The sequence below is a fragment of the Octopus sinensis genome, linkage group LG15 (assembly GCF_006345805.1).
Source record: "Octopus sinensis linkage group LG15, ASM634580v1, whole genome shotgun sequence".
NCBI classification, from domain to species: Eukaryota; Metazoa; Mollusca; class Cephalopoda; order Octopoda; family Octopodidae; genus Octopus; species Octopus sinensis.
In genome coordinates this window covers 63694643-63755590 of record NC_043011.1, presented here as the reverse complement: position 1 = coordinate 63755590, position 60948 = coordinate 63694643, and the positions used below count along the sequence as shown (strand labels likewise).

General features: G+C 35.1%; 2 long non-coding RNA genes across 2 annotated transcripts; both read left to right on the top strand.

The window, feature by feature from the left end:
* The first annotated feature begins 8795 nt into the window (after positions 1–8795).
* On the top strand, positions 8796–9648 carry LOC118766392. The gene is made up of 2 exons (XR_005002329.1): positions 8796–8970; positions 9583–9648. It is a non-coding gene; the product is annotated as an uncharacterized LOC118766392 (long non-coding RNA).
* A 35877-nt stretch (positions 9649–45525) lies between these two features.
* On the top strand, positions 45526–47035 carry LOC118766394. Its single transcript, XR_005002331.1, has 2 exons — positions 45526–45631; positions 46944–47035. It is a non-coding gene; the product is annotated as an uncharacterized LOC118766394 (long non-coding RNA).
* Positions 47036–60948: the final 13913 nt, after the last annotated feature.

The window sequence follows — 60948 nt, the reverse complement described above, 5'->3', positions numbered from 1 at the left end:
AGTGTAATCGGCCAAATTTCATATTTACAACATATTTGAAATATAAATCTTTTAAAATAACATTAATTACAAAACAACAACAATACCTTCATATTATTGCATACTACGTCATAAATAGTAAATATATATGTGTTTAAGAATGCGCAAATTTTTGTTACCTGATATATGCAATTTTACCCGCCACGTTTCTATATGTGAGGCCATTATATGATCGGACTTTCGAATTAACACGATTAGTCACAATGAAATGTTTTATTGTTATCTCTGCTTTCATCGTTGGTAAGTATTTTTGTGATTAACGCAGGTTTATGTTCACAAGCCTTTTGTGTTTCGTGCGTATTTTCCCTTGCATTTATCGTAATTCTTCTCCATGTTTACACCTCTCAATTCTCCCCCACTCTCTCTCTCTCTCTCTCTGTTTCTCCTTTACTCCCCAATGATCTATACCTTCATGTCACACCCCTATCAGTAGGATAGTCACGGTTTTAACGTCTTTGGTGACAAAACTATCACATAAAAAATCTGAAAACGAGCGGAAATGAAACTATTATAATCAGGAAGTTTATGTTAGTCAGTTAGTTAGTTAATTTGGCTCAAAAGCAAATAGCAAGGCCATGTAGGGGGACATGGAGTTAAGTACAGGGTGGTGTTCATGTAAAGAGTTATATCATTCATTTACGTATACCGACAAGCTACTGTGTGACAGTTACCCTTCGACTGCTTTTTATCATAGGTATGGTCGACCAGATCGTTACTAGCACAAAACTATGTAACCAAAAAATGTCTATTCATTTGTTTCTCTTTGAAGTTCTCGCGTTTTCTAGATTACTCTCAGCATACTTCTCATCTGCGATTGTCTCTGCCTCGGCCTTTCCCTATCTATGTCATTTCTGCTTATGCTTCTCTTGCTCTCTCTAACTGTATTTACTCTTATATTCACTACCTCTCTCTCTCTTTCTAAGTTCTATATTTACCACCCTGCCCATGGTTTTAGGTTTCTGCTGACCAGATTTTAAAGGTCTCAAATATATCTCATCAGTAGTTAACAAAACACTACAAAAGAACTTGAAGGAGTGAAGTAAATTAATTTCTCTGTCTGTCTGTCTGCCTCTCTCTCTCTCTCTCTCTCTATATATATATATATATATATATATATATATATAGATCTCAAATCGAGATGTTAATTACCAGTTAAAGAGGCAAGACGATATATAACCAATGATGATATATATATATTAATTAATTTTGTGTATGCGCTTGTGTATCTGGGTGTATTTGTGTGTGTGTTTGTATTTTTAACATAGCGTATACTGATGGGTAAACCTCTCGTTATATATATATTCTTTTAGCTCCAATATAAGCCCAGTCCCCTTGACGAATACTAATCATAACTTTTATTTATGCAAACATATGGAGACTCCTTCAGACCACATATTTCCAACAATTGTTTCATGATTTAATCTTAAAAGGTAACAAGTGTTGGTTAAGTATACAAACATCGTTATAAGTATAGTCGTAGATGGCTAGCAAGTTGAAATTCTTAAACTTCTGTTCACATATATATATATATATATATGTGCGTGTGTGTATATATATATATATATATATATATGTGTGTGTGTATGTAATTGAGATTTAGGTACTTAAATTGAAGTGCCAAATATTAGTGCGGAATTAACCATAAAACTTCAAAATAAGATGAAAAAAATCAAAATAAGCAACAGGACATACGGAGGTAATGCAGTACGACTGTTGCAAGCGGCTCCATTTAATTGAACAATACAATCCTATTAAATCAATTTAAATGCGGCGCTATCCTCAGCAGCATAAATAAAGAAATAGAATTTATTCAGTCAGTTGGACGTATTTGTATAATTTTACTTAAATCCCCCCAGAAGGTAAGAAGTCCATCAGCTTTCACTTCAGCTTAGAAGCTTTTAAGACATCAGGAAAAAAATGTTAGGGTCAGCGCTTGTCACTGATTTTGGTTCAGTTTTAATTTATTGGTCATGATTAATAAAACTAGACTAATAAAACTAGAGAATACATTCTGTTAGGAAAAGGCATGGGTGAGTTGGCGGAATCATAATGGATATAGTCATAAACTTGTCAAAATTATCTTGAAGTAGTATAAAGTAACTGGCTATAATGAGCTTGGGTAGGGGAAGATCTCAAATCGAGATGTTAATTACCATTTAAAGATGCAAAACGATAACAAATCCAATGATGATAATAAAGAGGAAATTATATCATTGGGTACTATAGGTGACTGATTTAAACAATATTGTTATATTGAATAAAGATAAAATTTAGGGTTATCAAGAACAATTTTATAACCAAAAGCGAATTTTTCAATAATTTTGAATATATACCAAAATTTTCAACAATAGAGAGAGAAAAAAAATTACATAGAATTAATTCAATATTCATTCATATACTGAATTATATATCTACGAGGTGGTATCTATAAAGACTGATCACTGGCATTTACTAAAGGATTACTAGGGCGATAGAACATGCTAAATATATATAAATTAAAATCTAAAAGGTATATTATAAGTTGTGAAGTTACCGGTGAGATTATATACAAGCTAATATAAATTTCTAAGGTTCAACTTTAGAAGGTTTCTTACACAAAGGCTTTTATAAAAATAATATGATCAGTAGGGTAGAACACCAGAGAAAAGAATAAATAGTTTAATCACTAAATCCATGATGAAGTATATATACCATATTATCATGAATAGAAAAAAGAATCTTTTATAAAATTTGTTTAATATTTCTATCATTTTATTTAATTAATTATTTATTAGGTGGTATCTATAAAGATTAATCTCTGGTATTTACTAAAGGAATTTTGGGGTGATAGAACATGCTGTTTATATATTAATTATACGCTAAGAGGTATACTATAAGTTGTAACCAATTAAATAAATTCTATTTATTTATGCAGCTGAGGATAGCTCTGCATTTAAATAGATGTAATGATTGCATTGTTCAATTTAATGAGGTCGCTTGAAACAGCCGTACTGCATCACCTCTGAATATCCTGTTCCTTATATATATATATATATATATATATATATATATATATATATATATATATATATATATATATATATACATATATACGACAGGCTTCTTTCAGTTTCCCTCTAACAAATCCACTCACAAGGTATTGGTCGGTCCGGGGCTATAGCAGAAGACACTTGCACAAGATGCCACGCAGTGGGACTGAACCCGGAACCATGTGCTTGGTTAGCAAGCTACTTACCACACAGCCACTCCTGCGCCTATATATATATATACACACACACACACACACACACACATACACACACACACATATATATATATATATATATATATATATATATATATATATATATATATATATATATATGTATGTATGTATATATATATATGACATCAACAAAGAGTGCTAAATTTCTATTTTGTGCCTTACACACTTTGAAAGAACAAATCACTCTCCACATGAGAAATGTTGACAATCTCAAACAATAACATTGTTCCATTAAATCATTAAATTGAAAGAAATGACTTTGTACAAATTTTCCGTATTACAACGTCTTCAGCAGCAGATCAGTTCTCGTCACCTGTTACAAGTTATACGTAGACATAAATCTTAATGTCTTTAAAGATTAGTTGAATTAATATTTCGATTATCTTACTATGTGTTATTGAAGGAATTAGGAATGTGGATTGTAAATTTCATAGGATGACTAGGAGACTGATGCTAGAACTCTAATTCCCAGCTTGTATTAATTTCAACACTCTACGTTAATATCTGTATTGTTTCCGTCCAGGTAAACTTATATCTGACTGCTCAAAGAATAGTTCCAACGTAACTGGTACCGATTTCCTTTCAAAATTAACGAAAATTTGGTATCAGGTACCCGCAGAGAATGGCTTTAATTCATACAGACTTGGTTGTTATAGAAGGGGATGACGCTTCGACTTTATCAACATTGGGGAGCTGAATTTAGTCTTCTGCTAACGTGATCAAAAGCGCACCAGGCTCAATCCACGCTTAGTACTGCGTTCATCAGTTAAAGCCAGAGACAAAGAGATAATCCATGTAGTCGAAGCATCCCTAGTCATCTGCTCCAAAAATAATCAAGCTGATCTCATCTACAGGGAAGGTAACGGCCGTAGATTTTAGGGATGCAACAGGTGTTGTGTTTATTGACATAAACGGAAATACAATGTCAACAAGCTGAAGAAGCTACAAAACGCTATCAAATCCAATCGCCAAGAAAGCGGACGAAAGATGTTTTCTTTCATGAGGACATGGCTCCAACACAAACTTCCTTGATTTCCATGGTTGATGTCCGGAACAGATTTTGAAATTGTTGATCTTCCACCCTATTCTACTGATTTGGCTCCATTTGACCTATCATTTATTCGCCAACATGAAAAAGTATCGTTATCTGGGAGCGCGCAAAGCAGTGACGGTGACGTCACATCTGCTGTTGACAAGGTTTTTCACAACATGATAAAATCCTTTTCACCAATGCGATATAAACGCTGCAACAACTCTCGAACAAAAGTTTGGACTGCAAGGTGGACTATATTGCGAAAACAAAATCCTATTTAGTCGCATTCCATGAAAGTATCTTGAGCAGCCTATGAAATGTTTAGCCCACCCTACTATAGCAAAAACTATAAATACATTGTGTCTTAAGTATTTATTTCATCCATTCTTACTTCTTTTTGCTTATACGGAAATTTTTATTTGCAAAATAATATTCATCATTTACGTATCGTGTCTCATTAACAATGCACAATTAGGTACGTTTTAAATGTTTTAAATTTAGGTAATGTACGGAAAATTATTTCAGTAGTGTATCACTATTGAATAACTCAAAAGAAAATGTGAAATTTGTAGGTGTTACAACGCTACACATTTGTTTTGACAAAGCTAGCATCCGGTGCCCACATTCCATTAAAAGGTATCCTCTATATGCACCAGATGTGAACTTCTGCAGGTATATATATTTATCCTTCTTATATCTTTTAATATTACTGCATCTAACATATATATGCTCTTTTTATAACTATCTATATACTACTAAGACTGTTATTTCTTGCTTGCTATCGTGCGTGATTCTGCGCTTGCACGCTTCTCCGTCATTCACTACAGCCAAAACGGTGCATGATTGGAAAATACTGTGAAAGTAATGTACCTCTCCTGAAACGGAATAAAACAAGTTTGGCGTAAATCGGACCACGGATTCTTGAGGTACACGATTTCTTGGTGCTGGTGTGGTGGTGGATTTGGTGGGGGTGTAGGTGGTGGTGGAGGTGAAAGTGTGTTGGTGGGTACTTTCATAAATAGCCCATAATTGAAATATACTCCGAAAGTAACACAACTCTGAAAACCGAATATATAATACTGTGGAAATTAGAAAATTACTATTTGTAAATCACACAACGAGAGATATTAAGCAACAGTACATTGGGGTAAAGATTATTTGCCAACATAACATGGCAGTACGGGTTTAGGACTAATGTTGCTGTAATTTAACCCTAGAAGTCATCGTTTCCAGCTTGCTATACGTGCGAGATTGGGGGTGCTAGAATCCCATGTTCGAAAATCTAAGGACACAGATATTGTCGTATAGCCAATTGGAGACGATGTCTCCTGAGGCTAAATTACAGCAACATTCATCCTAAACCAGGAGAGCAATGTTATATTGGCAAATAATCTTTACTGTGAAAATTGTTGCCATTACTTTCATGTTCACGCTATATAACAACTCCATTTGCATTTTTGTAGAAGTGTGCACATATGGCATAAATAAATGCAATTACTGGAGTTCAAGTTCTGTTTCTATTATATGCTGTAAATGATCAATAAAGCCTTAAATATGAACTTATAAGTTAGATCTGTAATAACATTAACGAATTGAAATATTTAACTGAATCATCATAAAATTTACTTTTATTTCAATGTAATTTTATGGTCAACTTCAGTGTTTTATAACTTGAACCGTTAGTGACCCAATGGGTTACAGGTAGTCTAATTAATAACAATACTGCATCGACAAGAATTCAGTGGTTAGCAGTTATTAAAGTCACAAAAGCCAAATAAACAGAAATTGTTTGTTCCGCATCTTTGCAAGATGAGGTCATATTCTACCGATTCCATATCTGTTTTTACCTTCTCTGGACCATACTCTAATGCGCAAATTTAATACTGGTAACCGATGTACTGAAATAATGCCTGACTTCAAAATATCTTGACTAGTTTCTAAATTTAGAAAAAAAAAATCAATTTTTAGTGGATATACAATTTCAATTGTTCAATAAATCGTATTGTGTTAACAATTATTTATTACATCGATATTAATCTTGCTGATGTTCATATTGCCATCTTTTCATTAAAGAAATTTGCTTGATCTTGGCTTATAAATTATCGTGATCTAACAAATCCTAAAGTCGACCACCCAACGATACACGTGTCGCATTAATTTACCCAGTGTCCAAATAATTCTGTCATACATTTTACTTAAACCTTTAGTATTTAGATCGGCCATGCACGGGGAAAATATTCTACCTGTTTTATATGAAAACCAAACAAAGTTGACCTTTCCCAAATACATTACAATGTCATTCTAATAAGCCTTGTGCCAATTCATCGGTTCTTTTGCGAACGACAAATTTACTGAGGGCCTAAACAAGACCAGTTGTCAACAAGTGGTACACACACGCGCGTATACATATATGAACACACACACATGCACGCACGCACGGACACGCGCCGCGCACACACATACACACACAAATACACACACACGCACACAAATCCAATATACTTGACAAAATAATCTGAGAACTAAAATGTTGGTAAAATGTAAAAAAGCAATTTTTAAAAATTTCTAATATAATAATGATTCCGTTTAGTTTCGCTTAACTAAGTCATTCTTTAAAATTATTGCGATCTTCGTGTTAGATATTTACGAAAGCCATAATTAGGAAACCCACCTAGACGCCGAAATGATATGACTTCGAAATATAAAAATTATAAATAATGAAAAAATGCTGTTTTTTAGAAAGATATTTTCCATAATGCATTCACTTTATTCTTATCCAGACGGACGCTTGCAAACTACAAATGTTTCGAAAAATTATCCGATGAATGCAGTATTCGTTTCAAAAATCTCTATATGAGAGCGTGCCGTTGTAAGATATTTTTAATTATTTGAGTCTCTGTTCTAGAAGCAGGTTTTAAAAAAACCGTATTTTCCATGATAAATATAATTGTTAACTGTTCATGTTTTATTCAAATCAGCATAACATTTTTTGTTGTGTATAGGGAAAGTCATTATGCTAATATTGTTAATAAACGCGCCTACAAAATCTCCTCCAACCGCTGTTTTATGGTTCTTTATATCCTATTTTTGTACAAACCGATGTCCGTACCGTTGGGTGGTGACTAATAACGATTTCGTACAAGTCAATCTAATTGATTTAAAGAGAAATATAAATTACATTGATTATAAATTTTAAAAAGGAACTTAATGTGTGAGTTAAGAATATTGTAATAATGACCCTCCCTAGGCGCAACAAAATTGGTTTCCACATACGAATTCGAATAATGAATCTTGAAAACTAGACACGAAAATGAACTCGACAATGTACTTTTAGCAAATATAAAAACCGTCAATAATTTTTTTAAAAATCAAAAGTGACTGGTTAGCAAAATAATTGGTAATTTGTTTTTAACTTCTAATTGTTTCTGACATTAGACTGTAGCAATGCTGGAGCTGCACCTTAATGAATTTTAGTCCAGAGAATCGCCCCAAGAGCTAGTACTTTTTTCAGAGCCTGGTGCTTTCTTCATCGGTGTATTTTGCCAAAAGACAAGGTCATAGTTACGTAAACAATACCGATTGTCAAGTGGATATCAGAGAGACAAACACTACACGCACACAGAGACAACACACACACACACACATACAACACACACACACACAGACAACACACACACACAGACAACACGCACACACACACAGACAACACATACACACAGACAACACACACACACACACACACACAAATGCGTACATGGATTTATGACCGGCTTCTTTTATGTTCTGTCTACCAAATCCACTCACAAGGCTTAGTCGGTCCGAGGCTGTAGTAGAACACAATAGACAAAGGTGCCACGCAGTGGGAAAGAACCCTGGCTGTGCGGTTGGGAAGCAAACTTCTTACCACACAGCCATGCCTGCCCCTATGTTCGTTAATTCTTTTTTTTCACTTTTTGAATTTAAATTCCAAAACTCCAACTGTTCAGTGCTTTGATTTTTTTTTATGTTTTCGGAGACAATAAAATAAAGGACCATCGAATGGCTCACGTCGATATAATAAGCATCGTCTCTAAAAATTCTGTCCTTCTTCCTCAGCGAGAATCAGTAATTAATATAATCTAATTTAAATATCCGATTGGGTAATGAAGATCGTTTTCCGCCCTCCTATGGTTTTCTATATTCTAAGTTTATATAAACGAAAGTCCATAATTGTTGATTGATAACTAAATACGATTTAATAGAAGTCATTTTAGTTGATGTAAAAAGAAAAATAAACTACGTAGATGCTCATATTATAAATGGAAAGTAGTGGAATATACAATTTCAATGAAAGTTTATCTGAGGCAGTTTAGTAAATGAAACTGTACACATCAAAGTAATATATGATCGAAAGCCAGTTATACATTTATTTTCACTATTCCAGGCGTACATACGTCCGTTGAACATAAGAGAGAAATAGAAATACATGTTGCATCCAGTAATGCCATTTCGCAGAATGTATTACTGATACTCATTATATCGTTGTTGGTGTAACAGAAGAGAAACACATTGGACTTGAGAGAATATTTATGACGCTAAAAGTACTTACATTCTTCATTGGTCTCGATGAGACAGGCGTGAAGATCTCAATAAGGTAAGGAATATTATTCGAACATTTCTACATCACTCTTATAGTAGTGTTAATATCTGCACAATACTACATTGATATCTACATAATATCATATGCATATCACTGTAACAGGACTGAAATATCTACATGATAACAGAATAACAACGTAACCCTGTTGTTGCTATTGTTTGGTGCCTACGTGCGGACGTGCCTACGCTGAGCATACGTAAATAGTCATTTCTATTCTAGGCACAAGATTCGATATTTTGGGGAGGGAGCTAGTCGATTAGATCGACCCCCTCCACGCAGTTGGTACTTCATTTATCGACCTCGAAAGGATAAAAAGATAAGTCGACCTTGGCGGAATTGTTACGTTCTGAGTTCAAATTCCGCCGAGGTCGACTCTCCCTTCCATCATTTCAGGGTCAATAAATTAAGTACAGGTTGCGTACTGGGGTCGATCTAATCGCCTGGCCCCTCCCCCAATGTTTCGCCATGGTGTCCAGAGTAGAAAATAATATTGCCGTTGTCATGTCAATACACACAACTCTTCGGTAAATAGAATTTTAAAAATTTAACATCAAATGTCCCCCAATACATATTTTTAACACATGGATGTTTCTATTTCTTTTGTAGATCACATTTCAAACAATGAGACATACTTTCGGAAAACATACTGAAATAAAAATCTATGAGGCTATATTTGCGTTTCTTTTAAATCTTTTATTTGTTCCAGTTTGTAGAAATTCGCCATGCGACGCCACCGTCTTCAGGGATTTGGTCCAACATGTCGATCCAATTAATTATTCTGTGGTATTTATGCTATCGTCCTCTTTCATGGAAATGCTATGTTATGTGGATGAAAAGAAACCGACACCAGTTGCCGAGTAATTTGGGTAACATATATTAGCAGAAAGCTATACATATAGATGTGCGTGTGCGCATGTGTGCTTGTGTGTGTGTGTGCTTGTGTGCATGTGTGCGTGTGTGCATGTGTGCTTGTGTGTGTGTGTAGTTGAGTATTCTTGAGTTTGTATTCTTTGCAACTTCGCAACTAGTTTTGGTTTGCTTTCGTACATGTAACGAATAGTTCGGCTAAAGTTGTCAATGAATAAATACCAGAATTTTAAAAAATAATTGTTACTAGGATCCGTTTGTTCGACTTTCATAATGGCGTCAGCACTGTTGCATTTCAATAATCAAAAGAAACCGACAACACAAGAAATTTAAATGAAATTTAGAAACTTCATCATGATGTGAAATATATGAAAGCTTCTGGTTAAAGGCGGTTTAAAGGGCCAGGTAATAATAACAAATTATAGCCATAATATTGGAAAATATTGTGTATTTTCCTGCTCATGTCATTCAAAGTAATATCATCATGCATGTAGTTTGATTGCAAGATTTCACATTTGTTTCTTTGTTTCCCGTATAGTTAACACTATGCAACATGTTTTTTTTTTGTTCTTTGGAAGCAATTCTTATTTCCCTTTTGCTTACTTCTAAAAATAATGAAAATATTTTATATTTCCTTCAAATCCCGTGTTTCTTACATTTACTAAACTCCAAAGTATCCCTCTCAATACATGGCTAGACGCTTCAACACTACTCCTGCTCAGAATCAAAGAGCCACATATTGTCAGTCATAAACGGATCTGCACATGTGATTAAGGTCCAGCGACGGACAGGCAAATCTATAGTGTTGAGCAGTATATTTGCTTTAACGATATTTCTGTATCAGCAAATTGATGCCCAAGTAACATAAGTACAGTTTGAAGGGAATAGTAGTCATTTCCTTTGATTTCCAGATAGAAGCAATTAAGAAACAAAAAACAGGGGCCAAAAACAAATTGCTTTAAAAAAAAATGTTACACAGTGTAATGGCCACAAAGCTGTATATTAAAGAGTGAATGAGATTACGGCTACGTTTACAAGTTTAGCCGTCTGACATAACTCATTTGACCTATTCCTGTACACATTTCCCATGATGTAAATCATCTGACACCTAACTAGAAACGAATTAGACGGATTAAAGAGAATAGGACTAATATTTAAGGTAATATGCAAAAAAAATGTTTCCTTCAATTCCTCATCAAAATCTTATTCTGTAATATAGTTTGCACTGAACAACGAAAACCGATAAATACAGTAGTAAGGAAAGGTTTTTACCAATATATTGGATGGTCGAATGCAACAATCAATTATTAAACACCGATATTGAGAGCCGCACGCACACACACACACACACACATTCTCGCAAATAAACACGCAGATATATGAACTTACTTCGACAACCTGTTTTCTTATATGAGCTAGATTCAGATGTTCCGTAGCAGGCGATAGAAGTAATTAAAATGTTTTTCCGTGCTACGACAAATATCCCATCGATCCTGATCGTTGTTTAAATTAATGGTTTCTTTGATGTGTGTTGCTGAATGCCTTTCCGTTAAGGCTGCAGGATTTTGTTGCGAATTATTTTGTGTATTGACTCGTTCTTCTGTCCTTATCCTCTCCTTTTCGGTTGACTTTCGGGCCTCAATATTTCCATTATACATAGGGTTAGTATTACGCAAACATGATAAAGTTCGTTTCCGTCTAATTCCATTTGGACATAAATCTTGCTACGTTTACGAATTTCATTGTTAACAATTGAATGGGAGACAGCAATCGGCTGTCTTTTTATATAATCAATTGAGTTCCGTATTTCTTGCCATTGTTCCTCTTTCGAAAGGTGTAATGTATTGATACAAATCGATAAACCAACTTCAAAAACAAAAACAAAACAAAAAAAAATAAGAGAGATAGAACACTACTGTGTGTTTTTCAAAGAAAATATTTCATGTTCGATTGTCAGATACAAAAAATGCCTCGTATGTTATTACATACATCAGCCGTATCAGCAACTCTCATGGTACATATTTCGATGCTCTTGCAGCAACATTTCGGCGTTCTCTAAAGCCTTATGTCTCCATATGAACAATTCTCACTGATATAGTATTGACATCAGTACAGCAGAATAATGTGTTTCCCTTAAGATAAATCTGTTTATTAAAAGTCCTCCAACATCGCAGAGAAAGCTGGATGTTACCTGTAAGTAAAGTATATCGACATACACAGATAATGTACATATTATATATGTACATCATATAATACGTAATATATTGCAACGTTAGACTCCAGCGAGAATATAATATAGTTACATGGATATGCATTTTATCACTATCTATCTCACATTATAACTGCAAAACAAGCATCTGAAACAGCCATCATTGCTACAAGGAAATGAGGGAAGTTTCTGCAAACGTGTTATTAGAAAATGAACGGTAAATCGATCCGAGAACAACTAAACTTATCGCTGCTAGTATTCTCAAGTAAATGTTCAAAGAATCAATGCATATATATATATATATATATATATATATATATATATATATATATATATATATATAATCCAAACAAGAAAGCACAAAAATACACAACAACGCGAGGACGTGGAACAAATATAGTATTATTGGACGCTCATGAAAGAAGGAAAGAAGGAGGGTTTAACGTTTCGAACGGATCTCTTCGTTGGAAACATGGGAGAAGGAAAGATCCAGAGAAGGGAAAACAGAGGAAAAAAATCGCCAACGGTACACACGAGGTTACATGTATATATATATATATATATATATATATATATATACACACACACACATATTTATATATATATATATATACATATATACATACATACATATATATATGTGTGTGTGTGTATGTATGTATGCATGTAAGCATATGTATATTAATATATACTTGTGTATGAGTCTATTTGTTTGACTCCAAACGCTGCTTGAAATTCGGTGTTGATGTGTTTGGCCTGTGAATCTGTGAATTAGCGGTTCGAGAAAAATATACCGACAGAATGATTAGCAGGTATTAAAGTCGATTAATCAGACAAACAGTCTCAACACAGTGCCACAGGACGGCCGTTGTCTAATGAGTGGAACAAGTAACAGTGTAAATACAGATACATTCATTCCATGTTTTGCGCGATACGTAAATTCTTCAGAGATTCCTTAGCTTTGAATCATAATTTCATACAGAAGTTGATCTCGATTTTTGATGAGTAGGTAAGGAACGTGAGTTCGCAGGCGACCATCTTTGGAGTACATTAGCATATCGAAACTTGGCAGGAAGTCTTTAACGAACTTCTGTACGTCCTTTAGTATTTCTTTTTCTCGTATTTACTCACATGTATAGAATCTTAATGGTTTCCATCGCTTAATCACTGAGGCGACCTTCTTCGTCAACCATCACAGGCTGCATATCGATCTATTGGTCTGTGTCAAACGTTTCCCACTCATCAATCATTGTTCCAGGTATTGTGAATTGAATAATTTCAGTTGCTCCCTCATTCTCCATTGACACTTTTCGCAGTTTCGGTAATGTGTATATATATATATATATATATATATATATATATATATACGTGTACGTATATCTATCTACCTATCTTTCTATCTATCTATCTATCCATCTATCTATCTATCTATCTATCTACCTCTGTACACATACAAACACAAACACACGTGTGCGCACGCACACACACACACAGTGGTAACCTTGAATCAAGAGGGTCCGAAATAATGAGACTTTCGAGATACGAATTTCCAGAAGCTCATCAAATGAGCTACTCACACTACACTGGAACAGTATTTTCGGTATCGGTGAGATCACTGGCGTATGTAACGGTCTCCTCTCACCATTAGTAGTGGTCCGATTTACCACCTTAACAGAAACCGATCTTCCTTACACACAAGGCTTCATTGAGCAGAGTTCCAGCTGAAAAAACCAAGGAGTAACTAGTCCAAGACCAAGGGACAGTGTTCCCCGACCACTACCACAGGAAGCACTATATTTCGTCCTGCATCTTCAATCGAAACACCAACCGGTGCCCTCAGTTCAGTATAGTGTCCGGTATCAACACACAACCTTTTGTGATGACACCGGTAGGTCTCGATGCCATAATACCACGGTTCTCACAAACGTTTAATCTGAGGACGAATCAATCACATCCTTCGCTTTTATGCCCTGACTTCTCACAGCACCAACAGCTTTCGCTACATCTTCCTGCTTCATGTACTTGTATGGTCCTTGCTTTTAATTTGGAATTGTAGCCCACCTGGAAACTTCGTTTGCTAGATCTTACATACAACCCAAATTCTAGAGCTCTAGCCAGTGCTTCTTGTATAATATTGTGTTGTGCCAGTTATACTTGAACGTAGATTTCTGCAGTGTCTAGAACGTCGATAACCTGCTCTCGCAGAAGAAAATCGAAGAGGACAGCTGTTGCCTTATGTGCCACGCTCTCTAGATCCTGGGCAAGGTGTTGTAGCGACTCGCCCCATCTAGCCCTTACACGGCTCCCAAATCCTGCCCAGTACATTTCACTCTGGTACAAATTGCGATATCTTCTCCGTAACACCTCAGCTTCTGAAGAATAACGGCGTCTGTCCTCCGCTGATAACTGCCTTAACACCCCCATTTAAACTAGTATAAAGCTGAACTACTCTTTGCTATCGTCCCGTCCATTCAGGCCAGCCACCATCGCAAACTGGACACGGTAGGAGTCCCAGGACACTTTGCTTTCAACCATATCAGAATTATTAATGGGAACTTTACCTCAGTTTCGACTTCACTGCATCGGGGTCTAAATACTGGAACCATATGATTCCGACCATATACCAAACTACCTTTTGACTATAAGCAGGAACATCCACTTCTGAAAGAGCACCTCTGAAGGTTTGGGTATTTTTAAACTTCAATTAATTTCGTCCACCATTTCCGCACACTCTCTGCACATCGGCCTGAGGCTCAGCAGCACAAAACTGTTCCACGGCTTCCATTCTTTCATTCAACATTTTCAACTGTAAATCTACATGTTGCTTACACCATGTAACATCATCATTTTGATGTTAGAGAAGAATTACAGCAGTACAGGTGTCAACTGTACTGCTGTAAGTCTGCTCTAACATTTTCTGGAACTCCACTATTCACATTAATGTGTCCAGATATGCGGGAAGGCGTGAGTGCAGCGCTTTCTGTTCTTCCTTAAACTCAGTCAGTTATTTCACTTTGGTATTTTAATATTTCCATGACTGCTGTTAGAGAAAACTTTTCCTTCCCAATCTGTCACAAAATGCGCTAACATCGCACTGACTGTACGTTTACGTTGCTAACTTCACATTGAATGTTTTCGTGGTCATCTTCACACTGACCATTTTTCTAGTGTTTATGAGCAGTATCGCCCGGCATTGCTCGGGTTTGTTTCGACCCTTTAGAATTGGAAAAGTAAAACTTTTGGATTATGTAGTTTGTTATTCTCTTTAAGTGAACATTTTTCTGGTTGAAATACACCGAAAAATGGGGACACAGCAGTAAAAAATACGGATTTCCATGTAAAAAAAGCACCTTTTTGATGTAAATAAATTTTGATGTTAACATGGTCCGAGTTGAATTTTTTCTCCTACGAAAGGAACAACAAGCCTTCGTCTATCATATTCTCAATGTTGGTCAACTTGCGCCGCAGGGTCTCGGAGGAGATAGTGTTAGTTGAAGGCTGCCAAACCTGCCAACCACAGACAACTTCAGCCTTATATATAGAGAGATTTACGTGCGCCATCTTCACACACCGCGTTTTTTAAGACACCGACTAAACAATCCTCGTTTTGTATGTCACCAACATAAAATGCGCTTTCCTTTACAGAAAAGACGCACAGAACAAAAAAAAACCTGCGTCATGCTTCAAATTAGTAAAATAATTAATAACGTTCTCCTTCGAAATACATATATATATATATATATATATATATATATATATATATATATATATATATATATATATATATATATATATATATATATATATGTATGTATGTATGTATGTATATGTATATATATATGAAAGAAGGTTTGAAAATGCAATTTTAAAAGAGTTTTATTTACATTCCCTGTTTCACTTTTTAGAAAAAGTTTGTCAAAAATAACATGTAAAAGTTTGGTTATGTTAATTATTGGTTGTCACAAAATGCTACAATACATAAATACATTCTTTGGTAACAAGAATATGTTAAGAACATAAAAAAAAGTTTAACAAGTTCATTAACATATTGGGCACAAAAGATTACAACATATATATACATTCCCTTCTGGAAACTATATTTAACATTTCTTTGAGAATGTATATATATGTTGTAATCTTTTGTGCCCAATATTTATTGTTAGCAACACTGACGTCCTAGAACAGGCGAAGGTGGCAGGCGATGAGGTTATAATTTGAATGTCACAACTGTGTTTTGCAGCACACTTCCTTGAATGAAGGATCAGCATTTGCCTATCATTTTGCCATATTGGGAATTGCATAAGAGTAATTGGTGCAGACAATTAAAGCATAATGAAGTGATATAATAAAATTCATTCACTCAAAAAAAATACTTGGTTTGGATAAACTTTTTTTTTCTGGTTTATGATTGGTTAGTATCATACTCTATGAGTATTTAGCGCCTAAGGGACTGGTCCAAATCACAATTTATTTTGAATAATGCGTTGGTGGTAGACTCTGAGGTGTCCGACATTCGTAAATACCCAGTTTTATTATAATCAAACGAATAATAACAAACGATGGATAATCGTCAGATCTTTACAGTTGTTTCTTACGCATCTTTTTAATAGGAGAATGAGAACATTATTTTATTACAAAAGACCGTAATCATAAGATGAAACCTAATTTTATAAACAAAAGCATAACCCAAGAATACAGCAGGGTTGTGACTGAAGTGTGTCGAGGCCAAATATGATATCGGCATTCACCCATTTCATAGGATATTCCGGTCGCGTACACAGACTTCAGCCACGTCCCTGCTGTATTCTTGGGATATGTTTTTCTTTGTAAAATAACGTATCATATTATGATTACGAATTTTGCAATGAAATAATATTCTCACTCTTCTATTTAAAATAAGCGTAAGAGACAGCTGTAATGAGCTGACAATTATCCATCGCATGTTATTACTCATTTGATTATATTAAATTCGTGTACATATGAAACTTATTGTATTTCTTCTGTGAGAAAACGTGATTCGGTGTAATTGAAAGCTAGCTCTGTTTGAGGGCGGCAATATCAACGCAGTTATGAATTAAAGTAGATTACGAAGTGCCGTTAACAGCCATGATTATATAAAATGAAGTATTGTCTTCGTAGTTTTCGAAATTTCACACATTTTTTAATCACTTTGCGATGAGAATTTACGAAGAGAAACTTACGAAGAGAAACTGAGTTCTCTAATTGAGATTTTAATTTAACAATATTAATTGTATTAGTGTATAGTGTTATTGCAATATATAGGTAGTTTTCGTTTATGAGAAAGTATACCTGTTAGCTTCAATGATTTCATTATTAAACATTGCTATATCTATTCTATAGTTAAGAGATGAGGAATTATGTACGGGCATGTGGCGTAGTAGTTGAGAGCGCGGGCTACTAACCCTAAGATCCCGAGTTCGATTCCAGGCAGTGATATTAGTAATAATAATGATTATTATTATTATTATAACGTCGAAAAGTACATTAAGTAGTAGAACCCAGGTTCGAAATTTCTCTAAGACACCTGATGAAGGCTGGAAATTATATCAGCCGAAACGTTGTGTTAACAACAAAATGAGGACAAATATCCGTCAAAATCTAAATATTGTAAATAATTTATATTTTTGTTGTAATTTCTTGGAAATATTATTTATCTCAATTCAATTTATCAATAATTTCTTAATCTTGGGTGTTGAAGCTGTATACAATATTCCTTGAAATGCGTTTTAAATGAATCACTGTTAGAATTTGAAATGAAGCCAATGTTACATGTTCTATACGGGCTGCTTATTGCCTTTAGTTACTGCAGTTCTCCAAAAGTTAAAAAGGTCTGATAATTTCTCTTATGAACTCGTTTTAGTATAAAATCTGTTATTTGTGGAACCATTTATCTATTTTAATAATCTTCGGTCTTCTACAAGCAATTTTCAAGGTTTGTGTGGTAGCTGTTTAAGTTTTTATCAATGTCTGTTTTTGCTTGGTTTTGTGTATTCTGCAATATAGCGGCTTCTTGATAAAGCAATTTGTATACTATGTTAGATATTGCAGCTATATCTCGTTGGCTGAATTTGCAATATTGGAGTTGATAAATCTATTTTCGTTCTTGCATGTTGAGATATTTTCTTAAAAGCTCTTGGCTTTGATGGGATCGAAGCATTAAAAGAGTGATCAGATTCAAAATAGATTTTTAACTTTAATTTACAAAAGCACAATTACTAAGCCACTAATTAATATTTATCTGCTTTTGTTTTACATTCTTAACTATGTGTTACAAGCAATCTATTTTTTCAAGTTTAGAAAATTATTAACGAATTATGTTGGGGAAAGCTAGTTAATACACAGCTTATAAATTAAAAAGAAACAAAACTGTTTTTTCATGAAGTTAGACACAAATAAACAAACGAACACGCACGCTCCTATGTCTGCCTAACGCCCTACCAATTTTTCCTACTATTAAATCTATATTTAACAATTATCTGAAACGTGTTTATACTTTTCTGATAATATTGATAAACGAAATACGCTTCTGGCAGTAACAAAATAATTAAAAACATAAATATTCCCGGCATGTAATTATACTTTATTTCACGAACATACACGCATACATATATAACACCAATATAGTAATGTATATAGATATGTGTATACATACATGTGTCTGTTTCTAAGGGTGTTAAAGATCTCGGTTTTCGCTTGTGATGAAGTTAATTAGTTCAATTATATTATCATTACTACGATCATGCAATTGTCGAACGACATTCCATTTTATTTGCAGCAAACAACTGAACATAATTCGATTTCTGAAGAAGATAGTTACTTATGAGGGTCTCTCAGTCATTGAAGGATGAACAACATCAACATTTTCATATCTCATTATATTTTATCTCTTACACGTCTCACTCACTGGAGTGCGGCCTTGTTAGATCATTGGCTTCTTTCAAAGCTTAGACAACAAAATGCCTCATAACTGAGCTCTGTTGTCAGCCTAGTATTGTCTTCCTGGTCACTTTTACGTGAACAGCAAACTTACAAAGCAGTAAAGGAAACAACACCAGCTGTGAAACGATGGATGAGACAAATATAGCCAAAAAAAACATATATCTGTATATGTTTTCATGTATGATATATATATATATATATGTGTGTGTGTGTATGTGTGTGTGTGTGTGTATGTGTGTGTGTGTTTGTATGTACACGACGTGGATATTTCCGCTTTCGCTTACACAAGTTTTGGTCGGCACGGAGCAGTGATAGAAGACCCCTGCACAATAGGACTGAAGAAGAGAGCGAGTGGCAATGAATCAAACTCCTCACTCCACAGCTTCCCCTCAGATTCGGAATGCCTGCGATCGCTTAGTAACCTAAAGGGTGATAATGCACTGATGTGGTTTAAGAACCAGTAAAAAGTATTTGGATAAAAAGTGCATTTGGATTATGTAATAGGTAGGTACTTAATCCATAAATGTGTTCTGAGAAAAGAATTTCCTCTCAGTCTTATATATTTACTCTTTGAGTTTATGGAGCCAACAACCTATTTGTATGGTTACCCATAAACCTGACAAGATATTGATGTATGCACATGTATGTATATTTCTTCTATTCTCAACTAAATATTGCTTGTACCTATATGCCAAGAAAATAGCCATACGGAAATATAACAAAACCAAAACACATTTGGCAAAAATATTCAATCCTATCTATCATAAGGAACCGTATAATATTTCATAAATTAATTCATATATGCATAAAACATGAATTTTAGTGAATCAAAATAGTGAAAAATGTAAATTACTTTGTTTCTGAGTGTAAACAAAAATATCTTTCCATTTATTCATCATACAAATCGAATGACATGATGTAATTATAAAGCGTATGAAAATAATCTGCCACCCAGTTTTACTGGGAACAAGCGTACAAAATCAAAAACCTATAAACGTAAATTCAGAGATGCTGTTATGCATTATGTTTTGACACACACCTTCAAGATTGTAATAACACTGAATAACCTATAAATTGTAGCTCTTTCAACGTCAGACTTTTGCGCCAGACTTGCTGCGAAGACGTGTCCAAGTGCCGTGCTTAGACAACCTATATGCGACCCAGATGTGAATTACTGCAAGTAAGCATGACCTACTTATGACTTATGTTTTTATCAAATCCAATATTTAGATTTTACGTAGGTTCATTAATACTGCTTATTTCCATTGGTAATAATCTAGGAATAGTTATTTGATTATAGTTGATAAATTGTTTCTTGTTATGGAGAAGATTGAAATATTTCGAATTAAACATATGAATATTGGTTACACAAGGGATGCATACGGCAAGGTAAACATTGTCGTTCTTCAACCAATAACGTTACTAACCGTAAGGTTGGACAATTACCGTATGTATGAATGATATATTATACACAGATATATGTCAGGGTATTAAAAAGTGCGAGATATTCCCATTCGAACTACATCCGCATTTGTACTCACGGACCCACTTCAGGTGCATGTTAAGTTTCGTAACCAAGGTGTTATTAATCTACTGACGTTTGATTGTTACTCCTGTCAGGTATATTCCCTATGTTATTCTCGTAAGTTTAATGTTGCCTGGACATTCCGAATTTCACCAAAGCATATTCATATAGAAGTTTTCAAGTAGGTATTGCATTATTGCCCAATATCTCGGTTTTTTACATTTAACACATAAACGTCACTTTTGCTCACAATTCTGTTCCACACTGACACAATTTGATACGAAAAATTAGAAACTCGTTTCCCCCTGTCTAATTTTCTTATTATTCTTTAATAAAATTCTCACATTTTACTTTTCTTCTCTACGTTAGTTTAAGTAGAAGGGTTATTAAGGTCGACTATTTGTGTATATTCTGCCTGCTGTTCGTTATCACTTTTACTTTTATCCACAATACTTAGAGCCTTCACTTCTAACCAGAGACAACTATAGTAAACTATGGTGAATATGTATGCCTTGCAACGAATTACGCTTTACAATGTTTTTGTAGTGTTGCTTTTGATTTTTGGGTCCGCATTTAATGTTGATTTTCTGGAACTGAATATACGTACGATATTCTAAAAGTTTGTTTTACATGGAAGATTTATCTAGAAGAAATGTTTCCTATATTTTGAACAGTTTAAACTATTGTATTAATATTCTATAGAGTATTATGCAGATGTATCTGAGATGTGTTAGATTCTGGCATGTTTAATGTAACTAACATCGTCGGTTTTTGTTCTGCACTCGGAATCTGTCATGCAAATTAATGCAGGAAATTTGCTATTGATAAATAACCTACGAATCATCCACACAACCTCGTGCTGTTATGGATCTGTGTCTTCTCAGTTCTCCGGTTAGTTCGTTGTTGCGGGCCATACTGTATGGGTTGGGGAAATCATGACCAGAGATATTCCCGGTGAATGTAGAAAAATCTGAAGCATGAAGCAGGGATATTTTGGGGGTAGGGATGGGGGTGTGGATGGAATATCAACGATCCTAGTGGAACAACACTAGATGATAATGATAAATAGGAAACAACATTAGAAAAAAAACACAATAAAATCAGTGTTTATGATACATTTTTTTAAGCTACCATCGAGTAGGTCTTGCGTGGAGATGAAAAGCATCTGCGAGGGTTTGATAAACGAAACAGTATTAAATCTATGAGTGTAAAACGATGGCAATAATACAACGGATTTTCACAAACTTGTTGTAAATATAATAAATTATATAATACAATTAGTTGATCAATTGTTATGTGCAGTGGTCTAGTCATTAGATGTGAGTTCAATGGATAGGTAATTCAGACAAAGGATAGTCTGATGGAAACAGAGTACCATAAGGGAAGTCCTGACAAATTGAAGAATAACCAAAGAAATATAAGGACTATGGAAAACGAATAATCCAAGTAAGTAAATAGCGAGTGATGAAAGGTACAAATGTCGTAGCACAATCCGAATCAGGTTATTTTTATCATGATATAATTTAATATTCCAACTATCCTCGTATTTTATTGGTTTACCGAAAACAGAAGAAAGAAAGAGAATTCGAAATGTAAGATATTTGAACAGAGCGGTTAAAGAAGTTGGCGGAATAGCTTAAAACATTTTGGACGACGCTCTAAAACTTTTGCAGCCTATTGCCTTGTACCAGTGTATCATAAAGGTAAACCGAAACCTCATAAGTTATTATTTAGCAGTATTCCAAATAAGAAAGTGGGCTATATAATTTTATTTCACCGTTACATTTACATCGAATGGGGAGGTTTAATGCGCCTACCCACTTATGGCAATCAAATTAAGGCCCAAATTTAGCTGATTATATAACTAGATGTAAATTGTACAATGGATATTAAAACATTACTTATTTCTTCAAATCCAGTACGCTTTAAACCCAAAATTACAGATACTAATTTATTGTTTGAAGAAATAAATATTTAAGTTAACATATTTATTTTTCAGACGTGTGCTTGTATATAGGAAATGTTTGCAGCCAATATTCGAACCATGTGCAACAATTCTCAGGACCATTGTCTGCAATTGTATGTTATATTTTCACTGTTCTTTTCGTTTACTGAAACGCTGTTTCAACGAAATACTTTTGCAACGATAAATGCTTTTGTTAATTCAATGGTATAAATTAGCACTGGATTTCAATAAAATTTAGATTAGCGCTTGATACAGTGTATGGAACAAAAGTTAAGCCATAGTTATAAAAAGTACATTTGTATGACGATGGAATGATCTTGTGCGATATATTTAGATCTGTATGCTTCTTAAGTCTGTATTCATCCAATACTTCAGATAAGTCCATAATAAACATAACCTGTAAATATACTAATGTCGACTTCACCAAGTCTGATAGAAACAGATTGTTCTTCATTGGTAATACGTCTAGTGATACGTAAGGAGAAATGGCATCAGCTTACTTTAAATATAATTATATAGATGTAATTAAATTATGTTAGTCCAGCTTCAATGAGCCCAATAGATGATTTCAAATTAACATATAATACTCTCAACCCACTGTTAATTAAACACCTCTTTGTTATATTTCAGATACACCTGCACAAATTGATGAACTTGTAAAGACAGATGGTGGTGTTCCTTCGCCCAACATTGCTAATTCATACGCATTCCTTCTGTTGATTGTTATACCGATGTTTGAAAGGGAAGAGAAATCTATTTTGATGTAAGAACAGTTTTAATGACATAATGGATATTAAATGTGTAAAACACGTTTATTCCCATTCACTATATGCTATTTCATTTTTATGAAGAATACGCGTGGTATTATATATAAGCAATAGAATTCTAGCAAAAAATATATTAACATTGGATATCAATTATACTACAAGGTAACGATACAGAACTCTAGATGTAAACCTTTCCACTATGGGGTCGAAATTTTGCGAGCGTTACCTACACGACTCCATCGGTATCAGATCTCAACTGGTACATATTCTATTGCTCTGGAAAGGGAGCAAAAGCAAAAGGTCAACCTCGGTGGAATTTGAACTCACAAGGTATGCACACAGAATAAATGCAACTGAACATTTTGTGCGACGATGTATCGATTCTATCAGCTGGCCGTCTTAATATTTAATACCAGATTCAAATTTTGACGCAGAGCCAGCAATTTCGTGCGGAAGGGAAAGTCGATCATCCAACGCCTAATTTTCAAGTATTACTTATTTTACCGGCCCCGAATGGGATGAATTGTAAAGTTCACTCCGGTGGAATGTGAATTCCGTACATAAAGACGAACGAAATGTTAAGTATATTGCCCGGTGTACTACGATTCTGCATTATGACCTTTCTATATAATGTTAATATTATGTCAATATATTACATTAATATTGCGTTACTTAGGAAGCTCAGACGGTGTAAATTTCAATGAAACAACACATTGCAGATATCATATATTCAATATAGATTTGACATTCAGTGTGTTCTTTTTAATATTAAATTACCATGTGTGTTGCAGATATAAGTTCATATATGCAATGATGAAATAAACAACGCTATTATTCTTGTGTTATAACAAGAATATCAAAAGTGAAACGCTGAAACTACTAAATTATTAGTCTCAGTGAAACTGCTTATAAGCCATCGGTATGCAGCCATCGGTATCAGGAATGTGATATCTTATATCACCGAAGAAAACATTAAATATCATTTTAGAAGTATGCTGTATCATTTCTCAATATCATTGTGTGATACTAATAATACAAAAGTATTTTTATAATATTAACAATCAAAGTTTCATTTATGGTGGTTTAAGTACTGCATAACCATATACACTTAATTATAAGTGACCATGCTTGAATGTATGTATGTATATGTATTTATATGTGTGTGTGCAAGTGTGTATATGTGTGTGTGTGTATGTATATATATATATATACATATACATATATATATATATATATATATATATATATATATATATATATATATATATATATATATATATATATATACATATATACATATATATATATATATATATACCTTATTTAAAGCAGCAGGAAATTCAACAAAACATGTCTTGTTGAATTTTCTGCTGCTTTAAATAAAGCATAGTACTCTACCACTGGTATTTGAGTACTCTTTTTTCCACCTTGTGTCACATGTATGTGTTTACTCCGGTATATATATATATATATATTCAAGTGTTGGTGCAGCTAGGATTTATACTGATTGTTCCCTTTAGTCGTGAGTTTATGAACTGCATATGAATTTTAGAAATTGAAACGTTAACCCTCTTCTCACATTTTCAAATTTAGTTTATATTTGCTTTGGGAATGAAAAGAACTATAAGAAAGTGAAAAGAAAAATACAAAATATTGATAAACAATCCATTCGTAGCACGTGACGTATTTACTAGACTAAGATAGACAACCTTTCAGTAAACAGTTCAAGCATTTTAATTGATCGAACTCTCTTTAAAAAATGTGCCTCAATAAACATTATCTTTGCTCTCACTTACTCATTTTTCTCTATCTTTTGTTTTAAAGTTCAGTCGCCAAGCAGTGTACGTTCGCGAAACTGTAGTTATGAATTATATTTTTATGCATAGAGAAATAAATAAATTTAACATTAATCTTACAATGAGTGGTGATTGTTTTTTATATTTGAATGATATATATATATATATATGTATTATCAATAATTAAGGGTGAAATCAATTAGTTATTAATTAATTTCACCAAGTAGTGTTCAGTATGTAAAAGGACCATTCAAGGCGTATTCAAAATATTACTTTATATAATTAAGGGCTCAGTAAAATAATTTACTTTGCCACATACTGAAATTTTTAGAAATAGCAGTCAAAAAGTTTCATTAGCCATTTCTGTTACTTTAAGAAGAATCTCCCTGATAGTGCTTACTCAAAAATAATTCACGTAGATCTGGAGGGAAAACAACAATATATCACATGTACAAAGATCATTTTATATATATATATATGTATGTATATATATATATATATATATATATATATATATATATATATATATATATATATATATATATATATATATATATATATATATATATATATATATATATATATATATATATGTGTGTGTGTGTGTGTGTATGTGTGTGTATAGTGGCCTAAATGATAGTTTTAACGCTTATTTCTAGCGACTTAACACTTTATTGCAAACCGCAATATTAATATTTATATAAATATCCACTTCTGATTATTTTTGCTAAGAAATTAATTGTTATGTGCAGTGGTCTTAGTCATTCGATGTGAGTTCAACGGAAACGTAATTCAAACAAATTTGATGCTAAGAAATTAAGAACGCCAAAAGATTTCAGCGTGGCGGGTTGGGAAGATGTTTCAAAGGGTTAAGATGTGCTGGTCAGTTAGTGGCTGGACTTCACAACCTAATGTTCTTAAAATTTAATTCTACATCTTTATTTGTAGAATTATATACGCACTTTCTTTCTATCAGAAGCCACAACACCAAAAGCTATAACTTGAGCAGGATGTTTTGTTTTGAATGTCCCTTTAACCTCAGCTGTTGATTTTGCAATAAATCTGCCATTTCTGCGGTTCAGAACAGCATTGAACTGAAGATCTTCTCATCTAAAAAGATCGTTACAATGGAGGACTTTTTCTTGAAACATGTAATAATTTTCTTGCACCTTTCCAATCTCTTTTCCATCATAGCTGTTGTCAACAAGTGTTTTGGTGTTCTTGTGTACGATTTTAACCTCAAATCATATTTTACTGCATTTCTTATGGTCTTGTTGACTATCTCAAGTTCAATTGCAATTTTACTCGTGGATTTGGTTGGATCCTATAGGATTTTGGATTTGGGAGCTTTAATAAAAGTTTTGGTGTGTGTTTGGTGATTCCTCCACTTCCAGGCCTCGTCATAATAGTTTTGCTCATAGTCATTCTGTTATTTACATTATAAACAGTCTTTATGGACACTACAACTATTCTTGAAATTTCCTTTGGTGTGACGAGTGCATTCAGCAATTCACACACTCTTTGGCATTTGCTTTCCTGATTACTCATATGGGCAAAAGTTTCTGAAAAGGTAACGATAATATTGTTAGGTATGATCACGACATCAATATATGCTAGGTCTCAAAACAATTGACTTAGTGCCTGCAGAGAAAAAAACAACTTAACGTTGATAGTAAATTTTGCTTCCCCACCCTGTATATAAATATAAAGTTAATCCAAACATGAAAACACAAAGAGAAAACACAACAAAGCGAGTACGTGGAACAAGTATAGTGTTATTGGAGGCTCAGGAAAGGACAAAAAGAAGGAGGATTTAACGTTACGAGCGGAGCTCTTCGTCAGAAACATAGGAAAATGAAAGATCCAAAGAAGGGAAGACGGAGGAAAACATCGCCAACGGTATACACACGGTCACATTTTGAATATATAAGTATATATATATATATATATTTATATATAGATATATATATGTGTGTATATATATATATATATATATATATATATATATATATATATATATATATATATATATGTGTGTGTGTGTGTGTGTGTATATATATATATATATATATGTGTGTGTGTCTGTGTGTATATATATATATATATATATTTATAGTTAATCCAAACAAGAAAGCACAAAAAACACACCAACGCGAGGGCGTGGAACAAATATAGTATTATTAAACGCTCAGGAAAGAAGGAAAGAAGGAGGGTGCAACGTTTCGAGCGGAGCTCTTCGTCGGAAACATAGGAAAAGGAAAGATCCAGAGAAGGGAAGACAGAGGAAAAAAATCGCCAACGGTACAAGCGCGGTCACATTTTGAATGACCGGAAGGAAATGGGTGAAGAAAAGTTCTTTCAAAGACAGGAGAGTGCAAGAAGAGGTATGTCTGTGTAAGTATGGATGTGTGCGTGCGCGAAGGTCTGCGTGTGTGTGTATGTGTGTTGGTGTGCAATGATAGCACGTGTGTGTGTGCGTGTCTGTGTATGTGTGTGTGGTTGTGGCTGTTAATCTTTGCGTGTTATAGGGCTTAGTATTGTTTAAGGTGAAGGAACAAGGAATTGGGCGTGGCTATTTTTGTATTTACCCCAGGTCAGTAGTAGGTACTGCTAGTTTGAAGTATGTGTGTGTGTGCCTGTATGTATATGTATCGTGTGTGTGATTTGTTTGTAGTATGTGTGTGTGTATGTATGTGTGTGTATGCGTAGAGTTTGGGTGTGTGGCGAATAACTGCTTTTACTTAGTGTGTGCGTGTGTGCTTGTACGTGCGTATGTGTGTATACATGTATGTTGTGAGGGCGCGTGGCTTAGTGGTTAGGGCATTCGGCTCATGATCGTAAGGTTGTGAGTTCGATTCCCGGCGACGCGTTGTGTCCTTGAGCAAGACACTTTATTTCACGTTGCTCCAGTCCACTCAGCTGGCAAAAATGAGTTGTACTTGTATTTCAAAGGGTCAGCCTTGTCACTCTCTGTGTCACGCTGATTATCCCCGAGAACTACGTTAAGGGTACACGTGTCTGTGGAATGCTCAGCCATTTGCACGTTAATTTCACGAGCAAGCTGTTCCGTTGATCGTATCAGCTGGGACCCTCGTCGTCGTAACTGGCGGAGTCTTTAAGAATACATGAATGTATAATTGTGTGCGTGTATGTATAATTGTGTGCCGTGTGTATGGGACGTATGTGTGGGTTCATTTGTTTGTGTCTGTGTGTATATGCGTGCGTGTTGTTGTGTGTGCGTGTACGTTCAAGAAAAGCGAGAGGAAGAAAATTATTATACTTACCTAGTGAGCTGTAACGCCAAAAACTTACATATAAAATGCAAGATGAACGGTTTCACTAATCATTCGATTAAGTTATTATAATTTGTTTCCGATATAAAAATAAATAGATTCGAATGAAATAGTCTCGAATGATAAAACGATTTATAACCACAATCTTTCATACGAGAACATAGAATAATTTGAATGTCCTGATTAGCGAAAGCACTATCTGTCTAGAACCAGAATACTTATTTTAGTTAAGGTGTATCAAATCTCTATATACTGTGTGCATTTTCCTTTCTTTACTATGTGTATTTGCATGCAGTAATCCCCCGACTATCTCGGGTATTACTTTCTACCACCAACTCCACGATAGGGGAACTGCGATATGGTGTGGGATTACTGTATATACATACACACACACACATACCTATATATATATATATATGTGTATATATATGTGTAAATATATACATATATATATATATGTGTATATTTATACACACACACACACACACATATATATACGTACATATATATATATATATATATACATATATATATATATATATATATATATATATATATATATATATATATATATATATATATATATATATATATATATATATATATCGGGTGGTCGGATTAACTTTGACAGAGTTAAAATGGATAATCACAACAAAAAATTTATATATTTAAAGCAAATGAAATACAACTACCAGGTAGATTATAGCTGGGAGACATAACATCCACAAACAAAATAACCACACTCTGCTTCGAATAGAGTCACAAGACGGCTTCGGAACCTGGATCATTCCTTCATCACTCAGTCCCTGATGAGACCCTTGTATAACCCCTTGGCCTCGGCCAAAAACTCGAACTTCCTATTGTAGATAAGCTGATAAAAGCCATATTGATATATTGGATCATAATCAGGGAAATCGTAAGTTCACAATTGGGGCTGGTGAAATCGTAGAATACCCCGACAACCTCTTCTGTGATTTGCGAAGACATGGCAATGTGCTGAATCCTATTGCCACGCAGATGATCTTCCAGCAGCAGTCCTCCCCGGTCGTGGTTCGGCCACAGTCTGCGACTTCACATATACCCGTCCGAATTGAGCCTAAGTCACTTTTCAGTGATATGACGCGGCACGACGCAACCCTAGTAGAAACCCAATCAAAGACCGTCATGCTCCTGCTGACCACCATTTCGTAGTTGCCGTTCCAGCTGTCCAACATCATGTGTCAGGCTACATCGGACATCCGAAACATACATATTGGAGACCACAGAGTACAAGAGGTGGAGAAGTTTACCTATCTGGGCTCTACCGTCTCCTACAACCTATCCCTCAACGCTGAGCTCAATATACGCATTGGCAAGACAGCTGCTGCGATGTAGAGTGGGGTGAGTTAAACCTATGTGGTGCAATGGATGAAACAGAAGATTCCTGTTCACAGCGCAGTCGGATGTCCGGATCGTCCTATGAAGTTTCCTTCTTTATTTATACATATATATATATACACACACATATATATATATATATATATATATATATATATATATATATATATATATATACATATATACATAAGTAAACACACACATACACATACACACAGACACAAACATATATATATATACATAAGTACACACACACATATATATGTATGTATATATATATATATATGTATATATATATATATGTATATATATATATATATATATATATATATATATATATATATATATATATATATGCACTAATGTATGGGAAATGTACTAATACACACACCTCCTTGCGAATGTAGATTTTATACACAATAAACATTTCATTTACATACAAATCAAGAGACGTGGAGAATTTATTTTTTATGTGATTCTTATAATATACAAAAGCCATATGTCATCATATAGCACACGTCATACATCATTTGCAAATTGCAAAAACCTGTTACTTAGTTGTATACTCTCGCCTCTATTTCAATAGAATCGCATGACAAACCCTTCAAATATACAGGCGTATTCAACATGAAAACGATTCTTTTGGTCTCTGTTCTAATTACTGGTATGTAGCTTTATGAAAAGCATGTGTTTAACAATAGAGTTTATATTTTCCTAGGACCTTTCTAAGTATATTATATTCTATTGAGATTTTGACCCTCATTTCTATTTCTATCCTCGTAACGTCTTGCCGTACTTCTAGGCACTTATTTCCGTTATTCCACAGCAGCCATCGTTTGTCATTCACAATATATAAAATATATATAGCTACCAATATCCTGCTACCTGTTATCACAGTTGTCGATTTCTAGCGAAAATTTAGAGTATTTTTAAACCTTGAAAAATATCATAGAATGTTTAAAACCCTTTCAGGGTTCTAAGTATATTACGTCTCTCATTTGACAGTATGAAGTGTTACTCATTTGCAGGGGCCTCCACACTAAAGTTTTGCGAAAACACGGCCGTAAAATTTTGCAGGACTGCCTTAAGAACGTTTCCTATACGTAAGAAAGACGTGGAATACTGCAGGTATAAATACAATTTTGAGACTATTACAGCTATTACAATATTCATTCGATTTTCATATACATTCGTGCGTTTCTTTTTCAATTTAGCTTCGTTTATTTGTCTTAAATCTATCATGGATTGTTCGTCATTGCTCGCAATATTTTTTATAAAACATTCGTACTCTAATGAAGCAGGCAACATCAACTATAAAGCACAGGTGGTGCACCATGTCGAGCAGCTGATCTGTTTCGATTGAAACATACTAGTAGACTTTGCAAGTTTACGACTTGGCCAATAATCATGATAATAATAATAATGATAATAATAATAATAATAATAATAATAATAATAATAATAATAATAATAATAATAATAATAATAATAATAATAATAATAATAATAATAATAATAATAACAATAATGATATTAATAATAATAATAATAATAACAATAATAATAATTATTATTATTATTATTATTATTATTATTATTATTATTATTATTATTATCATTATTAACATTATTCTATTTTTTACTTTTGCTTTACATTTGTACAAGTTGGCTCCAAGTCTCACCCAGAGACCTCAAGAGACAACAAGTTGGAAGTTCATGCTGGTGTTATGCCTAGGGTGCCATATATTTGGTTTTGTACATAGTGTTGTACTAGTGAATGTCAAAAAAAAAATAAACAAAAATTATGTTTGTTTTAAAACTTGTGATTACATACAAATTATTTTGCGTAGGATATGAGCAGTTCCCATGAACACTATGCTTTGAATTTCTGCCATTTTGTGGTTTCCTGGTATCTGAGTTAGGTAGCAATCAGCCCCTTTCGCTATAATTCCCAGGGTATTGTTTTAGTTTATTATTATCATCATCATCATCATCATTATTATTATTAATATTATTATTATTATTATTATTATTATTAGCATCATCATCATCATCATCATTATTATTATTATTATTATTATTATTATTATTATTATTATTATTATTATTATTATTATTTTTATCTTTATTTTTATTATTAGCATCATCATCATTATTATTATCATTATTATTTTCATATACACTCCACGGATTAGACATTTGGAAAAGAAAATGATCCTAATATCCGTCTTCAAAAAGAAGGTTCCGATGCCAAAAACCATGCTAAATATCTTAGCTATCCCTAATAACACTGTTTTCTGAACCTGTACTAAACTGGGTATTATGCCTACTTCCTCTATCCATTTGTTGGCATATTTAGGGATAGTTCACAATGCCCATATAACATCTAGGATACATTCTACTTGTATATTTCATAGTCTCTTTATTGAAATAGCTAGGTCCTGACACTTTGCTATTTTCCTATACTTCTCATACACATATTTCATCATTTGAGACTGTGAAGTCAATCATCTGGCACGTTCGATTCCCTTTAGCTACTACTAGCAAATCAGGCCTTCTAGCTTCTATTGCTCTATCACTCTGAATATTGAAGATCGATAACAACCTATATTTCTTACTTTCTAGTACCTTACGAGGTTAATATTCATATCATTCATCAGTATGTTCAAATCCTAGTTTTCTACATAGCTCCCGTTGGATTATTCTCCATATATTGTCATGATTTTATTGTATTCTTGTTGTGCCAGCATGCTACATTTACTTACTATGTGATTAACGCTTTTCACTTCATATTTGCATAACCTACATTGATAATCTTCTTGTTTTTGTCTAAGCATTTTTCAAATTTGTTCTTAATGCTTCATATTATGCAGCTACTAACAAACATTCTGTCTCCAAATTCAGCTTTCCTATCTGCAACCATAACCATCCACAACGACTATTTTCTGAAATTATCTTACCATAAAACTCCTGCTCCTGTCAGTCAGATTATAACCGCACATTTTTCTGGTTTTTAAAATCATTTTTTTTGTTTTGTTTTGGCTTCCCTAGCTTGCTGTGAGCCTAACAGCTTCTAATAATCTTTCGTTACTATTATCTACAAAGATGTCAATATCTACTCTACCTACATCCACGCAGTTTTCTACTGATATTAACAATCTTTTGCCTTCCTTTGTTTACAGGTAATCTTTCTACTCCTGCTTTGGGTGGCGTCGAAGTATATGTTGCCCATGCAGTGGCTTCTGGCTCCATCGCTCGTCAATTCGTTTCTGCTTGTTCGGTTTTGCAGTAGTTTTGATCCCCATTGCTTGTTGTGTTGAAATGGTTTCAGGTTCTTCTAATTTAGTGTTAATGCTGAGATCTCTTGAAAAATACCTAGCTCCCTTGACATCAAAAGGTGTTTTTTTTTTCTTTGCTGCTTTTGTGTTTGCACACAAACAGCAGCTTCCAGAACTTTGAAGTAGATAAGTATTCGTCCATTGCTATTGTGGACGATTTATAAGCACAGTTCTACCACAATAATTTCGCTACTCAGTTGTTTCTAGGTAGATACATCCGATAAACGTCTGCTTCTGATGCATATTCATGGATGTTAGCAGTTTTCTTCTCCATGCGTTGGAGACCTGTAAGACTTCTCTTAATGATGTTAAACCTGGTACTGCCAAGGCATTGAAGGCTTCGATGTGACTTTTTGGAACTCAGTTCAGGTTTTAGTATGGCACTCACTCTCGTGTTATAATACTTCCTTGATTTTTCCTTCATAGTTACATGATGTATACCATCTCCTTCGTTTATTAATATTATTATTATTATTATTATTATTATTATTATTATTATTATTATTATTATTTATCCTTTTTTTCTTCTTCTTTCAAATTTGCTTCCATTTCTTGCCGAGTGTCTTCCCGACTCCAAGGGCAAAGAAACTAATAGTATACATTGGTAGGCCATTAAACCAAACTCAATAGTTCGTTCATTTAAAAAAAAACCTTTATTTATTTTTTTAAAGTTAAATTAAAATACATGAGCAGCAACAGTCCTCACAACGACAATGCTCTTCTCAATACGTGTGATGTACCAGTTAAGACAATCTTTTGCACTTCTTGCAGGGATGGTAAGCCAGGGATCATTCTCATATAATTCTTGGTTCCCTTTTTGATCATTCCTAGTGCTCCTAAGATCACTGGTATTGTAACCGCCTTGAGATGCCACATTTTCTCAATTTCAATGAGTAGGTCTTTATATTTTCTGAGCTTGTCAAACTCTTTCGCCGAGATATTATGATCACAGGGGATGCTCATGTCGATCAATAAGCAAACTTTATTGTTTTGGTCTTTCACAACAATATCTGGTTTATTGGCCTTTGATGGTTCGGTCTGTATGTACTGGAAAGTCCCACAGAATGGTTACATTTTCTCCTTCAGAAACAGCCTCAGGTTGGTGATTATACCACATGTCGGCAGTTTTGATATTGTAATGCCGACTTATTAGCCAGTGTAGATATTGGCCAACTCTGTCATGTCTTAATTTATACTCCACTGGTGCTAAGACTTTTCATCCAGAGATTAGGTGGTCCACTGTTTCGATCATGTCGTTGCAGAATCGCCATATTGGGTCTGCTCCATTTTTCATCACATTGGCCTGGTAGTTCCGGGTTAATAGGCTTTGATCTTGAGCAGCCAGGATGAAACCTTCGCTCTCTCCTTTTAGCCCTGAGCTCCGTAGCCACTGATGGGTTTCCTTCTGGTCAACATCAGCTTGTTTGCTGCGGGCCACATATTTGCCGTGCAGAGGTTTCTCATCCCACCAATCAGCCAATTGCTCGAGCGCTTTTTTCATTGCCATTATTTTTACCTTCTTTGCAACAATAGTTGCCGTGCTTCCCTCGGGTTGTTCAGTTTGGGTATCCTGCACGAGATCAATAGCAATTTTTTGATTTCCGTTATGATAGAATGAAGCTTCTTTCGTCTCTCGTGATTTTCCACGAGCTTTTGCATCCAGTCATTCGTTATTTCGAGATATTTAGCCACTCCAATTGTGGTTGTTTTGTAAGCTAGTTCAATTTGGATCAGGCCTCGACCACCTTGGGCTCTGGGAAGGTAAAGGCGATCTACGTCTGCCTTTGGGTGGTGCATCCTGTCACAACTCAGCAGCTTGCGTATTTTCCTTTCTATATTCTTTACTTCACTCATATTCCAGTTCAACACAACTGGAACTGCTAAGGAATTTATAGCTAACACATTGTTACGTGCATTTAGTTCAGAGTTCAGGACTGCACGAACTCTCCTATAACATTCCTTCCTGATTTTCTCTTTCATGTTTGCATGCTGAATACCAGAGCCTTCATTTATCCCTAAATATTTGTATGTTTGTTCTTGCTCAAGCTCTCTTATGACTGTGTCAACATCTAACACGACTGAATTTGTGGTCTTCACTTTCCGTTTCTGGAAAGTGGCCGTGGCACACTTCTCAAGTCCAAACTCCATCCCGATGTCATCGCTGAATGCTTTCACGGTGCGCAATAGGCCTTCAAGTCCATTATTGTCTTTACCATAGTGTTTTAAGTCATCCATATAAAATAGATGGCTTACTTTTTTTATTGGCAATTATATATACCCATACCCTGTTCTGTTAAATTCACTTGTAAGGGGTATTAGGGCTATGCAGAATAATAAAGGTGAAAGTGAGTTACCTTGAAAAATTCCACAGTTGATGTTTATATTTTCTGAGGCACGTAATCCATTAGAGTGGTATAATTGGAGATTCGTATTCCACAACGACATATTGTGCTTCAGGAAGTTTGAAATCACAGGGGAAATTTTGAAGATGTCCAGCGATCTCAAGATCCATGGATGCGGTATACTGTCGAAGGCCTTTTTATAGTCAATCCATGCGGAGCTGAGATTTCTGCGCTTGTTGTGACAGTTCTCAAGGGTCATAAGATTAATTAGCAGTTGATCTTTGCATCCGTAAGAGCCTCGGCTGCACCCTTTTTGTTCAATAGGGAAAATATCGTTCTTCTCCATGAATGCATATGTTTTCTCCGCCAGGATAGATGTTAGGATTTTATACGTGGTGGATAGACAGGTTATAGGCCGATAGTTTTTTGGAAGGTTGGTTTCGTTATTCTTTGGAAGTAGGTAAGTAATACCACTTGCTAACCATTCAGGTGTTTTCTTTGGGTCTCTCATAATTCCAGTAAGCAGCTGAACTAGCTTACCGTTTGCGAGCCAGAGATTCGGCACCCAATCTTTACCGGGGGATTTCCAATTATTGGCCTTCGTGAGTGCCTTTCTTAGGTCTGCTATTGTGATGTCTTCCCATGCTTGTTGTTGTAAATTTTGGTAGGATCCTTCAGTTTGTATAATCCAGTCTGCATTTATGTGGTACGTCTTCTTGTCACTCCAAATCCTTTTCCAAAAGTTTTGAATTTCTTCCATGGGAGGGGGGTCTTTAACGGTTACTTTCGCCTTCCCTATTTCTCTATAGAAATTTTTGGCATTGTATGTGAACAGTTTATTTTGCTTGTAAAACGTGTTTCTCTTCTCAAATCTTCGTATTCTTTGGGCTTTTGCTTGGACTTTTTGTTTCAGCGTTTCTTTTATTGATATGGGTTCTTCTCTTGGTGAGGATCCAAATTTTCTCTTCATCTTTCTTCCTGTTCTGGATCTTACATCATTTCCACATATTAGTTCATTTAATATTGATATTTCCCCTCTCATAAATTCAATCTCTTTTTCAATTTTACATCTCCAGGTTTAATTTCTTCCCAGGTTTGGTTTTCTTTGTTTTTTCGGGGTCATACAGCTGGTTTCAATTGCCCTAGCAGAAGCGTAAATAATTTCATTTAACTCAGTAAAATCAGGTTTTAATTCTCGTATTATTTCATTTGTTACATAGTTGCCAATTTGGATTTGTTTTTTATCTTGGTTTGTATTTGAGAGTTTATGAAGTGGTTCTCTATCATTCATACTTGTATGTCTTACAACTTCAAGCGTATTCAGGATTTCTGCCTGATTTCTGCCATAGACTCTCTGTGTTCTTCAGCAAATGTGAGATCTTCAGTTACTGTTGTTTTATCGTTTTCCTGGCTATCTTTAACAGGTACAATAGAATTTCTTGTATCTTCAGGCCTTTGCGTACTTTGGTCAGATGGCAGTCTTTCAATTAAGCCTCGTGGCGGGCTATACTGTTCATCTGATTCTTCATTTCCTTTGTGTCTTATATTTATGTCATTTCGGTTGCGTGCTTGATCGCGCTTATTTCACTGTCTGTGAGTCTGTTATTTCTAAGGATATCCCTCCTCACATTTGCTAATTTGTTCTCGTCCAAATAGGGTCTACTGTCTTGATTCCGTGTTCTCCACATACTGTAAGAGTTTGCGGTGTGTCTCTCTTCAGATGGCCTACCTAATGCATAGTAATAAGCGTATATTACTTCTTTATACTCTTCTCGGGTCCATTTGTTCCGCTTACAATTTTCTTTCTGTTATTATTACTATTATTTCTATTATTATTATTATTATTATTATTATTATTATTATTATTATTATTATTATTATTATTATTATTATTATTATTATTATTATTATATTATTATTATCATTTTTATCATTATTATTATTATTATTATTATTATCATCATTATTATTATTATTATTATTATTATTATTATTATTATTATTATTATTATACTATGTTTGACTTTTGCTTTATATTTGTACAAGTTGGCTCCAAGTCTCACCCAGACACCTCAAGAGACAACAGGGTTGGAAGTTCATGTTGTTGTTATGCCTAGTGTGCTATATATTTGGGTGGGGGGTTGTACTAATGAATGTCTAAAAATTTTATTTTTTTGTAAACCGAAATTTATGTTTGTTTTAAAACTTGAGATTACATAGAAAGTATTTTGCGTAGGATATGAGCAGTTCCCATGAGCACTATCTTTTGAATTTCTGCCATTTTGGGGTTTCCTGTTATCTGAGTTAGGTAGCTATCAGCCCCTTTTGCTATCATTCCCAGGGCACCTATGACAACAGGTATTGTTTTAGTCTTCAGGTTCCACATTTTGCTGATTTCTATTTCAAGATCTTTATATTTGCTCAGTTTTTGGTAGGTCTTGACAGATACGTTTATATCGATTGGGACACTCATATCAATGAGGAGGCATATTCTTTGTTTGAAGTCTTTCAATATGATGCCTGGCCTATTTGCATCTATCTTTCTGTCAGTTTGAATGTGGTCATTTTCAAGCACTGGGGGTGGTTGGTGTTCCCACCAATTTTTTTTCATGGGCAAATCCAGGTTTTTTCAGATGAACCAGTGAATATATTGTGCAGCTCTATCGTGTCTGTTAAGATACTCTGTAGCCGCTAGAGGACTGCACTTGGAGACCACATGCTCAATGGTTTCATTTTGTTGCTGGCATACACAACACGTTGGACTGCTGCTGATTTTTAATATGTTGGCCCGGTAGTTTCTTGTTGGTAGGCATTGATCTTGAGCTGCTATGATAAACCCCTCTGTTTCAGATTTTAAGCCAGAGGCCATTAGCCATTGATGGGTCTGGGCTTTGTCAATATCTGCATTATTCGCTCTCTTTGGGTATTTGCCATAGAGAGGTTTTTCTTGCCATTTATCATTCAGAATATCTAAGGCCGCAGTTTTGGCACGGGTTTTCATGCGCTTAGCTTTTTCTGTGCTTGCTTCTTGTATGTATATCTCTAATTCCGAAATTTGTTGTATTCGGAATTCACTTAGATATTCCTTTGCCTATTTTGTTACTGAGTATGATGCTTTCTTGTTTTCATGTTTTGAGACAAGTTTTAACATCCAGTCCTCAGAGTTTTTCAGGTAGGTGTCTAGGCCAATTGTAGCAATCTTCATTGTTATTGCCATTTGTAAAAGTCCACGGCCTCCCTCTTTTCTTGACAGGTAAAGTCGTTCTATATGTGCCTGAGGGTGGTGCATTCTATGCATTGTCAACAGTTTTCGTATTTTTCTGTCAAGATTACATATTTCAGTAATTGACCAGTTAACGATATTGAAACTGTAAGTCACGACTGGTATGGCTAATGCATTGATCTCTTCGATCCTGTTTCTTGCATTCAGCTCTGTCTTGAGTATTGCTCTAACGCTGTAATAACATTCTCTCCTGATCCTTTTTTTTCATCTCTGAATGCCTTATTCCATCCCCTTCAATTACCCCCAGGTAGTTGTAGCTCTCCGCTGGGTCTAGTTTTTTTATGACATTCTGCTGGTCAAGGTTAACGTTAGATGTTTCTGTCATTCTTCCTTTGATAAAGGTAGCTTTTGCACATTTATCGAGGCCGAATTGCATTCTGATGTCGTCACTGAATTGTTTGACTATCGCTTGTAAGCCCTTGAGTTGTTTGTCATTTTTTGCAAAGAGCTTTAAATCTTCCATGTAAATGAGATGATTTATATTTTTATCAAACATTTTATACCCCTACTGCGCGTCATTGAGCAGTTTGAGAGAGGTATTAAGGCTAAACAAAAGAGGAGTGGTGACATTGAGTCACCCTGGAAAATGCCACATGAATTTTTTACATCACCAGCATTTAGAGATTTATTGTCACTGTTCAAAGTTAGTGTGGTTCTCCATGATCTCATACTTACAGACAAAATGTTTCGCAGAGTAGGTGCTATCTTATACATTCCCAGGCATTTCTTAATCCAGCTATGTGGCAGGCTATCAAAAGCCTTTTTATAGTCTATCCAGGCTATTGATAAGATTTTGTGTCGTTTTTGACAATCTTCTAAGATCATCTTATTGATGAGTAGTTGATCTTTACAACCGTAGGATCCACGTTTACATTCTTTCTGTTCATTAGGGAATATGCTGCTGTCTCTTAAAAAAACTATAAGTATATTCCTTCAGGACAGATGTTAGCGTTTTATACATTGTTGTTAAGCAGGTTATGGGTCTATAGTTTTTTGGTTCATTTGTTTCTTCACTTTTTGGAAGCAGGAATGCTAACCCATTAACTTGCCAAGGAGGCTTCCTACTAGGGTGTTGCAAAACATCATTATATAGTTATGTTAGCAGTTCATGGCTCTCTGGGAAGGCATTCAGCCAGAAGTTAGTAATTTTGTCCTTTCCTGGAGACTTCCATTTGCTTAACCTTCTGAGAGCAGATCTTATATCTTCTACCTTGACACCCTCCCACTTTTGCTCTTCTAAGGAGTCCAGTTCTGTAGATATTCTGTCAATCCAGGGAGCCTTTTCGTTGTGTGTTTTTTCTTCTGCGCAAATTTTATTCCAAAATCCCTGTACTTCTTTTTTTGATGGTACAGACCTTTCAGTAACTGCTGTTTTTCCTATCTTCCTGTAAAAATTATTGGGGTTATTTTTGAACATGTTGTTGTACTTGAAAAATCTAACACGCTTTTCATACCTCGCTATGCGGGCAGGTTTGGCAGATACCTTTTGTTTGATGGTTTCTATGGTGGCATCAAATCAAGTATAGTTTTCATATTATATTTTGTCATTAATTTTTGGGTTTTTGTAGGTTTGGTAGTCTAGGTTTTTCAAATATTCAATGTCAGATCTAAATATTTTAAATTGTTGTTGCAAACGCTCTTGCCAAGAAGGCTTTTTGTGGGAATGTTGCCGTTTTCTAATCTTTACACCACATAGGATCGTTGAGATTTTCGCGGATGCATAGTATAGGTGGTTGAGACTTGTGATATCAACATCATTAACTGAAATTATATCCTTTAGTGCAAGCCGGATTACCAAATATTTTCATGTTTTGTTTAGAGTTGCAGATTTTAGGAAGTGTATCACGCTCATCCATGCTGGTTTCTTTAATTTTCAGCCATTCAATCATGATTTGATTTTTTTAGCTCATGTAGTTCTGTTGGGTCAATATTTGTGTGACTTTCTTCATCTATTTGATGCTCATCTGTCTTAGCGTATTTCACTTTGCCTATCACTTATACTAACTCTTTCAATCCTCACTTCGTTTATATCAGCCCTGGGCTGGTCTATAATTATTTCCTCTGTATTATCTTCTTTAGCTGCAGCTTCGTTCATTCTATCCGATATTGCTTGTCTAATTTGATCAATCTCTACTTCAGTCAGTAATTTTTTTTTTATAATGTTTCTTCTGACGTTAGCAAGTTTGTTACTGTCTATGTAGGGTCTTACTTCAGGGTGTTTCTGTCTCCAGATTATGTAGGTTTGTATAGTGTTCGATTTATCTGTGGGGGAATATATGGCATGGTAGAAGGCCGCAAGAACTTCTTTATTATCTTCCCTAGACCATTTTTCCTTCTTTTTCTTTTGATTATTTGGTGACGAGTATGGATGACCATCTGTAGGAATATTCCGGTTGTGGGGTAAGCCCAGCTCCTGTGTGTTGGGAAGATTTGATCCAGTAGCTGATTTTTCAATCAGAATTTGGTTCAATTTTCGGTTACGTGTTCTTTTGTAATCCGCGCAACGATCAATGCGGTTTGTAGTTTGCTTTGTTGACATTGAAGCATGACGAGCTTCCACTCTTACATTAGGAGATGGATCTGTCAGTTTAGGGTTCTCTACACGTAAGTATTGCTCGTAGCGCAGCTTCTTAAGGCTAGCAGATCTGTATTCTTCTGTATTTTTGTTGTTGATAGTTTGTATGTATATGTTTGTATGTATATGTATAGTGTGTATATATTTTTTTAATTTCTGAATTCAATTGCATGTATATATTAGCAGGTGATTATTATTATTATTATTATTATTATTATTATTATTATTATTATTATTATTATTATTATTATTATTAGTAGTAGTAGTAGTAGTAGTAGTAGTAGTAGTAGTAGTAGTAGTAGCAGCAGCAGCAGCAGCAGCAGCCTTAGTACAAACAAGAAATTATTGAGACTTTGTGGTCGGGTTATATTAATAGAATTTCAATTGTGGATACACCATTTCGTACAGAGAGGAGACATTTAGAAAAAATTTCTTTGGCAGCTGTTTTGAAAGAAATATGTTATTTGGTTTACATTTGTATAACTAGATTGTAGCTAGTTAAATTTTAAAGCGGAAACCAATCCAAAAGTTCGTTCTCTCAGCTCATTCCGAAATATTGTTGCCTTCAAACTGAGTAGGCTTTGAAGAAAAATTTGACTTAAAACGCTAATTATGGGCCAATTAATTTACACCTACAACATAAGTGTTGTAAGTAACGTTACATAATTATCATAAGTGTGTCTTTTCAGCGAATACAATTTTTTAAAGAGTACATATGTCCGGAAAACCCTGGTACATATGTAATTAGAAAGAATTTCAAATTAATTATTTATTTTTCTCTAAACTACATATAGCATTATGTTGTAATGATTGTTTACCAACGTAACATGGCAATCCTCTCCAGATGGCTGTACGACACGATCTGTTTCTTTATATTTTCGAACAAGGGATTCTAACACCCCGACAAATCGTGTCGCATAAACAGCTGGAGGAGGTGTTTCCTGGGGCTAAATTACAGCAACGTTCCTCCTAAACCCGGACCGCCCTGTTAAGTTGGCAAACAACCTTTACTACAAAGTACTGTTGCTGAATATCTCTCGTTATAAGATTTAGAAATAGTAATTTCATATAACATTATATTCCAATTTTGTAGGCGCATCATTCTATATCAAAATTGTTTTACGAACAATTTCCTGCAGTGTCGCGTCTATTTTCGAGAGGCCTATAAAAAAAATTGCAAAAGTAAGTTATATATTTAAGTTACATATTTTATTCATTTTCTATATATACATATGTCTATAAATATATATATATATATATATATATATATATATATATATATATATATAAATATATCAGAAATATTAAATTTCTAAATATCTCATAGAGATAGGTACGGTGGTGGAGCGATAGAGTGGTTGTAAACTGTCTACTAAACGTGACAGTCCTGTAAGGGAATTACGCCACCGCTGTTTAGCTCTAGGAAGCATGGACGATTCCTGTCGGCCTCGACACATTTCCGTTGGCCTTATATATTTACGAAGGGGAGACAAATACCCCCAACAGCTAGGCCTGCATCTAGAGACATGCATGTTTCAGGGTCTTTGCCCATCATCAGTCTAGAGTAGCAGAGGCCTGCTAGCTGAATATATCTGTCTAGACCTCGTAAATATATATATACATGTTCAGTGAAGTTTATTCACTGATCACCAAATCAGAAATATTAAATTTCTAAATATCTCATAGAGATATGTACGATGGTGGGGCGATAGAGTGGTTGTTTACTGTCAACGTAACGTAACAGTAAGGGAATAAATATATAAGGACGCAGGAAATTTGTCAAGGCCGACAAGAAGCGTCGATGCTTCCTAGGGCTAAACAGTGGTGGTGTAATTCACTTACTGTCTCGTTAAGTTGACAGTAAATAACCACTCTATATATATATATATATATATATATATATATATATATATATATATATATATAGGTAAACAGTAAAAATAATTACAGACATGGACAAGAACATGAAACACCACAGAGACGACACAAGAACCACAGGACGGGACATTCGAAGCCCTCAGTCATCAGTCAAGAACCAGATCATCTTAGCAATTTCGGCTGATTAATCTTGAGATTGCTCCGATATGGCCAGCCCGCCAAGGGAAATCTAAGCCAAGCGCATTAGATCCCCTGGAAGAAAGCTTCGAATGTATACAACACGAGGACGGAAAACGAACGAAGTACACACACGAACAAAAATACAGAATACGTGACACCAATAAGAATACAAAAACGTAAAAACAATAACGGTAAAAATAAAAAAATAAACAACAAAACAAAACCAGGACGTATATCTTTGTATTTAGGAATGGTCATTTTGTCAGTTTAGCCAATAAAAACACACGCGCTATATATTTAGTGTATGTATGTAGGTGTAAATATATATATATATATATATATATATATATATATATATATATGAGTAACAGTGGACAACAACATAAGCTGGGCTACACATATAAGCAGCAAAGTTGACATGGCCCTCAGAATGTGTTCATGGATTCTCAGAACCTTCCAGTCGAGAGATTCCCACACTATTATCCTTCTCTTCTCCACTTTTGTCCGACCCCACCTTGAATACTGCTGTCCACAGTGGTCTCCCTACACAAAACAAAATATTATGAGAATTGAAGCTCCCCAAAGGTCAATCACAAAAAAGTTAGATGGCATGTAAGACCTTGACCACTGGGGTAGACTAGAGAAGCTGAAACTGTATTCACTCCAACGACGCCGTAAACGCTACATTATCTGTATGATGTGGAAAATATTCCATCAGCACTGTCCGAATGATGTTGGCATCACCTTCAAAATACATCCAAGGCTTGGTCCACGTGCCATCCGTCCACAACAAAAATCTAAATCGCACCACATAACGACAATACGGCACAACTATTTCACCTCAATTGGACCCGCTCTCTTCAACATTACACCAGGACACGTCAAAAAAGAAACTTTTAATGAATTTTAATGTGGTTTTAGAGTCAAGTTCTGGTAGCGTGGTGGTATATCTTAGATACTATAAATTATAATTTTAATAATAATTGTTACCGTTGCAGGTTTTTATTCCCATGCTGGCCACATGATAAGATCGATATTTAAATAAGGTCTTATCCTTAATCATATAAATTTATATCTATACGGAGAGTTTACGAAAAAAACAAAAGACAAAGACAGGTGGTGTACAAAACAAACAGATGTATTAGTATAACGCTCAGGAATAGAAAAAGTATTTTACGTTTCTAGACTACGCTCTTCTACAGAAAGGGACACAGAAAAACAAAGAGAGAAACAAGGAGAGAAAAACTGTGTGTAGTGGCTTGCGACCCTGCTGGAGACCGCCTTTAGTCTAGCAAATCGACCACAGGACTTCTTTGTAAATGTAGTTCTTATTCTATCGGTCTCTGTGGCCGAACCACTAGCTTACGGGGACGTAAACGCAGCAGCATCGGTTGTCAAGCGATGTTGGAGGGACAAACACAGACACACATATTCCTGCGCCCTTGTACATATATATATGTGTGTGTATGTGTGTGTGTATGTGTGTGTATGTGTGTGTGTGCGTGCGTATGTGTGTGTGTACGTGCGCGAGCGTGTGTGTTTATTTATATGTATGTATCAACATTTATATAGATAGATAGACACGTATATATGTGATGCACACACACGTATATATGTGATAGATAGGTATATGAAAACATATGTATGACTATTTAGATAGTTAATGATGCATATATATATATATATACATACATATGTATATATATATATATATATATATATATATACATACATATGTATATATATATATATATATATATATATATATATATATATATGTACATACATATGTATATATATATACACTAACTTATATGCATACATATATATGTGTGTGTTTGTATGTGTATATATATATATACATATACATATATGTTTGTGTGTGCGCGCATAGATTAATAGATGTATAAAACGAAGACTTACTAGGAATATTTAAATTTGCATTCATGATTCTACAATTTACCCAATTACACATCATGAAATTAAGTCGGTGGAACAGAAACGATTACTATTGATATTCCTTTTGCAAATGTATACGTTGAAAATAAAGGATTAGAAATTATATTAAGAGAATTAGTTGGAACATTTCTCATATTTTTACTTGCTTATTCGTGTCATTCTGTTTCATGTGTTATGTATTTTTTTCTATTCAACAAAGAAAGTTTGGTATGTTTCAGATGTGACTCATCCCACATCTGCATCCAACGCAGATCGCTCAGACAATATTAGCAGAATTAGCATATTATTGGTACTTATGAGCTCGTTGTCCTGATGGAATAGAAATTCAACCGATATTCATGTAAGAATGTTTATAATCATTTGGTAGCTTTGTATAAGTATTACTTCTTTTGTTTTATTCATTTAGATATTGATAATTTGTCAATAATCTTCATTGAGAACTTGTTCAGCGGGTCAATTATTACTGTCGACGTATCACTTGTTGATTAACGCTATCATACAACTCTCAAAAAAAGATCTTGTACGATATAAGTTTCTGTGTAATGTAACATGTTATATGAGAATGTTTTTAAAATATCAATGATATAGTGGAGTTGCAATGGCCGAGTGGTTAGGGCAGCGGACTCGCGTTCGGAGGATCACGGTTTCGATTCCCAGACCGGTCGTTGTGTGTGTTTATTGAGCAAAAACACCAAAAGCTCCAAGAGGGTCCGACAGGGGGTGGGGTGGCGACCCCTGTTTTCCTCTTTCGCCCCAACTTTCTCTCACTCTTTCTTCTTGTTTCTTGAGTAACGATGCGATGGACCGGCGTCCCGTCCCGCTGGGGGGAACACATACACCACAGAAACTGAGAAACCGGACCCATGAGCGTGGCTAGGCTTGGCTTGAAAAGGGTGCTTAAATAAATAAATTAATGATATAGCTGGATAATAATTATTTGGGGTGCATCGGAATTGCATTTTCATAATAAATCCGGATGTTCAGAATACAATTCCCAATGCTTGCAATTATCATTCCGCATCTATTTAATACACACTGAAGTATGCAGTCTACGGTAATGCTTGGGTACAATGGCATCCAGTCAATATAATACAATAGCTTCATAACTACATCTATGATACAAGCCCACATACAAATCATATTATTATCTTATCATGTCTGTACTACCGTGTAGTATATTTTCACTGCCATTAAAGCATCGGAGAAAACGATTCTCTTAATTCCTTCTCATGTTTTACGAAGCCATCATTGAGTTGTATCATTCCTGTGTAGATGAAACAACATTATTAATCAATATTCTTGAGTAAATGGTGTTGATAACGCATTTTACTAAATTTCATTTTCTCCCTCCCCAATGTCAAATATCAACTTTGTGAATTCACGAGATAACTATCTGTAACAGTAAAACTACGGTAACGACCACGCAAGACATTAATACATTATATACAGACCGGTAATGCACAAAATGGGAATACTTCCTTCGCTGTACTAACCATTGTGATGTAACTGTATAAATGTGACATTACCGACTTTACTGCCAATGCATAACCAAACAATAACAGTGGAGTGTAGAAACAAACATAGTATCTCAAAGTAACAACAAAATCATTGAATACAAATACAAAACTTAATATTCTGTCTCTTTGTTACAGGTCAACATCCTTTAAGCAAGCAGTATTTTTAAAACTTTGTGTTTCTGTGATACTTAATCAGAAACAATATAGAAATAAAAAAAATATATTTCCTAACAATGCAACATTTGTCGTTTGCTGTCTTGGAATGTTTTTCTGTAAATGTGTTCCAAAATGGTTTGCATATCCCGCTAGCCATTTCTTTCTGCATCATAACATTTCTGGGTTTTACTGAATAAATATGTCCTCTTGAAAATCTTAATGTGTTCACATTTTTTTCATCGACTTATTCTTTTACTGAAATGCTAGTACAAAAAATTGCATTGATAAACTAAGAGTACACAGATAACAAACGATATAAATATGTTAATAAATAATAAATGTTTATAACGATATACATATGTTAAAAATGAATTTTAGAAACACATGTAGGCAGTAGGGATTCTTATAATCTAATTGTTTTGTATATGTTACCTTTTTCCAGCTCTGAAGCAGCTTTCTCCTTTATATTATACCAGACAACAGAATATTTAATAACATCCCTCGCTTATACGAAATTGCATAATGCCGACTAAAGGGAAGCATTCTCCCTTATTGTTCACCAGAATTCATGTAACTACATGTATAGTATACTTTTCTAAGTACCCGTATATCTCTTGTTATCTGTAATATTATATAACCATTTCCTGAAACGAAACATTAGGTAGCAAAGCTTGATTAAATGTCCCAATCAATGCATTGATTCATAGTGCCTGGTATTTTTATATTACCCATGAAACATTGACACCGTTAGTTAAAATTATCACCGTATTTTGCTCGTTCCTCATATCCTTACGTACATAGAAATAGCCCAATGATGTCTTCCAAAACTTTGAAGATACCTTGCTCTTCCTCTCTTACTGCTACTCTCTCTTTTTGTCTCTCCTTAATAACCTTCTCGAATGGTCTCATGCTTAAATATTTGATGAAGGTAACATTGTGGCTTTTGGCAGAATTAAATAGTCAACCGAGACTTACTTGCATGTGATACCTTCTCATATTAGTCTCCAAACATCTTTTATTTTGACCAAAGAAAATCTCGAATGAGAACACATTATACCCACAGGACTTGATAGATATTTTTCTGCCTTCCTCTCTTCCTGCTATGGCCAGCCCAACGATGCCATTTCCTCCATCAAACTTTCCCTGTTGTCCATTTAGAAATTATAATTTGCTACATCTTACAAAATCCAGCACTATTAATTAGATGTCGCTTTAATTTCATTACTTCATAATCTTCTCTGGCGAAGCATTATCTATTCACAACTTTGAACACATTGAACATAAATAGACTTGATGCACAGATCTCAAGAAGGCATTTTCCTCTAGGGCCATGCAATAGTTATGTCTTTAGCGTTTAGGAAAATTCTAACGTTTTCTGTTGCCAGAACACCATACAGGACCAAATGCCAAACGCCAAATATCTAATCAACTCATGACCGAATAACTAGTTTTAGAAATCAATGTACAAACTTTCCTGAGGAAATAGTTAATTCTAAATGCTTCAATTCTGTGCGGATGCATAAATAATTTCGTTTGCTGACATATATGAATCGCTTTTCTCGCTGTTCCTATAAGATATTTACTATTATGAATAAAACAGTCGCACATTTAAAGACACTGGTTTCTTAGTATTATAATAAAATAGAGAATGGACAGGAAGTCGCAAAGTTATGATTTAATGTTTTTGAAATGTACCCGTCTATCTCTTAATATCTGAAATATTATATAATCAACACCTGAAGTGAGGCATTAGGTAGCAGAGCATGATTAAATGTCCCAATCAATGCATCGATTCATAAGGCCTGCTTTTTTAATTCTGTGCCGTAAATATAACACTTTCGACGGGACGCCGAACTGCTGCGCGATTCCTCATATTTGCTAACTTAGTGAACATGAGCGATGTGAAATAAAGCTTTTCATCAAAAGCACAATGCATAAGAATTGAAAGTGAAATCTTAACATCACGAAAGCAACGCCCCAAAATGATATGCAACACACATCCACATACATTTTATATTTTCTTTGATTCTGAAGCCCTTCACACATTTGATTATGACTTATGTAATTATAAAAGTAGAGAAAATAGATATTGAGGATTAACATTTCTCCATAACATTTCTATAGCGTTATAATGATTACACACACACACACACATATATATATATATATATATATATATATATATATATATATATATATATATATATATTTATATATATATATATATATATATATATATATATATATATATATATATATATATATATATATATATATATATATAAGTTCAGCAAAATTTAGATTCAGATGAATATAGTACTTACGTTAAAGGCACCTGAATCAAATGGGGTGATTATAATCAAAATAAGCAACAAGGATATCAATGGTAGTGTAGTACAATTGTTTCATGCTACTTCATTTTATTAAACACTGCAAGATATATATATATATATATATATATATATATATATATATATATATATATATATATATATATATATATATATATATATATAACGGGAAGCTTTATGAAAATAGACAAAAGACGAAGGCAGGTGGAAAACAAACAAACAATATTTGATGCGCACCCAACCGGACACGGCGCACAAAGCTGTGGACATCAACTCGCGTCTGGAATTCCTTACAGGATGGAGTGAGGGGATGAAACGCAGACCCCTACCAAGGACGGAGCGTTCAGCCGCAGAGAGGGGAAGATCAGATATATATATATATATATATATATATATATATATATAACGGGAAGCTTTATGAAAATAACAAAAGACGAAGGCAGGTGGAAAACAAACGAACAATTGTATTAGTATGGCGCTCAGGAAATATAAATAAAAGAAGTCTTTAACGTTTCGAGCCTACGCTCTTCAACAGAAAGATACACAGAGAGAAAAAAAACACAGAAAGAAGGAGAGAAAAAAATTGCGTGCAGTAACTAACGAATCAACATGGCGATCTGATTTCGGCCAGAGGTCAAAGATCAAACATGAGACGCGAGAGCGAAATAAGGGGAGATAATAGGGTTGATAATAGGGTTGAATGACCAGCTATTAGTGCGTAGAAGGGGTCTGGACGTGTGTATGTATAGGGTTGGTGTATGTACTGGTATGTATTAGTATGTATAAGGGTGTGTGTGTGTGCGTATGAGAGAGTATTAGTGCGTAGGATAGGTCTGGACGTGCGTATGTATGGGGTTGGTGTATGTATTAGTATGTATTAGTATGTATTTGTACGTATTAGTATGTATAAGTGTGTGTGTGTGTGTGTATGAGAGAGTATAAGTGCGTATGAGGGGTCTGGACGTGTGTATGTATAGGGTTGGTGTATGTATTAGTATGTATTAGTATGTATTAGTGCGTATTAGTATGTATTAGTTGGTGTATGTATTAGTATGTATTAGTATGTATTAGTGCGTATTAGTATGTATTAGTTGGTGTATGTATTAGTATGGCACATCATATATGATGTGATGTGTAAAGTCGGGTGGTGTAGTGAGGAAGAGGGGGGAGGGGAAGAAGAGGGGGGAAAGAAGGGGAGGGGAAGAAGAGGGGGGGAGAGGGAGGAAGATGGGAGGAGGGGGAGAAGGAAGGGGAGGAGGATGGGGGAGGAAGGATGGGGGACCAAATGGCTTATAAGAGCGAAGAGAGAAGATTAATTCCTGTTCACGCCGCAAACGGGAATCCGGATGGCCTCTGTGTAAGGACAAACCGAACACAGATAGATGTTGCAAGGAGTGACCGGTGGAGCGGAAATGGCGTGAAACCGGTGTGTCGTTCGCAAGGTGGATGTCACGAAGGTGTTCCGCGAACCGGTCAGCCAAGCGGCGTCCCGTTTGTCCGTTGTACAAGGAATTGCAGAGAGAGCAAGATACGCAATAGATAACATTGCTGGAGGTGCAGGTGAAGGAGTGGATGATGGGATAGGGTCGATGGTGGGTGCTAGTGCGGCGGGTGGTGTTGGAGAGGTAAGGGCAAGTGCGGCGACGTGGGCGGGAGCAGGGGAACGAGCCGGGTTGGGAGGTAGTGTCAGGGAAGGAGCTATGGACCAAAAGGTCTCGAAGGTTGTGTGCTCGTTTGAAAGGGGGAGGGTCGGTTAGGGGAGGTGGTGTGACGTGGACGGGTCGGACTGGAGATGACGGAAAGCTCGAAGAATGGTGCGTTGGAGACGTAGGGTCGTGGGTGGTAAGTGAGGGGAAAAGGGAGGCGGGAGACTACAGGGCGGGTTCGGGGAGAGAGCAGATAACCGGTCCACGGACCGTGCTCTGGCAAGGGCGGTGTGGATAGTGGGTGAGGGGTATCCACGTAGGGTGAAGTGGTGAGCCATACGTTGAGACTGAGTCTCAAAGTCATGGTCGTCACTACAGAGCCTACGTAGACGGAGGAATTGGGAATAGGGGATGGAAAGCTTGGTGTGTTCTGGGTGGGAGGAGAAGAAAAGTTGAGGTATGAGTGTGAGTCTGTGTGTTTGTAGTGAATGGAGGTGGTAAGAGTGGAGTGAAGAATGCTAACCGAAATGTCGAGGAAGGAGACAGAGGTGTTGGAGATAGTGGAAGTGAAGTGGAGAGCTGGATGGAAAGATTGGACGAAAGAGAGGAAGGAATCTAGATGTTCACGGGAGAGTGAGGTGGCACCGATAATGTCGTCAATGTAACGACCATATAGTTCAGGAGTGGGACCAGTGAAATTAGAGAATATTTGAATGCGCACCCAACCGGACACGGCGCACAAAGCTGTGGACATCAACTCGCGTCTGGAATTCCTTACAGGATGGAGTGAGGGGGATGAAACGCAGACCCCTACCAAGGACGGAGCGTTCAGCCGCAGAGAGGGGAAGATCAGATATATATATATATATATATATATATATATTATATATATATAACGGGAAGCTTTATGAAAATAAACAAAAGACGAAGGCAGGTGGAAAACAAACGAACAATTGTATTAGTATGGCGCTCAGGAAATATAAATAAAACAAGTCTTTAACGTTTCGAGCCTACGCTCTTCAACAGAAAGATACACAGAGAGAGAAAAACACAGAAAGAAGGAGAGAAAAAAAAATGCGTGCAGTAGCTAACGAATCAACATGGCGATCTGATTTCGGCCAGAGGTCAAAGATCAAACATGAGACGCGAGAGCGAAATAAGGGGAGAAGTTCAAGGTTGAAAGTTCAAGGTGAGAAATGTGTAGACGTCGTGGTATATTTTTTAAGGATTTCACATCAATGCAAAGTCACTTTGATCCGCGAAAGAGAGGTGCAGCCAATGGTAAGTATCCAAGAGGTAAAGAAAATCCAAGGTAGAGGTAAGTGTTGATAGTGGTATTGGTAGAATATAGGATGAAAGTGAGACCACGTGAGCGCATAATATATAACGGGAAGCTTTATGAAAATAGGTGGAAAACAAACGAACAATTGTATTAGTATGGCGCTCAGGAAATATAAATAAAACAGGTCTTTAACGTTTCGAGCCTACGCTCTTCAACAGAAAGATACACAGAGAGAGAAAAACACAGAAAGAAGGAGAGAAAAAAAATGCGTGCAGTAGCTAACGAATCAACATGGCGATCTGATTTCGGCCAGAGGTCAAAGATCAAACATGAGACGTGAGAGCGAAATAAGGGGAGAAGTTCAAGGTTGAAAGTTCAAGGTGAGAAATGTGTAGACGTCGTGGTATATTTTTTAAGGATATATATATAATATATATATATATATATATATATATATATATATGTATATATATATATATATATATATATATATATATATATATATATAGATATATATATATATATATATATATATATATAAGAGGCTCAGCAAGTCAACAACAAGGTGTACAGTGGCAGTTATTTGTAACTTCTAGATTTGTTTCCGTAAACAGATTCTCGGCTTGAAGCGCATCCTTTCTATCAAGTAACTGCTAAATTACTTTTCTTTGCCGTTAACACTGGATGCTGTCCTTGGCTGACATTCAAGAATTCACCTGTCGTTCAGGTGATGTACTTAGATATATGTATACATCGTTCTGTATAGATCTACATATATAGACACCTATATATATACATGCTCAATCACACATACACATGCTCCAACACACACAAGCGGTTAGAAGAGAGTCCAGTGTGGGGACGTCCGCGTTTTCTCTACTTTGGCAGATGCTTGTATTATTTCACAGTGCAATAGATCCCTCAATGTCAATACATCTTTCACACCGCCAAGTATCTGCCAAATCAAATGTATGTTCAAAACACACATGTCAATTCTATACAAGAAAATGTCCGTATAAATATTGTAGCTATTGTGAATCAAGTCTTCATTCGGCGAGAACACGACACCTGTTGGTCGGCGGGAAATAACATCACTAGGTGAGACAAGCTGACATTGAATCAGCTTCGCTGACTGACAGGTGACGGTCGTTTAGAGAATGCGCGGGCTAAGACTAGGCAGTATCACGTGACAACTTGCTGAAGCTGCCTGCTGGAGACTAGCGGCAGGTATTTAAAGGGAAAAATTTGACAAGTCAGTCAGTGACCGGCTGACACTCGCTGACGATGCATCGAAGAGGCCAGGGAACGGAAGAAAGAAGACATGCACCCAACACCAGAGCTGAAGATACCTCCGAAAGGTGGGGCCCCGCCACGTCAAAACGGTAGAGGAGTAGCGACCAAAACCAGGCGTGTTTTCTTCCTGATGATGCCTTGAGCTAACTGGATCCTATAAAGGAGCTGTTGTGGTAGCAGACCACGAAACACGGTTGTAATTCCTTCAATCTGTCTTGGCGAGTGCAGAATTTGTAATTACACGTGTATTCAGAAGCTCCGCCAGCTGACTTTATAAATCTTTACTCCAAAGCGAGAACGTTTGGTCGGGTTGTAACTTTTCAATCGGATCTTTCCCTTGGATTTTCACAAAGTCTAGTCCGTACAAATGTCATGCGTGGGGACATACACCGTTCTGAAATTTCCAGGTACTTCGTCAAATAGTTTACATATATATATATGATGTATGTGAGCGAAATGTATCGTTGTCTATGTATGTTGTGTGTGTCAATGCGTGCTGTGTGTGTATGTATATATATAACCTGTGTTCAGATGTTATGTGCTTGTGTGGATTCGGGAGTATACATGATGGTGTGTGGTGTGGGTGCTGAAAAGTGGTCAGCGGAGTAGTTTGGGCTGGGTGTCAACTGAATAATGGAGGTGATGTGGCTGTATATACGCACACACGTATATATATACACACACATATATATACGTATATATATATATATATATATATATATATATATATGTTTACATGTTTACATATATGGGAGTGATGAGTGAGGGTCCGAATATATATATATATATATATGTATGTGTATATATATATATATATATATATATATATATATTATATATATATATATATATGTTTTATATATATGTATATATATGGATATAGATATATGTATATATATGAGATAGATATATGCATATATATGTGTGTGTGTGTGTGTGTATGCATATATAAGCGGATACAAGTGTATATATGGGCACGTGCTTAGCTGCGTTTATGGGCATATAAGATGTGTTTTTGCTTATGTATGCATGCGGACATACATATATTCCCATATTTTCGAGAGGTTGTGTACATATGTGAATAACTAGATATATTGAACGACGTATCTGTATGTGTATACATATCTCTATACGTATGTTTATGCATGTATATACGGGTGCCTAAATACATGTATATATGCATGTGTACGCGAATGTATGTATGTATATGTAAATATATATATAAAAGAGCGTATCGCTGTGTGTATATAGCGATACATACATAGGTGTACGTGTTTGAGAGAGAGGGTATGTGTGAATCTGTGTGTGTTTGTGTGTGTGTGAGTTTGTGTGTGTATGTGCCCGTCCATTGCATACTGAAAGTCGGCTAATAACAGTCGCATGTGTAGTCAACCACGAAGAATATGTCAGCCGTTAGCTGGTACCAAAAAACCCATCCACTACCCTTGGTAGCAGTCCAACAAACTCACCAAGGTAGCAGACAAGATGAATCTACCAACTACTACAAAATTCCAGCCATGATTGACGGATGGGATTGCCTTGAAACCAAAGATTTTAAACTGACGAAGAAAACACATCAGTATCACTCGAGGAAGAGCAACTGTACCTCATTATGCAAACGAACAGCTGCATAATCAAATATCTGTATTTTCGGAGAATCACGTTGGGTAGAAACAATTGTAGTGTTCAAAAAATAAAGGTCCAACCGTTCTCATTCTTGTTGGCTCTAATGTCTGCAATTATTTTTGTGTGTGTGTAGGTGTGCGTGTGTTTGTAAATACGGAAATAGGGATGCAAATGAACAAATAAAACTACTTGGGCATGATGTACACAAATTATAGTCATGTAAATGATGAGAAAGCAACGTTTGAAAATTTCCACACGATGACTATTCAAGTATTAATGAATATATAGATATTTTAAATTCATCACAGCAAACTGGCACAGAATAAACACTCGCTGAAAAGTAAAAGTTTGAAGATATGATATTACATGTCCGACAGCTGTTTCTGAGTTTTCGAGGTCCTTCATAGGGTTATCAAATGCAGTTCACCAGAAAATGCAGCCAATAATTGACTCAAATAAACATTGAATAGATTCGGGATCGTTTTCAGAGTGGAAAGATAATGAGTTGGTCAGCTTTTTATTATCTGTCTACCTTCAAGTCAGAATGGATTGAACAGAACAGGAAGACACGCATATGGATTGTCAATGAAGAGAACAGAGGATGACAGACGCAAGATTTCGGACAAAGAACACCAAAATAATAATAATAATAAAAAGGAATTAAATAACAGTCATATAGCGCGTGTGGTTGATTGGCCAAAATATATCTATTCCCTAATAGAATGTACCTTCTTTCAACACACGTTTTCCCATCAGGAATTTTTCGAAATAAATGCTTAGTCTTAAATTGATATCTGAATTAAACATTGGCAGCTATAATTTAACTATGAATGTCCGAAACAGGGTTATATTGCCATAGTGATGCTCTTATTCTACGTAAGTTGTCCATAATTCAGTCCAGCATTTCTTTTGAATTAATTTTTCCATCAAGAGAAGATTTTGATTATCTTTTTTTTTTTGAAATATAAATTATTTAAATTCTAATTTTAATTTCTCCGGAAGTAATTTCAACTTATTCTGCAATGGCTTCTTCGACATATATTTTTAAGAGAAACTTGATGATGTCCACATACTTTTGTTTCTAGTATGGGTATCGTGACTATGGGATAGATATTAAAATTGTTTCTCTCTTATATGTGATTAGTAATGTTACTTCTTAAACTTTCATTAAAATGATTTGACGAACAGATTCCTTACAAACAGAATCACATATACTCAAGCAGATCATGCTTATCATAGGAAATTACGTGCGCTAGTGTATACGCCAAGGAAAGAACCGCGTTGTGCTTGCGTGTGTGCGTACGTACCGATGAATTTAATAGCCATATAGACAGAACGAAGATATTGGCATTATTTCCACTCTCTCACAAAATGGGGAAAATATGTTGGTTACATCGTAGCAACATACATTTAAAACAGAACACAATATTTAAAATGAGTCGTTAAAATACAAATAATTTAGAATATCACTCTAATGCCACAGATTATATCGACAACATCTGTGTCTTCAGATCCATTAACATAAAGTATGCTTGTATCTTAGCAAACGTACCGGCCAAGGCTTTCAGAGAATCACGATTAGCCATGATGATAAGTCACATAGTTATGGCCGCACTCATTACAGGTAAATATCTATGAGATAAAGTTTTTTCACCATCATCAAAATTCATATTCAATATTAATCTGTATTTTATTTCTATGTCTCTATAAAAATTGCTTCTCTCCTTTAGACGTTCTTCTCTCTACTTTCCCTATTTCTATCACATATGCATACATACATATCTGAATAGGCACACATTAATAAGTCTGCCTTTGAATATATATCAGTGTTGGATGGAATTCAATCAAAAATAGGCGTAAATTATTTAAAACAGTTATGTGTTAATCAATTCACACATACTGGTAAAGTCATTCTTCCTCTGCTAATCTGTTCTTATCTCCGTCGAAGCTATTCATCTGATGTGCTCAATCATGTATGATTCATTTATAAGGCGCATTATATATATATATATATATATATATATATATATATATATATATATGTGTGTGTGTGTGTGTGTGTGTGTGTGTGTGTGTGTGTGTGTGTGTGTAATTGTTAATGAAGACAACAACATTAAGGAAAGGCAAACATGGCAAGACATATATATTATTATTATTATTATTATTATTGGAAGAAATTGAAAGTCTTACAGCTGTTTCTGAGATATCCCAGATTATGGGATATTCCGTCATCGGAGACAAATAGGGAAAATGAGGAGGGTATAGATTAATGAAATGATGACAGGAGTAAAGGAATAAGGAGATGAAGAGAGAGAAGAAAAAAAGAAGTATAAATGTTCAATTCAACTTACTGATGTTGTAGAAATAAGTTCATAAGTCCTAAAGTGCAATCCTGCGTAGATCCACATGGGTTAAAGTCCTGATGTTGCAAACATCCAGATCAAGTACGCTAGCATATCGACGCTCGAAACTTAGCTCTAGACAAACGCGCACAAATATTGGAAATCCAAACCGTCCTACTAGGATCAGAGAATCTCGCCCACATAGCACCCACACACATAACACTCGATCTACGAATACTAATACTGAACCTTCGAACTCTCCTCCAACAGTCACTATGAATTACACCTCCACAAACTTTCCTAATAAAAGCGGCGGCGGATCTAAAATCATTCACTAAAACATTTTTAAAATAGCAGAATCTAATTTCCCACGTAACCACAAATGGCATTCTCTCTGCAACAGATATTATAAACCCCTTTTTCCACTTTTAATTTCGTTACTATTATCCCTTTGCTTTCACATTACGGTTTCATTATAATCTGTTGACCGTAAACTTGTATATTTATTTGTTAACCCATTGAATGTCATCGTTATTCCTACTAATTGTTGGTACCATCGTTACTCCCTTTGATTTTTAGTTTTTTACTCATCTTTTATATTTTAATTAATTATGGGACTTGTATATCTCTTAATTAATTAATTATAGGACTTGTATATATTATTTGTTTCAGTCATTTGACTGCGGCCATGCTGGAGCACCACCTTTTAGTCAAGCAAATCGACTTGACGACTTCTTCTTTAGAAGTCTACTACTTATTCTATCGGAGTCCTTCGCCGAACCGCTAGATTACGGGGACGTAAACACACCACCATCGGTTGTCAAGCGATGTTGGGGGCACAAACACAGACACACAAACACGTACACACACATACATACATATATATATATATATATATATATACATATATACGACGTGCTTCTTTCAGTTTCTGTCTACCAAATCCACTCACAAGGCTTTGGTCGGCCCGAAGCTATAGTAGAAGACACTTGCCCAAGGTGCCATGCAGTGGGAATAAACCCGGAACCATGTGGTTGGTAAGCAAGCTACTTACCACGCAGTCACTCCTGCGCCTAACGTTTTGGTCTTATATCTCCATCAAATATTCTTTTAGTAATAAAGCTCACATGGAAAGGATGTTCAATAGATAAATGTATAGATACGTGCTGAACCCTATTCACCATTTTAAAATATATATATATCTAATTGAATGGTACCATAAGAGGAAAAGAATTATGTCTTTCTTAACCGTGGAGATAAATGGCTTGGCCGTCCGTCCCTACCATTACCATGAAGACTAACGACTTTTAATCCAATAAATCTACCCTCATTTTCACATCGTGCTGTTCTCTGCTACAAGACCACTTTTTTGATTTGGAAAACTCGAAGGAATCCCTAACTATGGGCTTGCAGTGGATCTTTAAACGTTTTTACACATATTAAAGGTTTTTAAATGCTCCAAATATTGTGGTTCGCGTTCGCATTTAAAGTAATCAGGATTTTATAATGATATAATGTAATCATTAATCAATTAAGATTGTTTGGAAACAGCTTAATGTGTCCATGGTTATATATATATATATATAATGATATATGTATGTATGTAAGTATGTATATGAATATATACAATGATACACACGCGCCTGCACACAAACACACACACACATATGTATATAGATGTGTGTTTGTGTGTGTGTGTGTGTGCGCGCGTGTATGTGTATGTGTGTGTGTGTGTGTGTGTGTGTGCATAGCGAGAGACATACAGACAGAGAAAATGAGAGAGGGTAGAGATACTTTGTAAGTGGCATGTCCAGAAAATTGTGTGCAGTAGTCTTACAAATTCATTGGTGTATTATAATAAACGTATCTAAAATAGTCTGCCACTGGTAGCTGGCTTTTAGTGCCTTTAACATATCAGGAATGATTTATATTACGCTAAACTATATCATGTCGTTTTTATATAAAATGCCAAATTTGTAGGTGTTTCCTCGACGAAATCTTGTGATGTAATCGGTAAAGAGTATTGCAAGGATGCCTGGCATATGTATCCTGTACGTAGGCCTGATGCTAAATATTGCAAGTATGAATATATTTCTAGCTATTACCGCTGTTATCATCTATTTTTCGCTTAATCATTTCCTCACATTTTCATTGAAATTGTTTGTTTATCTTTTGAAATTAACCGGAAATATTTGGTTTATCATATTTATATTTGGCATTCTTTATATTTTTCTGATAATGTGAAATCCGAATACATAAGTAACAGAACACGGAAGGAGCATATAAATCTTGGATATTATGGCGCGATGATCGATCAAATTCTTTTTTCCTCTCTGTTTATAGCTAATTACAGAATCTAAAGTAAAACTTTAACAGACTTAAGAATCCAGCCGTTATTGTTTTAACAAACCTTTCTCAACCATTCAAACACGCAAGCATGCTTCAACGAATGCAATTTTCTTTTAACTATACGTCTTCAAATTGCAAATGCGAGCAGCCACAAGGTTTTTTTGTGTACGGCTGAAAATAATTTCTTATGTCAATTCCTGTGCCTTCAAATAAGAACTCTCATGCCCTACGACATTTTATGCTTCTGGCTTCAAATTATTAGCATTCCAATATTATCGACGTCAATAATGCAATGCAATTTAATATTATACCTTTGACTTAATTTCCCTACATAAAATATTCCAAAATACCGCAAACTAAGTTCATTCTTTTTCACAGTATTTTCTTTTCTTTTTTGCATTTTCAGTCGCTTGCTCATACTAGAAAAATGTTTCCTCAGCATGTTCTTGCAGTGCAGAAATATCTACCACAACTACTATGTAAAGAATTGCAATGGTGAGATGCTTCCAAGCTTTCCCAATATTATTAGAAGATATATCAGTTGAAACAAACACCCTTACTTCTTTCTTGTATCCGGTTTGCAAGATTCGTAATATGGATTCATGTGTTGGACTAAATTTTGTGATGTCTAGGGAGACAATACCAATATTATTGACTAACGTTTTGGTTCACTTCCATTGCCTTATTATTAGTCTGTTGGTTAAATATCAATCCAACTAATCGATTGTTTAATTTGAGTAAACTGCAAGGCGTTTCCTTTGTTAGTTTTTTGCCAAAGTTCTTTAATTGCTATTTGCATCGTATTCAGTGAATTTAGATTTAGTTCGTTAAAACAATCGATTGGATATTTTGATATCTATCCAATTATCCAATAATAAAGGAGTGAATTTGAACCAGTGCGTATATCAATATTAGAATCGTATCTCTCCCTAAACACACAAAGCGATGTTAGTTCATAACCTTAGTTTATATCCTTACATTTGTACAGAAAATCCTTAGGCCAAACAGCCAAATAGCACTTACCAACAATCTGCTCAATACACTAACTGTTTTACGGCACCTAAAATTTATCTGCTTTGCACATCATCCATCATA